Raw genomic sequence first — 72,089 nt, forward strand, 5'->3', positions numbered from 1 at the left:
ATCTTTCCCCTAGACATAACCAATAACGTGTCCTGTGATCACTGGGCCGTGAGCGAACGTGACGCTTGAGCGTCTCGCTTACCGCTGAGCGATCGTTACGCAAATAGCGTATCATTACGGTAGTTCTTAAGCAAACAGCGTACAGTGTTCTTAGCTTCATAAAGGGTTGATTATACGACAAAAGAATTTAGTAATTGTCAAATTATATGAGCTAAAACCCAGTACCTGCCAGTTTAAGGTGTCCAATTTCACCGTCTCCTCCTGTGTGAGGTGCGTTTCCTGCAGGAAAGCCAGATCTATCCGTTGTTTGTTGAGATAAAGGAGTATTTTCCGTCTCTTCGCTGGGGAGTTAAATCCCCCTACATTCCAAGTTCCCACTACTAAGTCAGGCATGTTGTCGTGTCAAAGATTAAACATATGCACCAACCACTATCAGCTTTATCCAGATAATGACAGTCACATCCTGGGAGGGGGGTAGGTGAGAGGGGGGAGGATAGAGACAATATAAGGGGGGGAGAAGCATTAGAAAAGAAAAAAGTAAACAACAGGTCGTACAATATGATAAACATTACCGTACTAATAACCATTTTAGCATTGACCAGCGACCTCCGGCTAACGGTCATATACAAGGACCAATAACAGTGGCCACGTGTATGAGCGTTAGAGGACATGAAAGCAATAGTGAGGTAGGATTCCCCCCCCACCGTCCTCTCATAAGTATCTATGCCCGCCCGAGAAGAAAAGTGAAGAGTCCCCATATATAAACTAATCTGTGAGGAGCAATATGTCACGAGTGGCAAACAGGGAGTGGGGATTACCAAAAGATAACTTCAGCTATCGCTGCAGACTAGAAATATGTCCAGCTAAATTGTACATCACTCTGTATGAGATAATCTCATATCTAAGTGAGCTGAGTTATCTATATTCCTAGATGCAATCGTGTGAAGAAAATACAGAGAAATGCATATAACTGAGAATACGTATAATCAGAGTTCAGCAGTGGCAGTCACTGAACGGTCTGCAGACAGGGTCAAGAGAGCACTACCCATGAGGGGGGTGCTTGAGAGTATCCGAGTGAGATCATGAGATTACAATGCCGGTGAAGGGCGATCTGTGATGTCCACGCTATCCTCTTTTGCAACATTGCGTAGATATGCTGCTGCATCTGCGGGTGACAAAAAGTCCTTGTGGGAGGTACCCTCATAAATGTGCTAGCGTGCGGGGTAGAGCAGACCAAACTTGCATCCCTCAGACACGAGTTGCGTGCAAATTGGTGAAAAAGCCTTGCGGGCCCGGGTCAGTTCCACTGAGTAATCCTGAAATATGTAAAGCTTGTTACCCTCCCATTGTAAATCTTTCACTTTACGGGAAGCAGACCAAAATATTATTTTATGAAGGTAGTTCAGACATCGGAACAAAGTCACACGAAGGGTGGTGCGGTCTGTTGGGGGTGGGAACTGGTCCTACTCGGTGGACTCTCTCGATCACGAGATCACTACAGTCCCGATCAATTCCCAATAGAGAGGGAAGAGTAGTGCGTACAAAATGTGCCAGTGCCGTGCCTGTAATAGATTCTGGCAGCCCCACTAATCTTATATTGTTTCTTCTAGAACGATTTTCAATATCGTCTAATTTATTCCATATTTGGTAATTTTCTGTAGTGAGATTTTTTACTGAATGGTGAAGCCCTTCTATGTCATGGGTAGCTGCTTGAAGTTGTGTTTCAGTGCGGGTAACCCTCTGTGTCAGGTGCTGCAATTGTTTGGATATGTCACTTACTGCTTGGGACAGGAGAGGTGCCATTGTAGCAGTGATTGCAGCCACTACGTCTCCGTATGTGACAGGGGCTGTGGGGTCACGGCATACCTGGGAGCCTGTGTTGTCTGCGCCCTCTGCTGCAGCTTTTTTGGAAGCTGGGGAAATCACCTCAGGTCCGGCGTCCGGCGCCATGACACTTGTCGCGCAGCGCTTCTCCTGCCTGTTCGGCGCGGCTGCAGGATCCTGTGGGGCTGCTGTCACGGCTGTCACAAAGCGTTCCATTGTGATCGCGAATGCTGGCGGGGGTGTCACGGGCGGTGTAGAGGCTATAATAGCCTTGAAAAGGTGTTTAAAAGCGGGTGGCGGGGACGGAGCTCCTGCAGTGAGTTTCCTACTCCATGCGTCCCGGAACCGGAAGTCCACTTCATTTATATTTAAACTATCTCACGATTTGAGTCATCCACAAATGAAATGATATGTTAAGAATGACTTATGAGCTGTTTATTTAAACAGTTCAGACAACCAATTAGGTCGAGAACCCCATAATGAGAAATGGTAATATACCCCAATATTAGGAGACTATAGATAACTCCTTGGCTGGATTAATCACTCAATACTGTAAAACACCATACATGAATGTGACTGTCACCCCTTGGTATATATAAAACAATGACCACAGGTATACCACAAGGGACTAATGATATATTATAATCCAATCCTAAGGGAAGAGATATAACAGTAAATGTAATATTGTGACACATCCCACAATATTATATTGAACATAGAACTGCATAGGTGGTACTACTTGTGTCAATTCATATATTAAGTGTGGGATTGTGGGATCATTACTCAAGGGGTTTGGACTTACAGCACATTAATAAAACTATAGCTTATATAACAATGATTACAGACATACTGTAAGGGATTTAGGACATATTGTGGGATCCGAATAACTTGCTCAATATTGTGATCTATCCCACAGTAATGTGTTGGACCTAGAATTGTATAGGTGGTATTACCTGAGATAGTTGATATACTACGATTGGGGATGATTAACATTAAAAGTTATATTTTATGCAAATTAATAATTTTCTCTCTATTTTAGTGCGCCAACAAAGAGACAATCTTCTCTTTCTTACCTTTCCCTACACCATGAGCCATAATGGCTTAAGGAAAATAACATAAACATATAGTATGTTCCCCACACTGACCATGGCATATGAAGATATAATGACACTAGGAATATGTACAAAATGATGTTTTGATAAGGTACTGATGAATATGTACTTGAGCAGAAGAAGAAATATATCACTTAGCAATGGAGACACGTCTACCAAAAGTATCTATTTATATCTCGTGGTTATAGAGCTAAAATACTATGATTTACAATTAATTTACTATAAATAAAATTCCCTTACTGATATACCTTTTGGCTTACTATATAGACTTGTGATAGACCTAGGAAGTTTTACTTTTATGGACTAGCTAAAAATATAAAGGCTACAAGCACCTCTATAGGACTCATTAATGAAGAACTGAGAGACATTAGAGAATGTATGATTCAATATCCAGTAGCCATCCATTAGTTACTGTTCAGAGAAGGTAGCGGATGGGAATAATTTAAAGGAATGTGTTGTTTTAATATCTCAGATAATTACAATCCCATTGAACAGAAGCTTAAATGAATACAAGATCTACAGGAACACATGAACCAATCGGCTGATTGGGATCTTTTTGGATGGATGGGGGCTAGTATTTCTAAGTGGCTATGTCCAGTGTTACATTATGTCATGATGATAATTCTTATAATTTTCATAATCTATGTAAGCATAAAATGTCTGCCGACCCTTGGTCGACAGTGTGGCAAAATACTAACAACCCAAAGAAAGCCAAAAACTAATCTTATGGTGATGACCCCGGTTACCTACACTGAGGTAGCCCACACATGATCACACTAACAGAAATATACACTTAATAGGTGCTTACATGCTTTTGCTTCATACACACACATAGCAAGAAGAACCTCAACCTATAGCCAGGGTAAAGAAACAACATGTTCTGTCGCTACCTCTTCCATTTCTCTTATCTATACAAGTTTTTGGGAGGGTTGAGACTTTTCGCATCGATACTCAGTGGACTAGTGCCAGCGATTGTATCCAGAGAACGGGTTTTCCTTATTCTATCTCACATCTCGCACTACTCCACTCATCACCAGACAAATCATTTACACATGGTGAGTATTTGATTTATTATATGATAGTTGTTTAGAGATTAAACAAAACAGTGGAATGTTGAAGTAACATCAAATATCCTGTATTGTCTCATTAATTGTGCTATGATTCTTGATATTCTAATGTTCCCTTAAACAGTGTTTTCTTTTAGTATAGAGTTAATATGCACAGAGTAATATTCTCCCACAACCCTTGAGCATCATTTGATTAGGTGTTTATGTGGCTAGTAGCAAGGCCTGTGTGTAGATAGCGAGAGCTCAATGATATTGTATGAGACTTTGTGGCAGAACAAGGACATATCATGGAATATCTGATGGACCTTCACTTTAGACAACACGTTATTATGAACAAGAATGACCTTTATGACAACGAAGCCTATCAGAGAATCTAATTGTTATATATAGGAGATTCAAGATTCATGGACAAGTCTGCCATCTTATGGATAAAACCACTCTCTATAATTAGCTAATCTGACCATATTTGGCATTTCCCCTTATTGTTCATCAACCAATGTATCTCCATGATTTAATCTATATGTACGCCTTGTTTGTAAATAAGCTCTGAATAATTGTACAATGTTATGGTATAAATAATGTAAAGTCAGTGTTCTAAAGACACAGGCTCATTGATGAATTCTGTCTTGGTCCAGGCTCCTCTGTGCAGAATATTGGGAGCGGTTCCCTCTTTGATAATAAATTCTATATGCTGAATATCATCACACCGGAGAACTCTCAATTATGATTATTATTATTATTATTATAACAATTCGGCTTTAACACCAGACTTCTTGTATTGGGACTGTTTGCCATCTCCTTTTCCTTTTGTTTTCCCTTGAGACAGAAAGGGCTGAAAAGCTGGAATTTTAGGCTTGAATTTGTATGTGGAAGGAAACTGCACTTTTTTGGAGTCTGCTTCTGACTCCAAGATACTGGTTAATTCTTTACCAAAAAGAATATCTCCAGTAAAAGGTGAAGACTCCAAAACATTTTTGGATTCTGAATCAGCTTTCCATGTACGTAGCCAAACCGCTCTGCGAGCAGCTACTGCTGAAGCCGATGCCTGAGAGGCAATAGTACCCATATTCAAGACTGCTTCTTTCAAAAACATTGCAACCTGTTTGATATGTGCTACATGAAATTTTTGCTCTCTAGATGCAATTGAAAGATCCATTTCCAATGCATCAGCCCAGGCAGCCACTGCTTTTGCCAGCCAGGCTGAAGCTTTGATTGATCTTATGATTGCCCCAGACGGGGCAAAATATTTTTTTGCCAAAAACCATCAACTCTCCTATCCATGACACCATTTAATGATGTTGAAGGCAGAGGTAATGTGGATATTCCCACTAATAGAATTACATGCGTATATGCTTTTGGGGCCACCTCCCTGTTTAAACAGTCCTCAGCCAGAAGAGGATAACTGGAATTCCATTTCCTTGGAATTCTAAATTTCTTACTGGGTGTAACCAAAGCTCTTCTATAAATTTCCTTCAGCTGTCCTGACCCAGGAAACTCAGTCCTGACTGTTTTGGGACATTTAAACACAGGTGACTTGGATTTTAACACAGGCTCTGCTGATTATTCTAAGGATAGAATGGCTTTCATCGCATTAATTAACTCAGATACGTCCACTGAGCTGAGACCTTCCGCCTCAGCTTCGTATGCAGAACCAGAGTGTAATGAGTCTTCATTCTCCAACGAATCCTCATCTGAAGCATGTGTAGACTGTAAAGATATTGTTTCATGTCTATGTGATTTACTTACCACTGTCCTTTCAGCCTGTTTTTGTTGTGAGGCTGCTGCTTCCCCTGCTGGATGTGATAAACCCCAGGTGGAATGCTGCATGTAAGGGTTAGTAGTGTAACCTAACCCTGGTACAGAAGTTGGAATTATCCGCCTAGCTACACTGGATATTGTCTATAAAAAGGTAGCCCATGGGGGTTCAACTTGCACCTGTGTCCTCCTTGGATTTGTCAAGACTTTGATGAAAGCTAAAACTATGTTTCTGAACCAGATCCTGAGAGGTTAGCCCAGCTTTGACAAACATGATGAGTATTGGTGCTGCTGTGAGTGTATTTTCCTCACCCTTGCCGCTCTTAGACATGATAAATAATCAGACACTTGCACAGTGTACTACACAATTTGTGACTGTAATCACTTAAAATTTTGTTAAAGTGACATAAAATCCGACCCTACCTTGCTTTGCACAAGCATTGAAGATCGGAATAGTCAGAAAAAAACTGACAGAATTTTAGTAAATTCAGCAGTCACAGGTTATACATTAGTATAATCAGCAATAGGAGCACATAATCAACTACAAATACATTTCAAGTATGTAGGAGAAACCTATTACTGATAGAGCATCAAGCGACTGGAACCGGAAGTGACATTGGGCGCGCACACACAAGGACGCACACGAGGATGGAGCGACAAGGTGCTAGAGCCGTGAGCCGGGGGAGCCAGAAGCCGGCAGCAAGGGGGAAGCCAGCGGCCGGGGAGAGACAATAGTCAGGAAGAAGCAGTGGCCGGAGGGAGCCAGCAGCCGGTGGGTAAGGGAGCCTGCAGCCGGGGAGAACAACTTCTGTGCAGAGATCAGTGGAGCAGGGAGCAGATAAGTAGTAACTTTCCCTATTAGCTTTTCCCACTGTGTTGTATAACTGATTGTCTTCCTTTGTCCATTTCTGCATTTTATTGTTGAGTCCCTGTATTTGTACTAAATTTATCCTTATCCTATCCATTTATTTATATATATTTGTTTTTATTTGTTTATTGTCCCTTATTCCTTTATTTTATTTATTTATTATTTATTTGTCAGTGAGACAGTGTCTCTGGCACAGCTGTGTAATCATGATGTGAGTGTGTGTGCTGAGTAGTGAGTACTGCTAGCAGCAAGTCTCACAGCTTAACTGCAGTATAGCAGTGTGGTGGGGGTGGGGAGAAGGGGGTTGCTACACCAATGAGTCAAGGAATGGAGGAGTGGTTGGATTGTACTCACACAGCAGGTGGTGAAAAGGTTAAAAAGGAGGAGTGGTTGGAAGGGGAAGGAACTGGTAGGTGTAGAAGGGATTAGTGAGGGTAAGGACTCTCAAGGGAAATTGGAGTGGGATCCCACAGGTACCAAACTGGGTAAAGAGCAGCTTTTAGGAAGGAAATTGGTGAGCCAGACCCTGAGTTTGACCCTTCCCTGCCTCATGTGGGGTGGATCCTTGGACTCTCCAGTTCCTCAGGAGGCTGTGGATTCTTCTTGCCCACTACCTGGTGGTTCTGTGACTATCTCAGGCCACAAACCTCCCAGATGCCTGGCCTCCAGATAAATATGAAATGGTCATGGAGGTGGTCCTGGGCTCTGTAGAGGAGGAGGTGGAACAAGCAAAGGAAAGTTGTGTCCCTTCTGAAGGGGCAATGGTGGACATTGTGAATGGTGAAGGGAAGGTTTTGTGGGTGAAGAGGGAGTTATGCCATATATCCCAGAAGCATGGGTCCTCAGCCTATATGATGTGCCACCATTAATGTGGCCTCTGTCTTGTCTGACCAAGCTTGATTTATGGGCTTTGTAATTTTTATAAGCAGGATAAAGGCTGAGTTTTTTATTTCTGCAGTAGACTAGAATAAGCTGAGACAGTCCCACTTCCATTATACCACCTGAATGTGACGGTCAGTGACCACCGTGCCATCACTTACCTGTATGCTTACACGAAACAGAATGATGGAACACTTACACGGTTTCTTTACATCTTCTGGGGTCCACTCCGAGATTAAACATTATGGCGTAATTACTCAGACGGGAATATAAAATAGAATAAAAAGAAGCTATAATGTAATAATTAGATGCAAACAAAAGCTTTTATTATGAAATCATACAGGGGAGTATCCGCACCATATAGATGTAACATACAACAAACCACCGCAGATGGAACCCGGGTGACTCTAATGCACATGGTAATGTACAGGGTATATATGGATAGGATCTTGTATCAGAAAACACTCAGCACTCCTTATCAAGATGAGTGTCTGCAACAAGTTAGGCAAACTAGAAGTGAAAACACGTTCCAATGGCCGCCATATTGTCGTGCAGCAATACAGATTGTGCAAACTGGTATTAGACATTCACATTTACACAAAGCACAAGATACAAAATAAACAGCAGAAAAAAGACCTAAGCATTTGGGATGTATTATTTAGGAAGTAAATAGAGGTACATTAATGAAAAGCGTGAGTAACAGTCATTAGTCTGTTTGTGAAGGTCTCTAGAGTGGAGGCCTCTTGGACTGTGCAAGGCAGCGAGTTCCATGGTCAGGGCAGCAAAACTAAACGTTCAACCCATAAATGAATGACAGGAGATTCTTGGTACTGCTGGTAACAGTCCTTCATCTGTAGAAGCAAGCAAGCAGGGCAGTAAGGAGGCAGGAGCTGCTTCTAGTACCTTGGACCATGTAATGTTGGGCTGGGAAGGTCAGTTAGCCAATAATGAAATAGATTTTCCATCTTACAGGCAGCCGGTGAAGGGAGTAGAGAATGGGTGTTAGGAGGCAGGAACGGGCAGGTTAGGTAACAGCTTGGCTGCTGCATTCTGTACTAGCTGCAAGCTTTGTAATTCTTTTGCTGGGTGACCCAGGTAGATGGCATTGCAGTAGTCTATGAACTTCTGAGGGAATCAAGTGCTTGATTCTGGCTATGGTCCACAGATGGAAGAATGAGGATTTGTATGTGGCAGATACCTGATGTCTGTGTCAGCCACATACCAGGACAACACAAAGATTCAGCACATGTTCAGTATTTTGCAATTCTGAACACCAAAGCATAAATCCAGATGGTTGGTAAAGCTGTAGTCTTGTCCTTTGTTGGGGAGCTTCTATTATGTTTCACAAAGACTGAGTCACAGCCAACTGGCATCATCCACCCCTGGCGCTCAGCTAGACAACCATTTATTGGTATTCGGTTCTCAGTACATGGAGCAAAAAGCAGGTCATCTGCATAGCAGTGGTAGACCAGGCCATGACGTCTGATTATATCACCCAGTGGTAGCATGTATATTTTATAAAGCATAGGAGATAGGATTCACCCGAGGAACATTGGACGACAGTGATAATTATACTCCAGAAGATGTAAATGGTTCCGTACTTGGGTAATGTCTAATGTGTTCAACAAGAGCGGATTTATTTCTCTCACAGCATGAAAATGGCTTCTCATCTGTGTGACTCCTCTGATGTGTAACAAGATGTGATTTATATGCAAAACATTTCCCACACTCAGAACAGGAAAATGGCTTCTCACCTGTGTAACTGCTCTGATGTGTAACAAGATGTGATTTCTGTGCAAAACATTTCCCACACTCAGAACAGGAATACGGCTTCTCACCTGTGTGACTTCTCTCATGCCGATCAAGAGCTTATTTCCCGACCAACATCCTGCTGATATATCCTGCTCCCTACTACGTTCTCGTTGGAAATTGCTCCACAGGGGTGTTCCAGTGTGCTGCATCTTTTGGTGTCTGTGCTGTCTCTAGCTGCAGAAAAACCTTGGCATTGCGGAGCTGCGTAGTGTGGCCTACATCCTGGGTGTCGCGGCCGGCCTCACTGCCTGACATTGTGCTGTGCGCAAGTTCACTTCCAGCTACGGCTCTCCTCTCCTGACCACTCCGGCTGGTGGGCTGCTGATTCGGGGACTGCTGGCACTGACTGGCTGTGGTGGGAGACTACTACATCACCGGGATTGACCGCATGTTTACTGTGGCCAAACTTACCTGCTGCGGATCCGCCACTTCTACTACCCGACTATTTACCCAAGCTGAATGCGGGGCGGCTTCTTCTGAGTGGTGCTTTTAACTCCGTGTCTGTGCCGCTGCTGTCGCCTTATATTGCGAGCGGAATCCTTGCATTTTGGCCGACCCTGTGAGCAGCTTATTAAGAGTGCTTTCCCGCCACGTAGATGCCATCTTTTGACCGGGCCCCTAGGAACTTCATTACTTCTCTCCTATGCTTCCCTAGTGAGCGCACACCTTTTTTTCACTATAGCTCTCTGCTGAACACTGAGGTCTCCTTCATCATGAACACACAGAACTGCCATTTCTTCTGCGTTTCATACCTCTGATATTGACTGTTTGAGACTGGACCTTTCTAATATTTCTATCTGCTATTCTGTGCTTCTTTACATATTACTGGCTTTGGTGAGGCACCCCCTGCAGCCATGTTTAACCCTGCTAGTACCTCTGAACATCTAACCTCCTCTATCCTGAAGGCTGCTATGGAATCTGAGAAAAGGATTCTTGCTATGTTTGGAGAAGAGACTGTTGCGGTGCCCGTTTCTCCTGAACAGTCTGCCTGCCTACCTGTGTTGATGCCCTCGGAGCCCTTGGGTGAGCCTGTGGGTTCCGCTACACAACAAGTTATAAATTGGGGGAGTTGCGGATTAATCCCATGCGTATTCGCCGTTATTCCTGGTTTCCGATGGTGCATGGGATGTCAGCGGCAGCCTCCATCTCGTCATTAGGACTGTGTGGACCCACACTGTAATCTCATTCAGGGCCTCAAAATGTGACTTTTTGAACACTGGAGAACTGTACTGTATCACATTGCAGTCCGTTGAGGTGCTAGGGAGGGGGATGGATTTCCATTCTGTAATTTTTGTGGACCTGAGGCCTTTACTCTTCTCTACTTGGATAATGCTGTACAAGATGGCTGATGACTCCATTTGTTTGCTGGTTACTGTTTGTGAATTGTTGGGCTATATGGTTCCGGAATGGGCCCGTCCCCCAGACTGAATTTGTTTCTTTCCAAGTCTGTGTACTGATTCACTGTTGCCAGGACCCTCGCTATGTTTTATTTTCTCACTGATTCTCTGTAAAATATTGTCCATTCTCATGTTTTTTGTATGTCTTATTATCGGCCTAACTTTATTACATAGTTACACACTATGTTTAATTTGAAAAATGTTCATTTAAGAGCTTATGTATCTAGATACGCATTGGAATATCTATTGGGTATAGCAAACACTATCCTTCATATTTTATGTTCACATATGTAAGTTTATACGTGGAAGTTCTACTAGAGTTAGATCCTTTGATATTATCTTTTCAGTTGCCCCAGTCAGATATCTATTTTATTTATCCTCATTTTGGGTATGGGGTGGGGATTAGGGCTTAGACAAGTTAAGTAGCTTAGGTGGGCGGGTTATGGGGATCCAGGTATACCTAGGTTGGGGTTAGGTTATACAGGGTGCGGGGTTTGTTTTGATTTAGTTAGAGACTGTAGGGTTTTGTTTTATTCTGCTTAGATTTATGGCAGATGTCTCCGGAATTATATATATTTTTTTCAATATTCCTTCACTCTATGCCTATTCTATTCATGGCCTGCAATATAGTTATCTCTGTATCTCTATATTCCTCAGCTATAGGTTACTCTCACTTTATCCTAGATATGTGAGCTCACATGGCGCCTGTGTGCTCCTATTGCTTAATGTTATACTGATGAGTGCTTTATATATCCTGTTTTTGTTGGGTATGTATTGTAATTTTATTTGGTATACATTGTCTGACAGTACTCCTGTCGGCATATTGCATGCTCTACTGTATCTGCCATGATTGTGACGCACAAAACGCGTTGGAGGCACAGAGCTACAGTTTACCATTTGACCGTCCCGAATTCCCTGACGCCGAGCCGCAGTGTGACGTCATCGAGCCGCGACTTAACAACTAACCGCGATCTCCCACCGCTGGACGCAGTGGCACGGGAGAAGAGGACTTACCATACTACATCTTGGAGCCCTGCATGGTACCGGTTAGTAGTTAGGGAAAGTTAGAACTTCCACATTTTGTGAAATCGTGACGGACTGAGCTCAAATTCTCCAAAAGGAGCTGTAAACACGTTTTGTATTAACAAATCTTTCTTACAGGTGCCACTTTCTTATAATTCTCATAATTTTTAGCGCTCGTTACAAGTATTTTAATAATTGTTTGTTGTATTTTTTTTTTTGGGGGGGGGGGGTTTAAAAAACTTACAATAAAGAATACACAATTTAAAAAAAAGAGCTTATTTCCCACACCGAGAACGGGAATATGGCTTCTCACCTGTGTGAATTCTCTGATGTGTAACAAGAGCGGATTTCTGTGCGAAACATTTCCCACACTCAGAACAGGAAAATGGCATCTCACCTGTGTGAGCATGCTGATGAATAACAAATTGTGATTTGTGTGCAAAACATTTCCCACACTCAGAACAGGAATACGGCTTCTCACCTGTGTGACTTCTCTGATGTATAACAAAATGTGATTTGTGTGCAAAACATTTCCCACACTCAGAACAGGAATACGGCTTCTCACCTGTGTGACTTCTCTGATGTATAACAAGATCTGGTTTCGATGAAAAACATTTCCCACACTCAGAACAGGAATATGGCTTCTCACCTGTGTGACTTCTCTGATGTATAACAAGAGCTGATTTCCATGCAAAACATTTCCTACACTCAGAACAGGAATATGGCTTCTCACCTGTGTGACTTCTCTGATGACTAACAAGATGGTATTTCGATGAAAAACATTTCCCACACTCAGAACAGGAATACGGCTTCTCACCTGTGTGACTTCTCTGATGTATAACAAAATGTGATTTGTGTGCAAAACATTTCCCACACTCAGAACAGGAATATGGCTTCTCACCTGTGTGACTTCTCTGATGTATAACAAGTTCTGATTTCGATGAAAAACATTTCCCACACTCAGAACAGGAATATGGCTTCTCACCTGTGTGACTTCTCTGATGTATAACAAGATGTGATTTCCGTGCAAAACATTTCCTACACTCAGAACAGGAATATGGCTTCTCACCTGTGTGACTTCTCTGATGACTAACAAGATGGTATTTCGATGAAAAACATTTCCCACACTCAGAACAGGAATACGGCTTCTCACCTGTGTGACTTCTCTGATGTGTAACAAAATGTAATTTCTGTGCAAAACATTTCCCACACTCAGAACAGGAATATGGCATGTCACCTGTGTGACTTCTCTCATGTCTAACAAGATGTGATTTATATGTAAAACATTTCCCACACTCAGAACATGGAAATGGCCTCTCACCTGCCTTAGCTGGCTGATGAGTAATAAGGTTTGTGTTCTGTGTAAAACATTTGGCATCTATAGACCAGGGAAACACTGTATCTACTCTCAGAGCTGTAACAGATGCACCAATATCAGAGTGATCAGGAGAACATTTCCCAGGATCAGAGGGATCAGCTGATAGAGCTGGATGTATAATTGGGGTAATGGGGTTAGCTCCTGGAGAATACTGTCTACTGTCATAATTGGTTATTTCAGAATCCAGGGATAACATTAGATGTCCTTCTGTGATATTCCTGCTTGTGTGTCCATCTGCTGGAAATAAAATACATTAATATATATAATGAGTAGACAAGACCCAGGGTGTTACAGGATACAATATATAATTCTATAACAGACATTTTTACCTGTAATCATTGCTTTTATGTTTATTAAAAAACAAAAAAAAGCTAGGATGCTTAGACTGGACCTTGATCAACACTGAACGCTCATGTGAGATTACTAGAGGTGACGTGGACGCTCATGTGGGATTACAAGAGGTGACGTGGACGCTCACGTGGGATTACAAGAGGTGACGTGGACGCTCACGTGGGATTACTAGAGGTGACGTGGACGCTCACGTGGGATTACTAGAGGTGACGTGGACGCTCACGTGGGATTACTAGAGGTGTCACGGGCGATCACGTGGGATTACTAGAGGTGACACAGGCGATCACGTGGGATCACTAGAGGTGACACGGACGCTCACGTGGGATCACTAGAGGTGACACGGACGCTCATGTGGGATCACTAGAGGTGACACGGACGCTCATGTGGGATCACTAGAGGTGACACGGACGCTCATGTGGGATCACTAGAGGTGACATGGATGCTCATGTGGGATTACTAGAGGTGACATGGACGCTCATGTGGGATTACTGGAGTTGACATGGACGTTCATGTGGGATTACTGGAGGTGACACGGATGCTCATGTGGGATTACTAGAGGTGACATGGACGCTCATGTGGGATTACTAGAGGTGACATGGGCTTTGCAATAAAAAAACACCAAAAAAGAGACAGTGCTGTCCTGTTTGCACACTAATAAATAATATATAACCTTCATTAAGTACAGTAAAGTATGTAAGATAAATCCGTGATATATTAAACACAAAGGTAAATGTATAAAGGTGAATAAAGTAATAAAGAAACAAGTGTATTTGTTGTTAAACATCAGCATGTATATTATATTGGGTGATAACTGATTCAGTGCTAATAATCCTGTTCAGTAAGAATATAGTAATACACAGGTTCTCAAACTCGGTCCTCAGGACCCCACACAGTGCATGTTTTGCAGGTATCCTGACAGAATCGCAAGTGAAATAATTAACTCCACCTGTGGACCTTTTAAAATGTGTCAGTGAGTAATTAATACACCTGTGCAACTGCTGGGTTACCTGCAAAACATGCACTGTGTGGGGTCCTGAGGACCGAGTTTGAGAACCACTGTAGTAATATATTACACCCATACGAGGATGGGATAAATTACACATTGAATAATATTGTGGCAGAGTTTCCTCCAGCGGTAATCTCAATGTGAAATCATACTGTATGTATAAACATTTTATGGGGGGGATTCAGTTCATCGCAAAAACTCCCTATCCAATTAGCCGCAAAAAGTTATTGCTGATAATTCTCCATAGGTTTTTTATTTTGCTCACAAATATCTGCGCACTGAGCAGTTGTGCGGTGTTAGGAGGAACTCATTTAAAAAGGCTTTTTAGATGTTTCCTACTGTATTGTCTTACTGACCTATAGTTTCCAACTGTATTGTCTTACTGACCTATAGTTTCTTACTGTATTGTCTTACTGACCAATAGTTTCCTACTGTATTGTCTTACTGACCTATAGTTTCTTACTGTATTGTCTTACTGACCTATAGTTTCCTACTGTATTGTCTTACTGGCCTATAGTTTCTTACTGTATTGTCTTACTGACCTATAGTTTCCTACTGTATTGTCTTACTGACCTATAGTTTACTGTATTGTCTAACTGAGCTATAGTTTCTTATTGTATTGTCTTACTGACCTATAGTTTCTTACTGACCTATGGTGTCTTACTATATTGTTTTACTGAAATACAGTTTCTTACTGTATTGTCTAACTGACCTAGTTTCCTTTTGTATTGTCTTACTGACCTACTGTTTCCTACTGTATTGTCTTACTGACCTACTGTTTCCTACTGTATTGTCTTACTGACCTATAGTTTCCTATTGTATTGTCTTACTGACCTATAGTTTCCAACTGTATTGTCTTACTGACCTATAGTTTCCTACTGTATTGTCTTACTGACCTATAGTTTCTTACTGTATTGTCTTACTGACCAATAGTTTCCTACTGTATTGTCTTACTGACCTATAGTTTCTTACTGTATTGTCTTACTGACCTATAGTTTCCTACTGTATTGTCTTACTGGCCTATAGTTTCTTACTGTATTGTCTTACTGACCTATAGTTTCCTAGTGTATTGTCTTACTGACCTATAGTTTACTGTATTGTCTAACTGAGCTATAGTTTCTTATTGTATTGTCTTACTGACCTATAGTTTCTTACTGACCTATGGTGTCTTACTATATTGTTTTACTGAAATACAGTTTCTTACTGTATTGTCTAACTGACCTAGTTTCCTTTTGTATTGTCTTACTTACCTGCAGTTTCTTACTGTATTGTCTTACTGACCTACTGTTTCCTACTGTATTGTCTTACTGACCTACTGTTTCCTACTGTATTGTCTTACTGACCTATAGTTTCCTATTGTATTGTCTTACTGACCTATAGTTTCCCACTGTATTATCTTACTGACCTACAGTTTCCCACTGTATTGCCTTACTGACCTTCTTTTCTACTGTATTGTCTTACTGACCTATAGTTTCCTACTGTATTGCCTTACTGACCTATAGTTTCCTTCTGTATTACATAGTAACATAGTATCTAAGGTATAAAAAATAGAATTTTAATTATCTACCGGTAAATCCTTTTCTCGTAGTCCGTTGAGGATGCTGGTCCATATTAGTACCATGGGGGTATAGACGGGTCCACTAGAAGCCATGAGCACTTTAAGAGTTTAATAGTGTGGGCTGGCTCCTCCCTCTATGTCCCTCCTACCAGACTCTAGAAACTGTGCCCGAGGAGACGACATACTTCGAGAGAAGGAAATACACAGATAGTGGCAAGATTCATACCAGCTCACACAACAGGCAAATCCGGCCAACATGCCGAAAAACTCAGCAACAGCTGAAACAGTAAATAACGCAGAACTTACCTAGGAACCAGGCAGTACTGAACTATAAAACCAAAGCAGGAAAACAAAGCGCTGGGCGGGCGCCCAGCATCCTCTACAGATTACGAGAAAAGGATTTACCGGTAGGTAATTAAAATCCTATTTTCTCTTAGAGGATACTGGGGTCCATATAAGTACCATGGGGATGTACCAAAGCTCCCAGAAAAGGATGGAGAGCGCGAAGGCTCCTGCAAAACTGCTTGACCAAACTTGAGGTCATCAGAGGCCAAGGTATCGAACTTGTAAACCTTAGCAAACATAGTGAACAGATAAAGTAAGTGCAATAGGATGCGCTACATGCGGAAATGGGTGGACAGATCTAATTATCCCTTGTGTGTAATATTAAAAGTTGATACTTCCCTTAATATCACCTATATGCATACACTTCTTGAATCCGTTCCACATGTGAAAAAAATAGATAAATGCATATAGTGTAGTATATTTTAGATAGGACAAAATTTAATACAATCAATTGTCAGATTTATACATAAAAAATGCACAAAAAATGCAGATTAAATTCCTAAAAACACTTTTTCACCCAAATGTAGGGTAATAAAGGTGGAGGATTACCAGATGAAAGTGATCAGTGAGCGTATCAGATGTAACCTTAGGGTAACTGGCTCCGGAACCGGGTTCCCTCGTCCACGTCCCAATCGTCTGGTCAGCCTTACACCTGTTGATAATTCAATGCATACACCACTCTCCTGCTGCTACGCGTTTCGGGAATGTCCCTTCATCAGGCAGTGAGAGTGGAGTGAAAAGACTTCCTTTTTGTACCTTCAACCTAGATTACTTCCGGGTCAGGAGTCATATATTACTTCCGGGTCAGGAGTCACATATCCCTCCTTCACGTATGGGACAGGAGGGATATGTGACTGTATGTGGTGTATGCATTGAATTATCAACAGGTGTAAGGCTGACCAGACGATTGGGACGTGGACGAGGGAACCCGGTTCCGGAGCCAGTTACCCTAAGGTTACATCTGATACGCTCACTGATCACTTTCATCTGGTAATCCTCCACCTTTATTACCCTACATTTGGGTGAAAAAGTGTTTTTAGGAATTTAATCTGCATTTTTTGTGCATTTTTTATGTATGAATCTGACAATTGATTGTATTAAATTTTGTCCTATCTAAAATATACTACACTATATGCATTTATCTATTTTTTTCACATGTGGAACGGATTCAAGAAGTGTATGCATATAGGTGATATTAAGGGAAGTATCAACTTTTAATATTACACACAAGGGATAATTAGATCTGTCCACCCATTTCCGCATTTAGCGCATCCTATTGCACTTACTTTATCTGTTCACTATTTCATATTGGTACAAGGGATTACCACTGGTGCAAAGGGGTTGCTGCTTGTTGCTATTGGCGCCATTCGTGTTCTCTATTACTTCTTTAAACCTTAGCAAACATGTTCGACACAGACCAAGTAGCTCAGCAAAGCTGTACAGACGAGACACCCCGGGCAGCCGCCCAGGAAGAGCCCACCTTACGAGTAGAGTGGACCTTTACAGATTTTGGACACGGCAATCCTGCCATAGAATATGCATGCAGGATGGTGAACCTGATCCAGCGTGAAATCGACTGCTTAGAAGCAGGACACCCAATTTTCTTGGGATCATAGAGGACAGAGTCAGTTTTCCTATGATGAGCCGTCCTCTTCACATAAATCTTCAAAGCCCTTACAACATCCAAGGCCTTTGAAGCAATTGAGGTGTCAGTAGCCACTGGCACAACAATAGGTTGGTTGATATGAAAAGCTGAGACAACCTTAGGCAGGAACGACAAGTCCTGAGTTCCGCCCTATCTTCATGGAAGATCAGATAGGGACTTTTACAGGAAAAAGCTCCCAATTCTGACACGCGTCGAGCAGATAGCTAAGGCCAACAAAGTGACCGCCTTCCACGTGAGAAACTTGATTTTAGCCTCCTGTAGAGGCTCAAACCAATCCGACTGCAGGAACGAATACCACACCAAGATCCCAGGGTGCCATTGGCGCCACAAAGGGAAGCTGGATGTACAGAACCTCTTCAAAAAGGTCTAAACCTCAGGGAGGACAGCCAATTGCTTTTGTAAGAAAATGGATAAAGCCGGGATCTGAACCTTGATAGATCCCAATCTCAGGCCCATATCCACACCTGCTTGCAGGAAAAGGAGCAAACGTCCAAGTTGAAACTCCACAGCAGGAAATTTCTTGGATTCACCCCAAGACACATATTATTTCCAAATTCGATGGTAATATTTAGATGTTACCCCATTCCTAGCCTGTATCAGGGTAGGAATCACCTCGCTTGGGATACCCTTTCGAGCTAAGATCTGGTGCTCAACCGCCATGCCATCAAACGTAGCCTTGGTAAGTCTTGATAGGCGAACAGCCCCCGCAGCAGCAGATCCTCCCGAAGAGGTAAGAGCTGTGGATCTTGCAGAAGATCCAGCAGATCCGCGTACCAAGCCCTCCTTGGCCTGTCTGGAGCAATGAGGATTGCCAGAACCTTTGTTCTTCTTACAAGTTGAAGAACTCTTGGAATCAGAGGAAGTGGAGGGAACACATACACTGACGTGAACACCCACAGTGTTACCAGTGAGTCCACCGCCACTGCCTGCGGGTCTCTCGACCTGGAAAAGTACCTCCGCAGCTTCTTGTTGAGATGGGAGGCCATCATGTCTATGTGAGGAACCCCCCACCAACAGGTTACCTCCTCAAACACCTCTGGGTGAAGGCCCCATTCTCCTGGATGGAGATAGTGTCTGCTGAAGAAGTCTGCTTCCCATATTTCTAATCCCGGAATGAAGATTGCTGACATCGCCACTGCATGCCTTTCTGCCCAGAGGAGGATTCTTGACACCTCTGACATTGCAGCCCTGCTCTTCGTTCCGCCTTGTTGGTTTATGTAGGCCACTGTGGTCACGTTGTCCGACTGCACCAGAACAGCTCAATCCTGTAGGTGTGCTGCTTGAAGAAGGCAGTTGTACATGGCCCTTAGCTCCAGGATGTTTATTGGGAGAAGGGATTCTTGATACGACCACCTTCCTTGGAAGGTTTCTCCCTGAGCGACTGCTCCCCAACCGCTTAGACTTGCATCCGTGGTTAGAAGGATCCAGTCCTGAACCCTGAACCTTCGGCCTTCCAGAAGGTGTGGTAGTTGTAGCCACCAGAGGAGTGAAATCCTGGCTTTGGTGACAGATGTATCCTCTGATGCATATGTAGGTGAGATCCCAACCACTGGTCCAAGAGATCCAGCTAAAGGAGCGAGCATTGAATCCTCCATACTGCAGAGCCTCGTAGGAGGCAACCATCTTCCCCAGAAGGTGGATGCACTGATGAACCGATACCCATGAAGGCTTCAAGACATCCCGGACCATTGTTTGAATCACTAGTGCTTTCTCTACCGGTAGAAACACCCTCTGCACCTCCGTGTTGAGGATCATTCCCAGGAAAGGCAGCCTCCTTGTCAGCTCCAGATGAGACTTTGGAAGGTTCAGGATCCAACCGTGCTCCTTGAGCAGATGTGTCATGAGGGCATTCAATCTTAATAACTTCTCCCTGGATGTTGCCTTGATCAGGAGATCATCCAGATACGGAATTGTGTTCACACCCTGCTTGCGGAGGAGAACCATCATCTCTGCCATCACCTTGGTGAAGACCCTCGGTTGAAACGGATAGTGATCGTCTAAAGAGTGCAAACTTGAGATAAGCCTGATGCGTCGACCAAATGGGAATGTGGAGGTACGCATCCTTGATGTCCAGGGACACCAAGAATTCCCCCTCCATCAGTCCTGAGATGACAGCTCTCAGAGACTCCATCTTGAACTTAAACTCCCTGAGATAAGGGTTCAAATACTTTAAGTTCAGAATTGGCCGTACAGAACCATCCGGCTTCAGTACCATGAGAAGGTTCGAATAGTAAACCTTGTTCCACTGATGAGGCAGAACTGGAACAATGACCTCGGACACTACCAATTTTCAGATAGCTTCCAGAAGAATTGCTCTATCTGCCTGCAAAGCCGGTAAGCCTGATTTGAAGAAACGATGAGGTGGGAGAGTTTGAAACTCCAGACTGTACCCCCAGGACACCATATCCTATATCCAAGGGTCCAGGCCAGACGACACCCAGACGTGGCTGAAATGCCGGAGTCTTGGTCCCATCTGACTTTCCTCCAGGCTGTGTAGTCCACCGTCATGCGGAGTACTTGTGGGTACCAGAAGCAGGCTTCTGGTCTTGGGAACCTGCGGGAGCAGGCTTTTTTCCTTTAGCACGACCACCTCTAAAGAAGGTGTGAGGTTTGTTCTTTGTAGGCCTCGCAGAATACTGAATGTTACGTACGAATAAATCAACATCACCTTTATCCATCGTAGTCAAGTCGTCCTGCAGAGTGATTGACCATCTGGCTATAGCCCTGAAGCCGTATATTTGGATTTGAGCATAGCATCCACCTTGCGATCAGCCGGGTCCTTCAACGCGGTAGATCCCGGGACTGGTAAAACCACTTATTTTTACAGCCTGGAAACAGAGGCGTCCACTATAGGTGGAGACTCCCATTTCATTCTATCATCCTCTGGGAATGGAAAAACAACCAAGACCCTTCTTAGGGATCTGTAATTTTTTCACTGGATTTTCCCAGGCCTTTTCAAATATAGCATTTAATTCCTCAGATGTTGGAAAGGTAAGAGGGGCCTTCTTACTGTCCATGAAAAAGGCCTCCTCTACCTGCTCAGGAGGAGTGTCCGAAATACGCAACACATCCCGTACGGCCTCAATCTTCAACTGCAACCCCTTAGCAAGTGATGCCGTCCCCCATGACACATCCCCGTCACCGTCTGCAGTGTCAGAATCGGTGTCTGTGTCATCCTGCATAATCTTGGCAAGCGCACGTTTGTGAGAATGTACCGCAGGGGACCCTGAGGGAGCAGTATCAGACCATACAACCATAGAGGATTGCAGTACCTGAGTGACATGCTCAGATCTTGTAACCCTCTCAGAAATCTGAGGAATAGTTCCTCTAAGAGAGGTTAACCACTCCGGTTCTCTAGCTGGGATCTGCGCTACAACAGTGCAATCCTGATTACATGGGATGGGATCTTCCTGAGAAGATGAATCCTCTGCAGCATATGAGACAGAGTCTGTAGACATGTTTGCTGTTACACACCACTCACACCACATACACACAGGGTACAGGGCAGACAGTGGCTCAGACCCCGCAGGGTGGACACTGCTCTCCCCCTCAGTCCCTCGATGCAGGGAGACTGTTGCCAGCAGCCTCCCTGTAAAATAAAAACTCTAAGAAAAACTTTTACTAAGAAAGCTCTGTAGAGCTCCCCTAGCTGTGACCGGCTCCTCCGGGCACATTTTCTAAACTGAGTCTGGAAGGATGGGCATAGAGGGAGGAGCCAGCCCACACTATTATACTTTTAAAGTGCCAATGGCTCCTGGTGGACCCGTCTATACCCCATGGTACTAATATGGACCCCAGCATCCTCTAGGACGTGAGAAAAGACAATTTGTCCATCGAGTTCAACCTATTTGTGGTTTCCTGTGCAGTATTGTTTTTGGACTAAATTTAGTCTGATGCTGATGTCAGCCGTTGTGTTTATTCCTTTTTTTTATAATAACTATAGTGCGTTACTACGCACCATAATCCTGAATTTCATTATCCATTAGGAATTTATCCAACCCATTCTTAAAGGTGTTGACCGAGTCCACCATTATAACTCTCAGGCAGGGAATTCCAAACACGTATTGTCCTTACCGCGAAAAAAACATTTCCCCGCTTTGTGCAGAATTTTCTCTCCTCTAACCTAAGCAAGTGTCCATGTGTCCTCTGTGCTGATCTTACCAAACACAGGTCCCGCGCAAGCTCTGTGTATTGTCCCCTTATATATTTGTAGATGTTGATCATGTCCCCTCTTAGTCTCCTCTTTTCCAGTATAAACATGCCTAGCCTAGCAAGCCTTTCCTCGTATTCCAGAGTCTCCATGCCCTTAATTAGTTTGGTCGCCCGCCTCTGAACCTTTTCTAGCTCCAGGATATCCTTTTTGTAGTATGGTGCCCACAATTGTACACAGTATTCAAGATGTGTCCTCACTAGTGATTTATATAACGGGAATATAATACTCTCATCCCTAGCATCAATACCCCGTTTTATGCATGCTAATATCTTATTAGCCTTCTTTGCTGCACTCCTACTTTGGGTACTACTGCTTAGCTTGCTATCTATGAGGACACCTAAGTCCTTTTCCAGTACAGAATCCCCTAATATTACCCCATTTAGTAGGTAGGTGTAAGTTTTGTTCTTGCTACCACAGTGCATTAACTTACACTTGTCTGTGTTGACGCTCATTCTCGATTGGCTGCCCATGCTTCTAGTTTAACCAAGTCGTTCAGAAGACTCAGCACCCCCCTCCGTTATTTATAACCTTACACAATTTGGTATCGTCTGCAAAAATTTACACCATGCTCCATAGACCTTCTGACAGGTCGTGAACAATAGTGATCCTGGTACAGACCCTTGCGGCACACCACTTAGCACTTCAGTCCAATTTGAAAATGATCCATTAACCACAATGCACTGCTCCCTATTATCTAACCAATTACGGACCCAAGTGCATATTGTGCTCCCTAGCCCTATTCCTTGTAGTTTATAGATAAGACGCATGTGTGGTACTGTGTCGAAAGCTTTGGCAAAGTCTAAAAAGATTACATCCACCTCCTTACCCTGATCAAGGATCGCACTTACTGTTTCATAAAAGCCAAGTAAGTTGGTTTGACATGATCTGTCCTTCACAAATCCATGTTGGTTCCTTTTAATGACCTTATTGAACTTCTGAATACTATCTCTTAGAATACCTTCCAATACTTTCCCCACTATAGATATAAGACTAACTGGTCTATAATTACCTGGTTCAGCTTTACTTCCCTTTTTGAATATTGGCACTACAGATGGGTCCACATTTATCTTGACCTTTAATAGGAGTAACTGAGACTGGCCAGTCGGACTTAATCCCCTGCTGTAATTACTTAATCCCCTGCTGTATTGTTCTCTGTATTGTATTGCTGCTGAAAACAATAGATGAAGGGTTTATGCCAGGCCTGGCCAACCTGTGGCTCTCCAGATGTTGTAAAACTACACATCCCAGCATGCCCTGCCACAGTTTTAGCCTTCCCTACTAGCAAAACTGTGGCAAAGCATGATGGGACTTGTAGTTTTACAACAGCTGGAGAGCCACAGGTTGGCCAGGCCTGGTTTATGCTAATAAGTCATGTTGTGCCTAGGCGCAGAAAACTAGTCAAGATAACCGTGGATCCATCTGTACTTCAGCTATACGCCAGTCTTTGGGAACCATACCTGATATAACTGAATCTTTAAAGATCAAAGATAGCGGCCTTGCAAGTTCAGAGTGAAGCTCCATAAGAACTCTTGGGTGAATTCCATCGGGACCCGGTGACTTACTAATCTTTACATTAATTAATCGGTCACAGACTACATCCTCACATAAATAAGCACTTAGCAGTGGGACATTATCTTTGGTGACATTGTGTGTTAGTCCCTGCATTTGGTCTTCTCTTGTACATACAGTTGAAAAAAAAACTAAATTAATTTGTCCGCTATGTCATTATCATTTTTGATTAAGACTCCCATTTTGTCTTTTAAAGGGTCTATATCAGGCATTCCCAAACGCGGTCCTCAAGGCACACCAACAGTGCAGGTTTTAGTGATATCCAGGCTTCAGCACAGATGGTTAAATCAAAATAACTGAGCTACTAATTATGTCACCTGTGTTCAAGCCTGGATGTCACTAAAACCAGGACTGTCAAGGCCCGTACACACTGGTCGATATATCGGCCGTTCTCTTGAATGGCCGATATATCATTGGACCGTCGGCCAGTGTGTACGGCGATACATCTGTGAACTCCGTCGTTCACAGACGTATTGTGTCGGCCGCGCAGTACAGCCGACAGCCAATATATCTACCGATATATTGACGCGTCGCTGTGTGTGTACGGGGCGGTTGGCCGACCGCCCGTACACATGCTGCGGCGGCCGGCGGTGATTGACAGCTGGACTGGGCGGCCGTGTGTACACGCCTGCCCAGTTCATGACGTCAGTCCCCGACGGATCGGGCAGTGTGTATGCTGAACACACTGCCCGATCCGTCCATAGATATACAGGTTGAGTATCCCTTATTCAAAATGCTTGGGACCAGAGGTATTTTGGATATGGGATTTTTCCGTATATTGGAATATTTGCATAATATAATGAGATATCATGGTGATGGGACCTAAATCTAAGCACAGAATGCATTTATATTACATATATACCTTATACACACAGCCTGAATGTCATTTTAACCAATATTTTTTATAAATTTGTGCATTAAACAAAGTGTGTCTACATGCATACAATTTATTTATATTTCATATACACCTTATACACACAGCCTGAAGGTCATTTAATACAATATTTTTAATAACTGTGTGTATTTAACAAAGTTTGTGTACATTGAGTCATCAAAAAACAAAGGTTTCACTATCTCAGTCTCACTCAAAAAAGTCCGTATTTCGGAATATTCCGTATTTCGGAATATTTGGATAAGGGATACTCAACCTGTATCTGCAGATCAATTGATCTGCAGATATATCTATTAGTGTGTACCAACCTTTAGTGTGCCTTGAGGACCGTGGTTGGGAAACACTGGTCTATACTCTCCTTTAATATCTTGCTGTTGATATATTTAAAAAAAAATGGGATTTGCTTTGCTTTCCTTTGCTGCTAGTTTTTCAGTTTCTACTTTAGCCTCTTATTTCTTTTTTGCATATTTTGTTACAATCCTTGAGCCAGTATAGGACTGCTTATGAACGCTGATATTGACTGAGACCATATCGTGGTCGCTGTTTCCTATGGGCTCCCCTACTATAATATTTGATACCAATTCCCCATTGTTTGTTAATACCAGGACTAAGATTGCATTGTACCTGTCACGATCCGGGTATCTGGACGCCATTACTTACCCTTCAGATGCCTCCTAAGGCGGGCTCAGCGTTCCAGGACCGGATTCCGCTGTTCCTGAGTTTCCACATGCAGAGTGTCAGAGTGGTGTTTTCATCAGCCGCGGCCTCCGCTGTGCCCGCGTGGTTAAATGTGCATCTATCAGCCTGGCGTCTCCTGTCTCCGGTGGCCGGCGCCGCCATTACTGTTTCCCAGACCACATGGATTACAAACCAAACTTCCCTCCAAGTGTCTGCATGGGCGCAGCCATCTTGGATTCTGTCATCTGATCATTTCCACCAATCTGCTGTCTGTATTGTTGATTTGCATAATTGCCTAGCCAACCCCTTCCTTGCTGCAGGTATAAGTAAGCTGTACCTGAGCAAGGAAGACGTCAGTGCTTTGGTTGTCAAACCTAGTTCCTGTTTGTCTCTCTCCTGTGATTGTCTTTCAGGTTCCAGCTCCTGTCTCAAGACTTCCACCATAGAGACCCGCACCAGCATTCCACCTGCGGTGTAGCCTGACTCTCCAATCCATTGTGGATTCATCTGTTTCCAGCTACAACATTACCTGCTTCCAGCAGAGTACAGCTTCCCTTAAAGGGCCGGTGTCCTTTCTACACTTTACCACTCTCCACCGGTATTATTATTTCTCCGCTCCCAAGTTCTACATTTCAGTTCATATTTCATCGCTCCCAAGTTCATTTATTATTTAACTGGTTCCAGCCAGTATCCACTCCGTGCTAACAACAGTCTGGTTCCAGCCAGTATCCACAGCAGCTGTTTTACCATCAGCAACCCAGCTTTTCCTGGAACACCAGCTGGCACAATCCTGGGTTATCTCCATTGCTACAGTCGGGCCTGGTAAGGACTTTCCATCTAGAAGATCATAAGAACTATCTCACACTACCAGTGCCCTGTGGCTCCTGCCATCCTGTAGTACTCAGGAACTGTATTTATTCTTTGCTGACTTTTACGTTTTCTTTTACTGCTGCTGTGTTGCGGAGTTGTCATAATAAACATCATTGACTTTTATCCAAGTTGTCGTGGTCACGCCTTCGGGCAGTTATTATTCATGTTACTTACATGTCCAGGGGTCTGATACAACCTCCCAGGTTCCGGTACATCTCAGCCCCTACAACTGAGGCTGCCTCCCGTCAGCTCAGGCCCTCAGTTGTGACAGTACCAGTTGGTTCCTCGATTAATTGAATATAGTAGATATCATTTAGTGTGTGTAAAAACATATTGCCCCTAGCAGTATCACATGAATGGATTTTCCAGTTTATCTCTGGATAGTTAAAGTCTCCCATCACTACTATGTCTCCTACTCCTGCTGCTCTTTCAATTTGCTGCAGTAACAATTCCTCATCAGACACATTAATACCAGGCGGCCTGTAGCATAACTCCAATAACTTTTTTATTGCTTTACCCCCGCATGCAATTTCTACCCAGAACGTCTCAACAGTATTTACAGTCCCCTGTTGAATATCTTCCCATATATGAGGTTTTAATAACGGCTTTACATAAAGACATACCCCTCCACCCCGTTTATTTAAGCGGTCTCTCCTGAACAGCGTATAACCCTCTAGATTGACTGTCCAATAATGAGATTCGTCCCACCAAGTTTCAGTAATGCCTATAGTATCATACTGTTTGCTTGCTGCAAGGATTTCTAGTTCCCCCTCTTTTCCTGTAAGGCTTCTAGCATTTACATACATACAACGAAGATCAGTATTTCCCCCTGTGCTAGGGACATCATTCTCTTTATGCAGCAACGGTGACCCATAATCGTTATTAGTGTTTTGGTAAAAACTTTTTTAATACCCATGTTAATACTCTTGCCGGCTGCTCTTTCCCTACCCCCTACTCCTCCCCCCTTTCATTCACTACCGCCACCCCACTATTCTCACTGTATGGTCTTACTGACCTATAGTTTCCTTCCATATTGCCTTACTGACCTATAGTTTCCTAGTGTATTATCTTACTGACCTATAGTTTCCTCCCATATTGTCTTACTGACCTATAGTTTCTCACTGTATTGTCTTACTGACCTATAGTTTCCTTCTTTATTGTCTTACTGACCTATAATTTCCTACTGTATTGTCTTACTGACCTATAGTTTCCTTCTGTATTGTCTTACTGACCAATAGTTTCCTTCTGTATTGTCTTGCTGACCTATAGTTTATTCTGTATTGTTTTACTGACCTATAGTTTCCTATATACATAGTTTTCCTGTCTATGTGTGGTAGGTATGGAAGGGATACCTACCATACATAGACAGTATATATAAGCCTCAGCCTCTCCCTTATGAAAATGATAATGAATACGGTGTATGTGTGGATACCATGCACATGTAACTGATTCTATTTACAGGAAACAATAGGGAGAGCCCACGGCTGTCTGGCAGTGTTCTAGATGGTAAAGTATTACACATATGAATATATTTCTTCTAAATAAAATATTTTTCACCCTGACTGATATAATACGGATAGTAAGACAATTCAGTCAATAGTAATCTTTCTTTTAATTAAGTAGGATCAATTTATATGAATTTTTAGTGAATATTTCTTAAAGGTTATATTTTATTTGCAATTAAGTTAACAAAGGTATCAAACTTGTCAAATTTCACGAACGTGTGGGCTGAGGACCAAGTCGCCGCTCTGCAAAGTTGAGTAGTGGAATTGAATGGGAGCAGCATTTGGAAGGCATGCTGTTCCTTGTAGTGCCAATGGGAGATCCTGGGGGTGACTCCCGGGTAAGTTAGCTCTCTGTCTGGAAGTGTTTTAGTAATAGCCTTTATCATGAGGCCTACTGTGACAAATTACATGGCGCTATGTGGGCACTGCTATTATGTAGGTTAGGACTGCTGTATCAGAGAAGGCGTGACGTGGCTCAGCAGCTAAACGTGTTTGCAAACATTTGTGACTAATTCTCTGAATTTTATTACCAGATAGGTTCAGGTATGGTTACAGGGTCATTTTCAGCGTGCGGAAGGGAATTTAGGGGAGTGGATTTGCACCCACTCCTCTTTTTCTGTTGAGTAGTGGAAACACGTCTGGCAGCCGCCCATGAGGCACCCACTGATCTGGTGGTATGAGCACCCGTCTGAACCGTAACCTGTTTGCTACAGGAAATATAAGCTTGCCGAATGGCAAGTCGAATCCATCTAGACCAAGGCTGCTTAGATGCTGGCACCCCTTCTTTGGCCCATAATAAAGAACAAACAATGGTCCGACTTTCTGAAGGACGACGTAACTTGTACATATACCCTTAAAGCTCGGATAACATCCAAGGACACTTCCCCATCTGCGAGACCCTGAAAAGATGGGACCACAATTGGCTGGTTTACGTGAAACCAACCTTAGGAAGGAAACCTGCTCTTGTACGGAGTTCTGCCCTATCCTCATGAAACATTTATAGGACTCTTACACGATAAGGCTCCCAACTCAGAAACCCGCTTGGCCGAAACCAAGGCAATCAATAATGTGACCTTCCAAGAGAGATATTTCAGGGCTGTTCTTGCTAACGGCCCAAAAGTTGGAGATCTCAAAAATTCCAACACCAAATTTAAGTCCCATGGCACAGTGGTAGGACGAAAAAGGGGGTTGTATCCTCAAGAATGCTAACCGCTTGTTCAAATAGTATAGAGAGAAACGAAATTTGAACCTTCAGAGGGCCCAGCCTCAGTCCTACATCTAGACCGGCCTGAAGGAAAAGTAGAAGTCTGGATAAGTGGAAGATCGTTGAATTCCACCCACATTCTTGACATAAGTCCATGTACCTCTTCCAAATCCTGTAGTAGTGCGTGGCTGTGACAGGCTTCCTAGCGGCAAACATTGTAGGAATGGTCGTTCTTGGTATCCTTCTGTTTCCTTAGATCCGGGTTTCATTAGTCACGCCGTTAAATGCAGCCTGTGCAGGTGTGGGTGTTGGAACAGTCCCTGAGATAGCAGGTCCTCCCTCTGAGGTAACCGCCAAGTATCTTCCACTAGTAACCCTCGCAGGTCTGAGTACCAACTCTTGCGGGGCTAATCTAGTGCGATTAGAAATGCCCACACTCGTTCTCGTTTCAACCGTTTCAGAACCCTGGGTGTGAGTGGGAAAGGTGGAAAAATGTAAACCCTCCTGTAACACCAAGGAAGTGTTAATGCGTCCACTCCTTCTGCTGCTGGATCTTTTGTCCTGGACACATATCTAGGCAGCTGATGGTTTTGCCAAGACGCCATTAGATCGACTGGAGATAGACCACATCTCCTCACCACCATTTCGAAAATCCGTGGATGTAGGCACCACTCTCCCGGATGCATGTCCTGGCGGCTGAGATAATCTGCTTCCCAGTTTTCCACACCTGGAATGAACACTGCCGAGAGGATGATGTTCCGCCTTTCTGCCCACAAAAAGATCTTTGTGGCTTCTTTTAACGCCATCCTGCTCTTTGTTCCTCCTTGATGGTTTACGTAAGCCGTCATCGTGACATTGTCCGACTGTATCTTTAAGTGTTGACCCATGACTAGGTCTGCGGCTAAGAGAAGCACATTGTAAACTGCTCTCAGTTGGAGAATGTTTATGGGTAGGCTGCTCTCCTGTAACGTCCATCCTTTATGTCCATGGTTACCATGAACCCTCCATGTTCTAAACCCACAATAACTGACTGGATTTATTCCATCTTCAATCTGCAAACCGTTAGGAATTTGTTCCACTAGGACGGCACCCCAACCTCTGAGACTGGCGTCCGTTGTCAGGATCCTCCAATCCCAAATGCCGAATCTGTTGCCTGCTGCGAGATTCTTGTGCAACGACCACCAAATCAAGTAGGTTCGTATGCGTGGTGGATGCTGGATTCTTCGATGTAGAAGCCAGTGCGAACCTGCTCCCTGAGCAATGAGTTTCATCTGGAATTGTCAGGAATGAAGTCCGCCGTACCGGAGAGCTGCGAACGACGCCACCCTCTTCTCGAGAAGTAGCACAGAGGTGTAGAGAACCCGTCTGTGTCCTTAGTACCTGAGCCACTAACCTCTGTGGGTCCTAGATCTAGTTCTCTGGTAGGAATACTCTTAATTGTATCGTGTCCAAGATGAGATCAAGGAAATTAATCCGTGGAGTTGGCATGAGGTTGGATTTCTGGAAGTTCACAATCCACCCATGTTGAATGAGAAATTGATGAGCTGTCTGAGCATCCTTTATCAGCTGTTTCTGAGATGAGGCCTTGATCAGTAGATCGTCTAGATAAGGTATGATCGTGACCCCTGTCTCAATCCTGTCACCACTATTGCTATGGTCTTTATAAAGATTCTTGGAGCTGATGATAGACCGAATGGCAGGGCACTGATTCGGTAGTGATCCCACACCGGTGCATATCTTAAGTAAGCTTGGTGAGGAATCCAAATCGGGATATGAAGGTATTTTGCACTACCAAAAGTTTTGAATAAAATCCCGTTCCTCATTGAGGATCTGGGACTGGCGACTTAACCCTTTGTATGCAGGAGTCTTTGAAGTTGCCTCCTGTAACGCTCCTGCTCACAACGGGCACCTAGGCCCTCGGGCTGCAAATAAATGGACTGTGTGGACGCTCTTGTAACTATCCTGTAACCCTGGGAAATATCTGGTTGACCCAGACGTCTGGTGATGTTTTGGTCCAGGCGTCCCGAAAACCTTCCAACTCTGCGCCCCCCAAGGGGGACCCCAGGTGAGCAGGAAAACCGTCATGCCACGGGATTGTCAGCAGGTCTGTTCTGCTTTTCTGGTGTCGACTATGAACGACCTCTACCTCTGGTTCCACGAGTCTGTTGCCACAAAACCTCTGCTGGCTCGGTACGACAGCGATCGAATGAATTTAAACACTGGTCCCGAGCAACCTCCTCTAACGTGTGATGTGGTGCTCGAGTAACAAGTAGGTAGAAAGGTAGATGTCACTGCAGTTGCCTGCGAAATCCACTTGTCTAACTCATCAAACATCATCTAACCCCCAAATGGAATAGCCTCTACTCTCTATAAAAGGGAAGCGGCGGAGGAGCTGCGCTGCTAGCCTACCAGGGCTTAAGTTATAAGGCAGCAGCGTATGAGAAGCCCTCGTACTAGCGCCGACTGCGGGAGGAAGTGTGCGGGGGGATATAGCCCGGGTCCCGGCGAGTGCAGGGGAAGCTGCGGCTGCTAGCCACGAGGAATATGTTGTTTCAGCGGGAGGGGACGCTCTTTTCAAGCGCCCCGCTGTGTGTTTAAGAGGCGGCGGTATACGCTGCCGCTGACATCCGCGCTGTGTCTCCCTCAGCCCTCCGTCTGTAGAGGAAGGAGGGGCGGGCGGGGGAGCTGACATGAAGCGGGAGTGTATAGCCGGCCAGGGAGTGTTTCAGACCGATTGTTCTGTCACAGCGGCAGCGGAAGGAGGGGGCAGCGGGGAAGCTGCGCTGCTGAGTCCCAGGGCTTAGAGCCAGAAGGTAGCAGCGTTGTGTGCGGTCCACGGGAGGAAGTCTGTCAAACTGCCTCCTGGATCCATGAAGAAGCTATGGTTACCGTAAGTGTAACTGTAACTAGGGCCCCTTTACAACCAGTACTCACTGCTGACTCTGCGCTCCGGATTTTCTGAGGAGAGATGCAGATCCCCTTTAGTAGGGATCATTGTCTCTCTATTCTTAAGACTTTCGTCCCCCTTTACATTAGGGTAACTCAGTCTCGGTACTGAAATGGAGGAGGAGCTCCCTTCTTGTGCTTGCACCTCCTTGGCACAATTTTTCAAACTGAGGGATGTGAAGGGGGAGGAGCCGGCTGTGCAGACAATGCTAATTTTTAGATTGTGCCACACCTCCGGTTGCAAGCTTCACACCCCTACTGTATAAGACTCCAGTGTCCCCTAGTGGATGAAAGAGAAAGGAGGTTTACTTCTTTCTTTCCCGACCGCTCTTCTATGCAGAAGGGAAATATCTGCTGTTTATTGAAAGATGCTCCCTGTAAGGAATATAGAAATTTGCCACTTGTAGCTGAACTTGCAAAAGACCCCCACCCAATTTACATCAGTTAAATTAAAGTCTCCCATGATTAGGACTTCTCCCTTTAAAACCAATTTAGTGATGTCCAACAATAGATTCCTGTCCAAATCCTGCTCCTGGCCAGGTGGTCTACAGATCACCCCTATGCGAATATTGTCCTTCTCCCCGGTTTCTGTGGTGACCCAAAGGTCTACTATATACAAGAAATTATTTAATACCTGCATCATCTAACAAAATGAACGTTATTTAATAAAAGGTTGCTAAACTGAGAAATTTAGATCCCATACAAATTAGACGCTCCACAAAAAACACAATACTACTTATATATGATCCCTAAAAATAAACTTCTGCTTGTTACTTTTAATAACATTATAGTGCTGTGTGTAATAACTCTCTACATGTGATGTTTGTCATGGATAGCCTTGTGTTATAAACACCTAACTGAGAACAGGGCTGATGGTGGAGGAGGGTGTAGGATAAGAGATTGCTGTAGTGACTGAGCAATGAGAATATGTGACTTCTGTAATAAGTGTTTATTACTCACCTGTGCTGATATCTGTAGGGATCTCCTCCTCCTTACACTGCTGATCACCCCTCACATACGTCTCTTCTTCTCCCTCTGTATCTTCTGCCTTTATATCAGTCACATACGTCTCTTCTTCTCCCTCTATATCTTCTGCCTTTACATCAGTCACATACGTCTCTTCTTCTCCCTCTATATCTTCTGCCTTTATATCAGTCACATACGTCTCTTCTTCTCCCTCTAAATCTTCTACCTTTATATCAGTCACATACGTCTCTTCTTCTCCCTCTGTATCATCTGCCTTTATATCAGTCACATACGTCTCTTCTTCTCCCTCTATATCTTCTGCCTTTATATCAGTAACATACGTCTCTTCTTCTCCATCTATATCTTCTTCCTTTATATCAGTCACATACGTCTCTTCTTCTCCCTGTATATCTTCTGCCTTTATATCAGCCACATACGTCTCTTCTTCTCCCTCTATATCTTCTTCCTTTATATCAGTCACATACGTCTCTTCTTCTCCCTGTATATCTTCTGCCTTTATATCAGCCACATACGTCTCTTCTTCTCCATCTATATCTTCTTCCTTTATATCAGCCACATACGTCTCTTCTTCTCTCCTTATATCTTCTGCCTTTATACGAGAAAGACGTTCTACCTAAATAACCCAAAAAATACAATGGCATTTGCATACAGTCAGATTAAACTGAGGTGAAACAGTATAATATCAGTGTATAAGACACACAGCTCCTCTACAAATCATATAGTGACAGTCACTTTGGTATATTGCTGAGACCCTAAATCCCACCTACCTGATCCTCCTGTGGGATCCTGTGATTCTCCTCTGTACAATACTGGGAATACAGAGAACGGGGACATCTCTCTGGGGTATCTCTGTTACTGGGCCCATCTGAAGGAGACACACAGTGACTGAGTACAGTGTATATATGTGATTATCAGATGATGTGTGTATATAGGGGGCCCCATACCTGCTCACCCCTGTACAATACATGACAGTCTCCTCTTACCCAGTGATGTGAGGGGCCGGTGATTCTCCATCATCACGTCCTTGTAATGACCTCTGTATCCCTCTATATACTCCCCCTCCTGCATGGAGACATAGACAGTGACATCGTGACACCTTATAGGAACCTGACACACACACAGTGATACAGTCATCACCCAGACACATCCCCCAGTGTTACTGTATAATGTCCCATTCCCAGCAGTCACCTCTCCAGTCATCACCCAGACACATCCCCTGGTGTTACTGTATAATGCCCCATTCCCAGCAGTCACCTCTCCAGTCATCACCCAGACACATCCCCTGGTGTTACTGTATAATGTCCCATTCCCAGCAGTCACCCAGACACATCCCCTGGTGTTACTGTATAATGCCCCATTCCCAGCAGTCACCTCTCCAGTCATCACCCAGACACATCCCCTGGTGTTACTATACAATGTCCCATTCCCAGCAGTCACCTCTCCAGTCATCACCCAGACACATTCCCTGGTGTTACTGTATAATGTCCCATTCCCAGCAGTCACCTCTCCAGTCATCACCCAGACATGTCCCCTGGTGTTACTGTATAATGTCCCATTCCCAGCAGTCACCACTCCAGTCATCACCCAGACACATCCCCTGGTGTTACTGTATAATGCCCCATTCCCGGCAGTCACCTCTCCAGTCATCACCCAGACACGTCCCCCGGTGTTACTGTATAATGTCCCATTCCCAGCAGTCACCTCTCCAGTCATCACCCAGACACATTCCATGGTGTTACTGTATAATGTCCCATTCCCAGCAGTCACCTCTCCAGTCATCACCCAGACACATCCCCTGGTGTTACTGTATAATGTCCCATTACTGGCAGTCACCTCTCCAGTCATCACCAGGACACATCCCCCGGTGCTACTGTACTCACAAGTCTCCTCGGACCCCAGTCACTTCCCTGTATTATAACTATAGATATAAGCGACGTCACTGTGACTCTCCCAGATCCCCTCACCTCCCCAGTCATGTCCCTGTATTATTACTATAGATATGTGACGTTATTGTGACGCTCCCAAATCCCCTCACCTCCCCAGTCATGTCCCTGTGTTCTTACTATAGATATAAGTGACATTATTGTGACACTTCCAGATACCCTCACCTCCCCAGTCATTTTCCTGTATTATTACTATAGATAGAAGTGATGCCACCGTGACACTCCCAGATCCCCTCACCCCCCCCCCAGTCATGTCCCGGTATTATTACTATAGATATAAGTTATGTCACTGTGACACTCCCAGATCTCCTCACCTACCCAGTCATGTCCCTGTTTTATTACTATAGATATAAGTGACGTTATTGTGACGCTCCCAGATCCCCTCACCACCCCAGTCATGTACCTGTACTATTACTGTAGTACCCTAGTGATCTGAAGGCCTTGGGACACTATGAGGGGGCAAATCAATGAATAAATATGTAGATCTATAAGGTAATAGAGATGCTGCCAACTGATATATGTGATAATAACTTGGATCTTTCTAGTGATCCAATAATGTAGTGTGTTTATGCATGTTATTATTCTGTGCCTGCTGAAGGTGAGGGGACTCTGGTAAGCGCGTAGTGGAGATCGTGGAGAAGCTTCCAGAGGTCCCGTGTGCTGAGAGAGGTGGCTGGGCGCGTGTAGTGGCGGTTTTGTTGGTGGGCTGACTAAGGGGAGAGAAAAAGGCTGGCAGCTGAGACGAGGGAGCTTACAGGAAGGCGGTTCCCTGCGAGTGAGAGAGCCCCTGTGGGGGAAAGGAATTGGATGTCTCCTGCTGCAGGTGAGAAGCGCTGTGTTAATTTCCCCTGGTGGACGCAGAGCAGGGAAGTCCCGGTACCTGGTTGTCATGGAGAGTGCTGGGAGGCGGAGCGCTGGCGGGGCAGGCTAGTACATGGAAGGAGATCGCAGTGCAGGCAGCAGCTACCAGGAGTCCAGCAGTAGCAGACAGTTTACCCCCCGAGGCAGAGCTGTGTCCCTCATCCCATCCAACCCGCAGGGAGAGCCCGGTTGTTGGAGGAGGTGGAGTCGGGGGGAGGTCCAGACCGGGCACGCTATCATTGTAAGTGCAGGATGCCCCCATATAAATCCTGCTAATCTGCATACTCCCCTATCATCCTTTAACTATTAAAGTACCAGCCGCCAGCACAGTAGCACAGGTACCAGCAGCATCGGTGGATCTGAGGAGTATAAATAGCACCTCTAGAGACTTCATATCCATTAGATAATGACCAGCCGGGTACCAGTCAGAGTGCGGTGGTGTATAATGATGAAAGCAGCTCGGAGAGAGTGCAGGGTTGCCTAAACTTGGAAATGATACACTAGGGAGACTAAGCACCACTCACCTATCAGGTGCCAATAACCGGGACTTCTGTATGTTCTGGAGCCACCCCCATGGATCTACAGTGGAGCTATGCTTGTACTGGCCACAGGTAACACAGATCATCACCCCACTATATGTAACGAGTAGACCACGGGTGTCAGGGATTCCAGGGTGGAGAGCTCTACGTACTACCTTCCTGTTTCAGGTTGTCTAGGAGCGCTACAATTAGATCTTCCATGGAAACCATGCTATTCATTGCCGTGAAGTAGGGATTGCTCAACAATCGTGAGGACGATTGCTCGAAGTGGATACCCATATAACCCAGAGTACTTCTTATACACAGACACGAAAGGGCCGCAACCGTGCACGATTATAGTAAGAGAACCCGGGTGGTTTTTCAAACGCAGCCCCACAACTTTCTTGTGGAATCGTATTTTTTGTATTGCATGCATTACCTTATGTATAGGTGGGGTATATTATTATGTATAGGTGGGGTATACTATTAGAACGGTTCATGGTTTGAGTATTATATGATATAACTGTATAAGGTGGCCTATAACATCTTGTATATTAAAACTATTATACTTACCGTCGGAACTGTCTCCGTATCTCTGGAAGAGCCTGAAATCAGAAAGGAAAGGTACGATTGGTAAATGTGCATAGTCCTATCTAGTTACATCACATACTAATGTTATAGGCGACCACTACAGGAGTAGGATATTTCTTAAGCGATTAGAGTATTGGGGTCTAAATAGCTTGGGTGGAGGCACATTGCACATATACACTGTACCCCCAGGTAAAAGAGGGGTTACATTACTATAGATATGTGATGTCACTGTGACACTCCCAGATCCCCTCACCTCCCCAGTCAGATCCCTGAATTATTACTAGAGATAATAAGAATTTACTCACCGGTAATTCTATTTCTCGTAGTCCGTAGTGGATGCTGGGGACTCCGTAAGGACCATGGTGAATAGACGGGCTCCGCAGGAGACTGGGCACTCTAAAGAAAAGATTAGGTACTATCTGGTGTGCACTGGCTCCTCGCTCTATGCCCCTCCTTCAGACCTCAGTTTGGGAAACTGGGCCCGGAAGAGCTGATATTACAAGGAAAGGATTTTGGAATCCAGGGTAAGACTCATACCAGCCACACCAATCACACCGTACAACTTGTCATAACCATACCCAGTTAACAGTATGAACAACAACTGAGCCTCATGAAATGGATGGCTTATAACAATAACCCTTTATTAAGCAATAACTATATACACGTGTTGCAGAAGAAGTCCGCACTTGGGACGGGCGCCCAGCATCCACTACGGACTACGAGAAATAGAATTACCGGTGAGTAAATTCTAATTTTCTCTGACGTCCTAGTGGATGCTGGGGACTCCGTAAGGACCATGGGGATTATACCAAAGCTCCCAAACGGGCGGGAGAGTGCGGATGACTGCAGCACCGAATGAGCAAACACAAGGTCCTCCTCAGCCAGGGTATCAAACTTGTAGAACTTAGCAAATGTGTATGAACCCGACCAAGTACCAGCTCGGCAAAGCTGTAACACCGAGACCCCTCGGGCAGCCGCCCAAGAAGAGCCCACCTTCCTTGTGGAATGGGCTTTCACTGACTTTGGATGCGGCAATCGAGCCGCAGAGTGAGCCAGCTGAATCGTGCTACAGATCCAGCGAGCAATAGTTTGCTTCGAAGCAGGAGCACCCAGCTTGTTGGGTGCATACAGAATAAACAGCGAGTCAGTCTTCCTGACTCCAGCCGTTCTGGAAACATATATTTTCAAAGCCCGGACTACGTCCAGCAACTTGGAGTCTTCCAAGTCCCGAGTAGCCACAGGCACCACAATAGGTTGATTCAAATGGAATGATGATACCACCTTTGGGAGAAATTGGGGACGAGTCCGCAATTCTGCCCTGTCCATATGGAAGATCAGATAGGGGCTTTTACATTACAAAGCCGCCAATTCTGACACCGCCTAGCCGATGCTAAGGCCAACATCATGACCACTTTCCACGTGAGATACTTTAGATCCACGGTCTTAAGTGGCTCAAACTAGTGGGATTTCAGGAAATCCAACACAACGTTAAGATCCCAAGGTGCCACTGGTGGCACAAAAGGGGGCTGAATATGCAGTACTCCCTTTACAAATGTCTGAACTTCAGGTAGAGAAGCCAGTTCTTTCTGGAAGAAAATCGAAATCTGGACCTTTATGGACCCAAATTTTAGGCCCATAGTCACACCTAACTGTAGGAAGTGCAGAAATCGACCCAGCTGGAATTCCTCTGTAGGAGCCTTCCTGGCCTCACACCAAGCAACATATTTCCGCCATATGCGGTGATAATGTTTTGCAGTTACATCTTTCCTGGCCTTTATCAGCGTAGGAATCACTTCATCCGGAATGCCCTTTTCCTTTAGGATCCGGCGTTCAATCGCCATGCCGTCAAAAACGCAGCCGCGGTAAGTCTTGGAACAGACAGGGCCCCTGTTGCAACAGGTCCTGTCTGAGAGGCAGAGGCCATGGGTCCTCTGTGACCATCTATTGTAGTTCTGGGTACCAGGTCCTTCTTGGCCAGTCCAGAACAATGAGTATTGTTCTCACTCCTCTTTTTCTTACTATTCCCAGTACCTTGGGTATGAGAGGAAGAGGAGGAAACACATATACTGACTGGAACACCCACGGTGTCACTAGCGCGTCCACAGCTATCGCCTGAGGGTCCCGGAATGAACACTGCTGACAGTGCTTGCACGTGATTCTCTGCCCAACAAAGAATCTTTGTGGCTTCCGCCATTGCCACCCTGCTTCTTGTGCCGCCCTGGCGGTTTCCATGGGCGACTGCCGTGATGTTGTCTGATTGAATCAGCAATGGTTGGTCTCGAAGCAGGGGCTCCGCATGACTCAGGGAGTTGTATATGGCTCTTAGTTCCAGTATGTTTATGTGCAGACAAGTCGCCTGACTTGACCACAGCCCTTGGAAGTTTCTTCACTGAGTGACTGCCCCCCACCCTCAGAGGTTTGCATCCGTGGTCACCAGGACCCAGTCCTGTATGCCGAACCTGCGGCCCTGGAGAAGGTGAGCACTCTGCAGCCACCACAGAAGAGACACCCTGGCCCTCGGAGACAGGGTGATCAGCCGATGCATCTGAAGATGCGATCCGGACCACTTGTCCAACAGATCCCACTAAAAGATCCTGGCATGGAACCTGCCGTAAGGAATTGCTTCGTATGACGCCACCATCTTTCCCAGGACTCGCGTGTAGTGATGCACCGACACCTGTTTTGGTTTCAGGAGGTCCCTGACCAGAGTCACTAACTCCTGAGCCTTCTCCTCCGGGAGAAACACCTTCCTCTGTTCTGTGTCCAGAATCATACCCAGGAAGGGCAGACGCGTCGTAGGAATCAGCTGCGACTTTGGAATATTCAGAATCCAGCCTAGCTGCTGCAACACTTCCTGAGAGTGTGCTACGCTGATCAACAATTGCTCCCTGGACCTCGCCTTTATAAGGAGATCGTCCAAGTACGGGATAACTGTAACTCCTTGCTTCCGAAGGAGTACCATCATTTCTGCCATTACCTTGGTAAATACTCTCGGTGCCGTGGACAGACCAAACGGCAACGTCTGGAATTGGTAATGACAGTCCTGTACCACAAACCTGAGGTACTCCTGGTGAGGTGGATAAATGGGGACATGCAAGTACGCATCCTTGATGTCCAGAGATACCATAAAATCCCCCTCTTCCAGGATTGCAATGACCGCCCTGAGCGATTTCATTTTGAACTTGAATCTCTTGAGATAAATGTTCAGGGATTTTAATTCAGAATGGGTCTTACCGAACCGTCCGGGTTCGGTACCGCAAACATAGTGGAATAGTAACCCCTTCCCTGTTGAAGGAGGGGAACCTTTACTATCACCTGCTGGAGGTATAGCTTGTGATTGCCGCCAGTACAACCTCCCTTTCCATGGGGGAAGCTGGCAAGGCCGATTTTAGGTAACGGTGAGGGGGCGTCACCTTGAATTCCAGCTTGTATCCCTGAGATACAATTTGTATAACCCAAGGATCCACCCGTGAGCGAACCCACTGGTTGCTGAAATTTCGGAGACGCGCCCCCACCGCTCCTGGCTCCGCCTGTGGAGCCCCAGCGTCATGTGGTGGACTTAGTGGAAGCCGGGGAGGACTTTTGTTCCTGGGAACTGGCTGCATGGTGCAGCTTCTTTCCTCTACCCCTGCCTCTGGCAAGAAAAGATGCACCTCTGACCTTCTTGCCTCTCTGAGAACGAAAGGACTGCATTTGATAATACGGTGCTTTCTTGGTCACTGAGGAAACCTGAGGCAGGAAAGTCGACTTTCCAGCTGTCGCTGTGGACAAGAGGTCCGAGAGACCGTCCCCAAACAATTCCTCACCCTTATAAGGCAAAACCTCCATGTATTTTTTAGAGTCGGCATCCCCTGTCCATTGCCGAGTCCATAAGACCCTCCTGGCAGAAATGAACATTGCATTAATTCTAGAACCTAGCAGGCAAATGTCCCTCTGGGCATCCCGCATATATAAGACGGCGTCTTTTATATGTCCCAGGGTTAGCAAGACATTATCCCTGTCCAGGGCATCTATGTCCTCTGACAGGGTATCAGTCCATGCTGCTACAGCGCTACACATCCAGGCTGAAGCAATAGCTGGTCTCAGTAGAGTACCAGAGTGTGTCTACACTGACTTCAATGTAATACATCTTTCATTGCAATAATCATATAACGGATGGCCTTGGTCATTTTAGGCTGTAATTGTGCCTCATCATCGTCGACACTGGAGTCGGACTCCGTGTCGGCATCCGTGTCAACCATTTGAGATAGTGGGCGTTTATGAGACCCTGACGGCCTCTGAGTCGCCTGGGCATGCCCGGGTTGAGAGCCCGGCTGTCCCCCGGCTGCAACATCATCAAACCTTTTATGTAATGAGTTAACATTATCATTTAAAACTGTCCACATATCCATCCAATCAGGTGTCGGCCCCGACACCACATTTATCTGCAATTGCTCCGCCTCCACGTAACCCTCCTCATCAAACATGTCGACACTGCCGTACCGACACACAGCACACACACAGGGAATGCTCTGACTGAGGACAGGACCCCACAAAGGCTTTTGGGGAGACAGAGAGAGAGTATGCCAGCACACACCACAGCGCTATATAACTCAGGGATATACACTACAACAAGTGATTACCCAATAGCTGCCGAATATATAACTTTTTGCACCTAAATGTATGTGCCCCCCTCTCTTTTTACCCTTCTGGTACCTGGATACTGCAGGGGAGAGCCTGGGGAGCGTCCTTCCAGCAGAGCTGTGAAGAAAAAATGGCGCTGGTGTGCTGAGGAAGAAGGCCCCGCCCCCTCAGCGGCGGGCTTCTGTCCCGCTTTCTGTGATAAAAAATGGCGGGGGATTTTACATATATACAGTGGCTGACTGTATATATGTAGGTTATGCCAAAAGGTACTTCAATTGCTGCCCAGGGCACCCCCCCCCCCCCCCCAGCGCCCTGCACCCTACAGTAACTGGAGTGTGCGGTGTGCTGTGGGAGCAATGGCGCACAGCTGCGGTGCGCTACCTTAAATGAAGACAGGAGTCTTCAGCCGCCGATTTCGCCGTCTTCAAGCTTCTGTTCTTCTGGCTCTGCGAGGGGGACGGCGGCGTGGCTCCGGGAACGGACGATCGAGGACAGCTGCCTGTGTTTGAACCCTCTGGAGCTAATGGTGTCCAGTAGCCTAAGAAGCGCAACCTAGCTGTGAACAGGTACGTTTGCTTCTCTCCCCTCGGTCCCACGTAGCAGTGAGCCTGTTGCCAGCAGAAGCTCACTGTTCTTTAACTAGCAGGCTCAGGAGAGCCCACTAGGAGCACCCAGCTCTGGCCGGGCACAGATTCTAACTAACTGAGGTCTGGAGGAGGGGCATAGAGGGAGGACCCAGTGCACACCAGATAGTACCTAATCTTTTCTTTAGAGTGCCCAGTCTCCTGCAGAGCCTGTCTATTCCCCATGGTCCTTATGGAGTCCCCAGCATCCACTAGGACGTCAGAGAAATAAGTGATGTCACTGTGACGCTCTCAGATCCCGTCACCTCCCCAGTCATGTCCCTGTATTATTACAATAAATATAAGTGAAGTCATTGTGACGCTCCCAGATCCCCCTCACCTCCCCAGTCATGTCCCTGTATTATTACTAGTGTTATAAGTGAAGTCACTGTAACACTCCCAGATACCCTCACCTCCCCATTCATGTCCCTGTATTATTACTATAGATATACATGATGTAACAGTGACACTCCCAGATCCCCTCACCTCCCCAGTCATGTCCCTGTATTATTACTATAGATATGTGATGTCACTGTGACATTCCCAGATCCCCTCCCCTCCCCAGTCATGTCCCTGAATTATTACTATAGATATGTGATGTCACTGTGACATTCCCAGATCCCCTCCCCTCCCCAGTCATGTCCCTGTATTATTACTCTAGATATAAGTGATGTAACAGTGACGCTCCCAGGTGTGTGATATACATTTGCTTCATACTGAGCAATATTTTCAATCCCCACAATTACATATAATAAAATTAATAATAATAATAATAATAATAACAACGACACTAAAGTCTGCACCCCAGTATAAAAATAATAACAGATGTCTTTAAAAGCAGGACACCTCAGACCATTCCTCCTGTATTGTAGGACATTACCACCACTCCCAATGTATAATAATACCAGGACACCACAAGCTGCTGTCCCTGTATAATAATAACTGTACACAAAAACCTGCTCCCCCTGTATAACACTAATAACAACAGGACACCACATGCCGCTCACTCTGTATAATAATAACAACAGGACACTACAGGTCGCTCCCCCTGTATAATAATAATAATAACAACAACAACAACAACAACAGGATACCACAGGCTGCTCCACCTGTATAACAACAATAACAGGACACCACAGATTGCTCCTCCTGTATAATAATAATAATAACAGGACACCACAGGCTGCTCCCCCTGTATAGTAATAATAACAGGACACCACAGGCTGCTCCCCCTGTATAGTAATAATAACAGGACACCACAGTCTGCTCCCCTGTCTAATAATAATAACAGGACACCACAAGTTGCTCCCACTGTATAATAATAACAACAGGACACCACATGCTGCTCCCCCTGTATAGTAAGACGCCATTACCTGATCTTCACGGACACTGGGAGGCTGCAGCAGTCGATGAAAACTCACTTCCTGCATGTGGAACGCACAGACCGGAAGTCAGGTGGAACGCACAGGCAGGAAGTAGGGCATGATTGGCAAAAGCTGCTTACAGGTTACTGGCCCCTCCCCTCGTACACCACTCCCACAGCCCCGCCCTATGTAATAACTATTACAATACATGTCCTCAGTGCAGGAGGCCGGCGGCCATTTTCTTGTAGACCAGTCCGGCTGCAGCAATAGGTTCCCTGGCCGTGTAGTGACGTCAGGAGCGGCGGCCATTTTCCCCTGGTCTGAGCTCCGCCTTCCTTCTATCATTCCCACAAGGCAGCAGGAGCAGAGAGCAACCATTGCTGTGTCTGGCAGCAGGTAATGATATTATTATTATTATTCTATAGGCTGAGCAGCTCTGGTGTCAGGTTCTGTACTACAGGGGGAGCAGCCTCTGGTGCCTTGTTATAGTGCAGCTGGAGCAGCCTCTGGTGCTGCATTATCCCTGTACAGGTGGCTGACACTCTAGTGTCCTATTACTGTAATACAGGTGGCGCAGACCCCGCCGTTACCGTAATACAGGTGGCGCAGACTCCGCCTTTACCGTAATACAGGTGGCGCAGACCCCGCCGTTACCGTAATACAGGTGGTGCAGACCCCGGCGTTACCGTAATACAGGTGGGGCAGACCCCGCCATTACCGTAATACAGGTGTATCAGACCCCGCCGTTACTGTAATACAGGTGGAGCAGACCCCGCCGTTACCGTAATACAGGTGTATCAGACCCCGCCGTTACCGTAATACAGGTGTATCAGACCCCGCCGTTACTGTAATACAGGTGGAGCAGACCCCGCCGCTACCGTTATTCTATACATATAATGGCATTGTACTATACAGTGGAGCGCTATGTGTTGTACTACACTACAGGGGGAGCGACCTGGGGCATCCTCCTAAACAGGGGTAGTGGATTATGACATCCTACTACACAGGGGGAGCAGCCTGTGTTGCCCTTTTATACAGGGGTAAGTGCCTGTGGTGTCTTGTTACTATTATTATATAGGGTGAGCGGCATGTAATGTCTTTCTATACAGAAGGAGTGGCATGTGTTGTCATAATATACAGGGGTAGCATCGTGAGCTGTCATAGTATACAGCGGGAGCAGCCTATGTTGTCATAGTATACAGGGGAAGCAGCCTGTGTTGTCTTAGTATACAGGTAGAGCGGCCTGTGTTGTCATAATATACAAGGGTAGGATCCTGTGCTGTCATAATATACAGGGGGAGTGGCCTGTGTTGTCATAATATACAGGGGTAGCATCCTGTGTTGCCATAGTATACAGGGGGAGCAGCCTGTGTTGTCTTAGTATACAGGTAGAGCGGCCTGTGTTGTCATAATATACAAGGATAGGATCCTGTGCTGTCATAATATACAGGGGGAGCGGCCTGTGTTGTCATAATATACAGGGGGAGCGGCCTGTGTTGTCATAATATACAGGGGGAGTGGCCTGTGTTATCATAATATACAGGGGTAGCATCCTGTGTTGCCATAGTATACAGGGGGAGCAGCCTGTGTTGTCTTAGTATACAGGTAGAGCGGCCTGTGTTGTCATAATATACAAGGGTAGGATCCTGTGCTGTCATAATATACAGGGGGAGCAGCCTGTGTTGTCATAATATACACGGGGAGTGGCCTGTGTTGTCATAATATACAGGGGGGGTGGCCTGTGTTGTCATAATATACAGGGGTAGCATCCTGTGTTGCCATAATATACAGGGTTAGCATCCTGTGATGTCATAGAATACAGGAGGAGCAGCCTATGTTGTCATAATATACAGGGGTAGCATCCTGTGCTGTCATAGTATACAGGAGGAGCGGCCTGTGTTGTCATAATATACAGGGGTAGCATCCTGTGCTGTTATAGTATGCAATGGTAGCATCCTGTGCTGTCATAATATACAGGGGTAGCATCCTGTGCTGTCATAATATACAGGGGTAGCATCCTGTGTTGTCATAATATACAGGGGGAGTATCCTGTGCTGTCATAATATACAAGGGTAGGATCCTGTGTTGTCATAATATACAGGGGGAGTGTCCTGTGTTGTCATAATATACAGGGGGAGCATCCTGTGCTGTCATAGTATACAGGGGTAGCGGCCTGTGTTGTTATATACAGGGTTAGCATCCTGTGTTGTCATTGTATAGAGGGAGAGTGGCCTGTGTTGTCATAATATACAGGGGGAGTGGCCTGTGTTGTCATAATATACAGGGGAGTGGCCTGTGTTGTCATAATATACAGGGGGTAGCATCCTGTGTTGCCATAATATAACAGGGTTAGCATCCTGTGATGTCATAGTATACAGGAGGAGCAGCCTATGTTGTCATAATATACAGGGGTAGCATCCTGTGCTGTCATAGTATACAGGAGGAGCGGCCCGTGTTGTCATAATATACAGGGGTAGCATCCTGTGCTGTCATAGTATACAGGGGGAGCTCCCTGTGTTGTCATAATATACAGGGGGAGTGGCCTGTGTTGTCTTAGTATACAGGGGAGCAGCCTGTGTTGTCATAATATACAGGAGAAGCGGCCTGTGTTGTCATAAAATACAGGGGGTAGCATACTGTGCTGTTATAGTATACAGGAGGAGCGGCCTGTGTTGTCATAATATACAGGGGTAACATCCTGTGCTGTCATGGTATACAAGGGGAGCGACCTGTAGTGTCATAATAGACAGGGGGATTGGCCTGTATTGTCATAATATACAGGGGGAGTGGCTTGTATTGTCATAGTATACAGGGGGAGTGGCCTGTGTTGTTATAGTGTACAGGAGAAGCGGCCTGTGTTGGCATTATATACAGGGGTAGCATCCTGTGCTGTCATAGTATACAGGAGGAGCGGCCTGTGTTGTCATAATATACAAGGGTAGGATCCTGTGCTGTCATAATATACAGGGGGAGCGGCCTGTGTTGTCATAATATACAGGGGGAGTGGCCTGTGTTGTCATAATATACAGGGGGAGTGGCCTGTGTTGTCATAATATACAGGGGTAGTATCCTGTGTTGCCATAATATACAGGGGTAGCATCCTGTGCTGTCATAGTATACAGGAGGAGCGGCCCGTGTTGTCATAATATACAGGGGTAGCATCCTATGCTGTCATAGTATACAGGAGGAGCGGCCTGTGTTGTCATAAAATACAGGGGGTAGCATCCTGTGCTGTTATAGTATACAATGGTAGCATCCTGTGCTGTCATAATATACAGGGGTAGCATCCTGTGCTGTCATAGTATACAGGAGGAGCGGCCCGTGTTGTCATAATATACAGGGGTAGCATCCTATGCTGTCATAGTATACAGGAGGAGCGGCCTGTGTTGTCATAAAATACAGGGGGTAGCATCCTGTGCTGTTATAGTATACATTGGTAGCATCCTGTGCTGTCATTGTATACAGGAGGAGCGGCCAGTGTTGTCATAATATACAGGGGTAGCATCCTGTGCTGTCATAGTATACAGGAGGAGCGGCCTGTGTTGTCATAATATACAGGGGTAGCATCCTGTGCTGTTATAGTATACAGGAGGAGCGGCCTGTGTTGTCATAATATACAGGGGTAGCATCCTGTGCTGTCATAATATACAGGGGTAGCATCCTGTGTTGTCATAATATACAGGGGGAGTGTCCTGTGTTGTCATAATATACAGGGGGAGCATCCTGTGCTGTCATAGTATACAGGGGTAGCGGCCTGTGTTGTTATATACAGGGTTATCATCCTGTGTTGTCATTGTATAGAGGGAGAGTGGCCTGTGTTGTCATAATATACAGGGAGAGTGGTCTGTGTTGTCATAATATACAGGGGTAGCAGATTATACTGTCATAGTATACAGGGGAGCAGCCTGTGCTGTTATAGTATACAGGGGGTAGCATCCTGTGCTGTCATAGTATACAGGGGGAGCAGCCTGTGTTGTCATAATATAGAGGGGTAGCATCCTGTGCTGTCATAGTATACAGGAGGAGCGGCCCGTGTTGTCATAATATACAGGGGTAGCATCCTGTGCTGTCATAGTATACAGGAGGAGTGGCCTGTGTTGTCATAAAATACAGGGGGTAGCATCCTGTGCTGTTATAGTATACATTGGTAGCATCCTGTGCTGTCATTGTATACAGGAGGAGCGGCCAGTGTTGTCATAATATACAGGGGTAGCATCCTGTGCTGTCATAGTATACAGGAGGAGCGGCCTGTGTTGTCATAAAATACAGGGGGTAGCATCCTGTGCTGTCATAGTATACAGGAGGAGTGGCCTGTGTTGTCATAATATACAGGGGTAGCATCCTGTGTTGCCATAATATACAGGGGTAGCATCCTGTGCTGTCATAGTATACAGGAGGAGCGGCCTGTGTTGTCATAATATACAGGGGTAGCATCCTGTGCTGTCATACTATACAGGAGGAGCGGCCTGTGCTGTTATAGTATACAGGGGGTAGCATCCTGTGCTGTCATAGTATACAGGGGGAGCAGCCTGTGTTGGCATAATATACAGGGGTAGCATCCTGTGCTGTCATAGTATACAGTAGGAGCGGCCTGTGTTGTCATAATATACAGGGGGAGTGGCCTGTGTTGTCTTAGTATACAGGGGAGCAGCCTGTGTTGTCATAATATACAGGAGGAGCGGCCTGTGTTGTCATAAAATACAGGGGGTAGCATACTGTGCTGTTATAGTATACAGGAGGCGCGGCCTGTGTTGTCATAATATACAGGGGTAACATCCAGTGCTGTCATAGTATACAGGGGGAGCGACCTGTAGTGTCATAATATACAGGGGGATTGGCCTGTATTGTCATAATATACAGGGGGAGTGGCCTGTATTGTCATAATATACAGGGGGAGTGGCCTGTGTTGTTATAGTGTACAGGGGTAGCATCCTGTGCTGTTATAGTATACAGGAGAAGCGGCCTGTGTTGGCATAATATACAGGGGTAGCATCCTGCGCTGTCATAATATACAGGAGGAGCGGCCTGTGTTGTCATAATATACAGGGGTAGCATCAGTGGTCAAAGTGGAAATTTTGAAGTGGGGGTATGCAAAAGTCAAGGACTCAATCATGCGCGTGCGCTCCAGAAAAGGGGGCGTGGTCACTTAAAAGGGGGCATGTTTAGTGTAGTAGAACCCCTTATACTATCTAGTACTGGTGCCTCTTTCACATTATAGCACACAGTACAAGGTGAAATTCACATTATAGCACACTAAATAAGCGGGAAGTCGGCACCAACCCCCACAGATACATCGCCCCCCTATGTGTGTATACTGCCCCCCTATGTGTGTATACCGCCCCCCTATGTGTGTATACCGCCCCCCTATGTGTGTATACCTCCCCCTATGTGTGTATACTGCCCCCCTATGTGTGTATACCGCCCCCTATGTGTGTATACCTCCCCCTATGTGTATATACCGGCCCCTATGTGTGTATACCGTCCCCTATGTGTGTATACCGTCCCCTATGTGTGTATACCACCCCCCTATGTGTGTATACCTCCCCCCTATGTGTGTATACCGCCCCCTATGTGTGTATACCTCCCCCTATGTGTGTATACCTCCCCCTATGTGTATATACCGCCCCCTATGTGTGTATACCGCCCCCTATGTGTGTATACCGCCCCCTATGTGTGTATACCTCCCCCTATGTGTGTATACTGCCCCCCTATGTGTGTATACCGCCCCCTATGTGTGTATACCGCCCCCTATGTGTATATACCGGCCCCTATGTGTGTATACCGTCCCCTATGTGTGTATACCGTCCCCCATGTGTGTATACCACCCCCCTATGTGTGTATACCTCCCCCCTATGTGTGTATACCGCCCCCTATGTGTGTATACCTCCCCCTATGTGTGTATACCTCCCCCTATGTGTATATACCGCCCCCTATGTGTGTATACCGCCCCCTATGTGTGTATACCTCCCCCTATGTGTGTATACCGCCCCCTATGTGTGTATACCGCCCCCTATGTGTGTATACCGCCCCCTATGTGTGTATACCACCCCCTATGTGTGTATACCTCCCCCTATGTGTGTATACCTCCCCCTATGTGTGTATACCTCCCCCTATGTGTGTATACCGCCCCCTATGTGTGTATACCACCCCCTATGTGTGTATACCACCCCCTATGTGTGTATACCGCCCCCTATGTGTGTATACCGCCCCCTATGTGTGTGTACTGCCCCTATGTGTGTATACAGCCTCCCTATGTGTGTATACCTCCCCCCTATGTGTGTATACCGCCCCCTATGTGTAACACCCTGTATGAGCAGTGACATCAGTGTGAGCAACGCTGTGTGTGTGTATGACACGGGTAATATACTCTCCATGCACCACACACTGCAGCACATACACCCTGCCCGGCAGGAGAGGGGGCGGCGGCCATTACCTGGAGAAGGAGGCGGCAGCAGAGGAGACCGGGGGCGGAGCTCTGTGTATTGGAAGGGGCGGGGCACTGTTTCCGGGTCACCATCTGCATAGCGCATGGGATTATGGGTAGGGACAGCCACAGTCACTAAGCTACCAGGAGCAGCCCCGCCCAGTCTCCCGACACAGGCCGCAGATACTCATCATCCAGCCCCTCCCATTCTACCCGCCATTGATTTGAGCGTCCCGTCACTCATCATGACGTGTTGGGAGGGAGAGGGGGCTGGACTACGAGCAATGAGCGGGAGAAAGGTGACTGAGTTACTGGACCCTGCGACCAATAGGTAGAGACAGGGGCGGGGCTGGCTGAGTGACGGGATGCTGCAGCCTATGAGAGAGTGGGCTGGGCTGGTGGCTGATCCCATGCGCTGTGCAGGAGGCAGCTGTGGGCGGGGACTGGGCTGCTACCAATAGTAGGGATAGGGGGCGGGGACAGTGCTGCGGCGTATGGGAGGAAGAGGGGGCGGGGCTGTGATGTATGGGAGAAAGAGGGGGCGGGGCTGTGGCGTATGGGAGGGAGAGGGGGCGGGGCTGCGGCGTATGGGAGGAAGAGGGGGCAGAGCTGTGACGTATGGGAGGAAGAGGGGGCGGGGCTGTGACGTATGGCAGGAAGAGGGGGCGGGGCTGTGGCGTATGGGAGGAAGAGGGGGCGGGGCTGTGGCGTATGGGAGGAAGAGGAGGCGGGGCTGCGGCGTATGGGAGGGTGAGGGTAGTGATGGGAAATCTAGTTCACTCAGAAGTTTAGTTCATGTAGTTCATCCTGTCACTCACTGACTCTGAGACTGAGAGGAGTGATTGGATGTAGAACTAGTCTAGACTATTACACATAGAGGAGGTATTTCTAACACTAGCTCATTGTAGGAGTAAATGATCAGATGTGTGTAATATGTCACATTGTTTTATATGTAAGAAAAGCAATAAGTTATATAACAACCTTATAGTGACACACGTATCTCTGCCATATTACTCCCATTGGTGGTACTCCTTTTTACTTCATAATAGGCAAGTGACCCAAAGTCAGAGTAACCTCATAAGTCACTTTTTCCGCTTTTGAAATACAATAATTAAAAGAAAAAAGTCCCTTTGCCGCAATGTAACAGACCTTAGAGAGAGAGAAAGTGGAGATGTTTTAAAGTAACCAATCAGCTTCTGTCATTTATCTTCAACAGTATATAAAGTGACAGAAGCTGATTGGTTGCTAGGGGCAACTGCGCCACTTTATGTTACTTGAAGGGGCATAGTACATATCCCCCTGTGTCTTGTGTGGAGTAATCTGACCCTACAGGGACTCAGCGCTGTGTCTGTAGCTGATTGGGAGTGTAGCTTGTTACCTAATATACTGGGGGAATGAATCATGGCTATATACAGCTCAGTATCACCTCCATACAATGCATATGCCTGAGCACAGCAGTGCCACACATGGTAGCTTAGAGGTACTGCACTGACTCGTATGGCTGTACGAGTCAGAGATCTGATCAGTGATCTGTAATGAACTACTTGCAAGGAGTCGTCAGGACAATGTAACTCAATCAGCTCCACAGAGTGAGTCCACTCCATGTCTGATCACAGCAGTGCCCCCTGTGGCAGCAGAGATGTACTGACTCATGAGTATTGCTGAGTGAGAGCTGAATAACAACAGTGCTGCAGCTGCATCTACACAACACCCAGCAGAAGGTTTAGCACAGCAGTATGCACAGAAGCCAGTAGTACCAGAAGTAGCAGCAAGTGTTCGGATATCTGGACTAATAGGACATTGAGTATATCACAGAAAGGTGAGCAGCATGACCACACATGTCACTTACAGACACACATAGACTTTGGCTAGGCAGCGCAGATGCTATTTGTTTAGGGTGTGGTATTGAAAGTTGACAGTGTCTAGGTCGACCACTATTGGTCGACAGTAACTAGGTCGACAGAGTCTTTAGGTCGACATGTTCTAGGTCTGCAGATCAAAAGGTCGACATGAGTTTTGAATGTTATTTTGGCGTCGTTTTGTTCGCTCGGCACAGATTACCGTTCCAATCGTAGTCCACATGGATCATTAAGTATGAAAAGGTTAACAAAAAAAGAAAAAAATTGTGAAAACCTCATGTCGACCTAAAGACCCTGTCGACCTAGACACCCTGTCGACCTAGTCACTGTCGACCAATAGTGGTCGACCTAGTTACTGTCGACTTTCAGTCCGGATCCCATCTTTTTATTAGATCTGTATTGCTGGGCTGTGTTGTACTTTTACCTTTCATTTCACAGCATCAGATTCAGGAAGTGAAAATCCAGTGAGTGAATGAGACAGTGAGAAGCCTAATGCAGCTGCTGGCTCTATTCTGTCTGTGTCTGACTCCTCCTTCCTGATGAACTAATCTTTGCCAAAGCTGTGACCTGAACAAACTAGTTCACTTTGAGATTAGTTCATTTTGAACTAATCATTCATGAACTACCCATCACTAGAGAGGGAGAGAGGGCGGGGTTGGGTCTAACAGTGACTGGAGCTGCGGCCTATGGGCAGCAAGTGGGCGGGCAGCTCCTGGTTGCTGAGTTGCCGTGGTAGTCACTACCCATAATCCCATGCGCTATGCTGACGATGGCTCGGAAATACCGCCCCACCCACTTCCGGTACATATTCCTCCATCCAGGGTGTGACCTCCTGCCCCCTCATCCTCCAGGTATTGTCCACTAATCCCACCTGTACCCTGTCCCAACCTCTCCTAATACCCCCTCTCCTGCCCCCAACCTCTCCTAATACCCCCTCTCCTGCACCCAATCTCTCCCAATCGCCCCTCTCCTGCCCCAAGCCTCTCCTAATACCGCTTCTCCTGCCCCAACCTCTCCTAATACCCCCTCTCCTGCCCCATCCTCTCCTAATACCCCCTCTCCGGCCCCAAGCCTCTCCTAATACCCCCTCTCCTGCCTCAACCTCTCCTAATACCCCTTCTCCTGCACCCAACCTTTCCTAATACCCCCTCTCCTGTCCCCAACCTCTCCTAATACCCAATCTCCTGCCCCCAACTTCTCCTGCCCCAATCTCTCCCAATCCCCCCTCTCCTGCCCCAAGCCTCTCCTAATACCTCCTCTCCTGCCCCATCCTCTCCTAATACCCCCTCTCCTGCCCCAACTTCACCTAATACCCCCTCTACTGCCCCAACCTCTCCTAATACCCCGTCTCCTGCACCCAACCTCTCCTAATACACCATCTCATGCCCCTATCCTCTCCTAATACCCTCTCTCCTGCCCCCATCCTCTCCTGCCCCTATCCTCTCCTAATACCCCATCTCCTGTCCCTCTCCTCTCCTAATACCCCCTCTCCTGCCCCTATCCTCTCCTAATACCCAATCTCCTGCCCCTACATTCTCCTAATACCCCCTCTCCTGCCCCCAACCTCACCTAATACCCCCTCACCTGCCTCCAACCTCTCCTAATACCCCCTCTCCTGCCACCAACTTCTCCTAATACCCCCTCTCCTTCCCCCAACTTCTCATAATACCCCCTCTTCTGCCCCCATCCTCTCCTAATATCCCCTCTTCTGCCCCCATCCTCTCCTAATATCCCCTCTCCTGCCCCCAACCTCTCCTAATATCCCCTCTCCTGCCCCCAAGCTCTCCTAATACCCAATCTCCTGCTCCCAAACTCTCCTAATACCCAATCTCCTGCCCCTACATTCTCCTAATACCCCCTCTTCTGCTCCCAACCTTTCCTAATACCCCCTCTCCTGCCCCTACATTCTCCTAATACCTCCTCTCCTGCCCCCAACCTCTCCTGCCCCAACCTCTCCTAATATCCCCCTCCTGCCCCTAACACTCTCCTAATACCCCCTCTCCTGCTCCTATCCTCTCATGATGCCCCCTTATATGCTGCCCCTTAGAATTCTCCTAATGTCACCTCACCTGCTGCCCCTGACATTCTCCTAACGCCCCCTCACCTGCTGCCCCTGACATTCTCCTAATGCCCTCTCACCTGCTGCCCCTGACATTCTCCTAACGCCCCCTTCTCCTGCTGCCCCTGACATTCTCCTAATGCCCCCTCACCTGCTGCCTCTGACATTCTCCTAATGCCCCCTCACCTGCTGCTCCTCCACTTTCTACTAATGCCCCCCTCCTGCTGCCTCTGACATTCTCCTAATGCCCCCTCACCTGCTGCCCCTGACATTCTCCTGATGCTCTCTCATTTGCCACCCCCTGTCTGTCACCTGGTGCCCCTGGCATTCTCCTAATGCCCCCTCACCTGGTGCCCCTGGCATTCTCCAAATGCCCCCTCACCTGGTGCCCCTGGCATTCTCCAAATGCCCCCTCACCTGGTGCCCCTGGCATTCTCCAAATGCCCCCTCACCTGGTGCCCCTGGCATTCTCCTAATGCCCCCTCACCTGCTGCCCTCGGCATTCTCCTTATGCCCCCTCATCTGCTGTCCGTCTGTCATCTGCTGCCCCTGACATTCTCCTAATGCCTCTGACATTCTCCTAATGCCATCTCGCCTGCTTGCCCTGTCTATCACCTGGTGCCCCTGACATTCTTTTAATACCCCCCCATGCTTCCTCTGACATTCTCCTAATGTCCCCTCACCTGCTGCCCCATATCTGTCCCTGCTGCCTTTCTGACCTGCCGCTCCCTGTCATTCTCCTGTTGCCCCTTCACCTATCTCCTGCCACACCCCAGTCTTCTGCCACCAAAGCCATTTCTAGGGCTAGGCGATTTGTGCAATCGCACAGGGCGAATGCGGCTGCGGTCACTTTGAGACAGTATTCCATGTCTGGTTTCCGCATGGAATAATGTTGAAAGTGTCCCACCCAAAATGGCCACCGCCTCAGAGGAGACACTTCTGACGGTAGCTAGAGGAGATGGCAACTATTTTTGGAGGGCCATTTAAAAGACTGGCAGACGCGAACAGCATCCCCACCTGTCTCTACTGCCGCTCTCATCCTCTAGATAATGGCTGCCGCTTCCCTTCCCCACCTGTCTCTCCTGCCGTCACCCTCCTCCATTTCCTGCCGCTCTCATCCTCCAGGTGATGGCTGCTGTATCCCATCTCACCCTGCAACCCCCCTTACCTGTGGCCTACTGCCACCACTTTCTGCTGCCCCCTACCTGTCCCTTCCCAGTCTCCAGCCGCTCCCCACCTGTCTACTGTTGACCCCCTCACCTGCTGACCATTGTCTCCTACCCCCCCCCCACACATGCAGCCCCCTGCCTGTCATTACCCCGTCTCTAATGCAACCCCTCCTCACCTACCGGATCCCCCCATCCTACCACCTCACCTGCTGCCACCTGTCTTCTACAACCACCCTTTCCTGCTATCACCAGTCTGTTTCCCACTGACCCTACACCTGCCATCCCGTCTGCCCCTGCTGCCCCCTCACCTTCCGACAGCCTGTCTCCTGCTGCCCTCCTTCTTGAGGTGAGGGGATCTGGGAGCGTCACAGTGACATCACTTATATCTATAGTAATAATACAGGGACATGGCTGGGGAGGTGAGGAGATCTGGGAGTGTCACAGTGACATCACTTTTATCTATAGTAATAATACAGGGACATGACTGGGGAGGTGAGGAGATCTGGGAGTGTCACAGTGACATCACTTTTATCTATAGTAATAATACAGGGACATGACTGGGGAGGTAAGGAGATCTAGGAGTGTATGCAATGATATTTGGTGTCTCCCGCATTTCACAGGAATACACAGTAGTGAAGAAGACGCCCAGCTATCCCCACGTGTCAGGAGGACATAGGAGGACCCAGAGCCCCATCCCGGTGCCTCCACCTCACTCACTGATACATGAGGGAGACAATGACCAGAAGATCCTGGAACTCACCAACAAGATCATTCAGCTGCTGACTGGAGAGGTGACTGCTGGGAATGGGACATTATACAGTAACACCAGGGGATGTGTCTGGGTGATGACTGGAGAGGTGACAGCTGGGAATGGGACATTATACAGTAACACCAGGGGATGTGTCTGGGAGATGACCGGAGAGGTGACTGCTGGGAATGGGACATTATACAGTAACACCAGGGAACGTGTCTGGGTGATGACTGGAGAGGTGACTGCTGGGAATGGGACATTATACAGTAACACCAGGGGATGTGTCTGGGTGATGACTGGAGAGGTGACTGCTGGAAATGGGACATTATACAGTAACACCAGGGGGCGTGTCCGGGTGATGACTGGAGAGGTGACTGCTGGGAATGGGGCATTATACAGTAACACCAGGGGATATGTCTGGGTGATGACTGGAGAGATGACTGCTGGGATTGGGACATTATACAGTAACACCAGAGGACGTGTCTGGGTGATGACTGGAGAGGTGACTGCTGGGAATGGGACATTATACAGTAACACCAGGGGATGTGCCTGGGTGATGACTGGAGAGGTGACTGCTGGGAATGGGACATTATACAGTAACACCAGGGGATGTGTCTGGGTGATGACTGGAGAGGTGACTGCTGGGAATGGGACATTATACAGTACACCAGTAGACGTGTCTGGGTGATGACTGGAGAGGTGACTGCTGGGAATGGGGCATTATACAGTAACACCAGGGGACGTGTCTGGGTGATGACTGGAGAGGTGACTGATGGGAATGGGACATTATACAGTAACACCGGGGGATGTGTCTGGGTGATGACTGGAGAGGTGATTGCTGGGAATGGGACATTATACAGTAACAACAGGGGACGTGTCTGGGTGATGACTGGAGAGGTGACTGCTGGGAATGGGGCATTATACAGTAACACCGGGGGATGTGTCTGGGTGATGACTGGAGAGGTGACTGCTGGGAATGGGGCATTGTACAGTAACACCAGGGGACATGTCTGGGTGATGACTGGAGAGGTGACTGATGGGAATGGGACATTATACAGTAACACCGGGGGATGTGTCTGGGTGATGACTGGAGAGGTGATTGCTGGGAATGGGACATTATACAGTAACACCAGGGGACGTGTCTGGGTGATGACTGGAGAGGTGACTGCTGGGAATGGGACATTATATAGTAACACCAGGGGATGTGTCTGGGTGATGACTGGAGAGGTGACTGCTGGGAATGGGACATTATACAGTACACCAGTAGACGTGTCTGGTTGATGACTGGAGAGGTGACTGCTGGGAATGGGGCATTATACAGTAACACCAGGGGACGTGTCTGGGTGATGACTGGAGAGGTGACTGCTGGGAATGGGACATTATACAGTAACACCAGGGGATGTGTCTGGGTGATGGCTGGAGAGATGACTGCTGGGAAAGGGGCATTATACAGTAACACCAGGGGACGTGTCTGGGTGATGACTGGAGAGGTGACTGCTGGGAATGGGACATTATACAGTAACACCGGGGGATGTGTCTGGGTGATGACTGGAGAGGTGATTGCTGGGAATGGGACATTATACAGTAACACCAGGGGATGTGTCTGGGTGATGACTGGAGAGGTGACTGCTGGGAATGGGGCATTATACAGGGGATGTGTCTGGGTGATGACTGGAGAGGTGACTGCTGGGAATGGGGCATTATACAGTAACACCAGGGGGCGTGTCCGGGTGATGACTGGAGAGGTGACTGCTGGGAATGGGGCATTATACAGTAACACCAGGGGATATGTCTGGGTGATGACTGGAGAGATGACTGCTGGGATTGGGACATTATACAGTAACACCAGAGGACGTGTCTGGGTGATGACTGGAGAGGTGACTGCTGGGAATGGGACATTATACAGTAACACCAGGGGATGTGCCTGGGTGATGACTGGAGAGGTGACTGCTGGGAATGGGACATTATACAGTAACACCAGGGGATGTGTCTGGGTGATGACTGGAGAGGTGACTGCTGGGAATGGGACATTATACAGTACACCAGTAGACGTGTCTGGGTGATGACTGGAGAGGTGACTGCTGGGAATGGGGCATTATACAGTAACACCAGGGGACGTGTCTGGGTGATGACTGGAGAGGTGACTGATGGGAATGGGACATTATACAGTAACACCGGGGGATGTGTCTGGGTGATGACTGGAGAGGTGATTGCTGGGAATGGGACATTATACAGTAACAACAGGGGACGTGTCTGGGTGATGACTGGAGAGGTGACTGCTGGGAATGGGGCATTATACAGTAACACCGGGGGATGTGTCTGGGTGATGACTGGAGAGGTGACTGCTGGGAATGGGGCATTGTACAGTAACACCAGAGGACATGTCTGGGTGATGACTGGAGAGGTGACTGATGGGAATGGGACATTATACAGTAACACCGGGGGATGTGTCTGGGTGATGACTGGAGAGGTGATTGCTGGGAATGGGACATTATACAGTAACACCAGGGGACGTGTCTGGGTGATGACTGGAGAGGTGACTGCTGGGAATGGGACATTATATAGTAACACCAGGGGATGTGTCTGGGTGATGACTGGAGAGGTGACTGCTGGGAATGGGGCATTATACAGTAACACCAGGGGATGTGCCTGGGTGATGACTGGAGAGGTGACTGCTGGGAATGGGACATTATACAGTAACACCAGGGGATGTGTCTGGGTGATGACTGGAGAGGTGACTGCTGGGAATGGGACATTATACAGTACACCAGTAGACGTGTCTGGGTGATGACTGGAGAGGTGACTGCTGGGAATGGGGCATTATACAGTAACACCAGGGGACGTGTCTGGGTGATGACTGGAGAGGTGACTGCTGGGAATGGGGCATTATACAGTAACACCGGGGGATGTGTCTGGGTGATGACTGGAGAGGTGACTGCTGGGAATGGGGCATTGTACAGTAACACCAGGGGACATGTCTGGGTGATGACTGGAGAGGTGACTGATGGGAATGGGACATTATACAGTAACACCGGGGGATGTGTCTGGGTGATGACTGGAGAGGTGATTGCTGGGAATGGGACATTATACAGTAACACCAGGGGACGTGTCTGGGTGATGACTGGAGAGGTGACTGCTGGGAATGGGACATTATATAGTAACACCAGGGGATGTGTCTGGGTGATGACTGGAGAGGTGACTGCTGGGAATGGGACATTATACAGTACACCAGTAGACGTGTCTGGTTGATGACTGGAGAGGTGACTGCTGGGAATGGGGCATTATACAGTAACACCAGGGGACGTGTCTGGGTGATGACTGGAGAGGTGACTGCTGGGAATGGGACATTATACAGTAACACCAGGGGATGTGTCTGGGTGATGGCTGGAGAGATGACTGCTGGGAAAGGGGCATTATACAGTAACACCGGGGGATGTGTCTGGGTGATGACTGGAGAGGTGATTGCTGGGAATGGGACATTATACAGTAACACCAGGGGATGTGTCTGGGTGATGACTGGAGAGGTGACTGCTGGGAATGGGGCATTATACAGGGGATGTGTCTGGGTGATGACTGGAGAGGTGACTGCTGGGAATGGGGCATTATACAGTAACACCAGGGGGCGTGTCCGGGTGATGACTGGAGAGGTGACTGCTGGGAATGGGGCATTATACAGTAACACCAGGGGATATGTCTGGGTGATGACTGGAGAGATGACTGCTGGGATTGGGACATTATACAGTAACACCAGAGGACGTGTCTGGGTGATGACTGGAGAGGTGACTGCTGGGAATGGGACATTATACAGTAACACCAGGGGATGTGCCTGGGTGATGACTGGAGAGGTGACTGCTGGGAATGGGACATTATACAGTAACACCAGGGGATGTGTCTGGGTGATGACTGGAGAGGTGACTGCTGGGAATGGGACATTATACAGTACACCAGTAGACGTGTCTGGGTGATGACTGGAGAGGTGACTGCTGGGAATGGGGCATTATACAGTAACACCAGGGGACGTGTCTGGGTGATGACTGGAGAGGTGACTGATGGGAATGGGACATTATACAGTAACACCGGGGGATGTGTCTGGGTGATGACTGGAGAGGTGATTGCTGGGAATGGGACATTATACAGTAACAACAGGGGACGTGTCTGGGTGATGACTGGAGAGGTGACTGCTGGGAATGGGGCATTATACAGTAACACCGGGGGATGTGTCTGGGTGATGACTGGAGAGGTGACTGCTGGGAATGGGGCATTGTACAGTAACACCAGAGGACATGTCTGGGTGATGACTGGAGAGGTGACTGATGGGAATGGGACATTATACAGTAACACCGGGGGATGTGTCTGGGTGATGACTGGAGAGGTGATTGCTGGGAATGGGACATTATACAGTAACACCAGGGGACGTGTCTGGGTGATGACTGGAGAGGTGACTGCTGGGAATGGGACATTATATAGTAACACCAGGGGATGTGTCTGGGTGATGACTGGAGAGGTGACTGCTGGGAATGGGGCATTATACAGTAACACCAGGGGACGTGTCTGGGTGATGACTGGAGAGGTGACTGCTGGGAATGGGACATTATACAGTAACACCAGGGGATGTGTCTGGGTGATGGCTGGAGAGATGACTGCTGGGAAAGGGGCATTATACAGTAACACCAGGGGACGTGTCTGGGTGATGACTGGAGAGGTGACTGCTGGGAATGGGACATTATACAGTAACACCGGGGGATGTGTCTGGGTGATGACTGGAGAGGTGATTGCTGGGAATGGGACATTATACAGTAACACCAGGGGATGTGTCTGGGTGATGACTGGAGAGGTGACTGCTGGGAATGGGGCATTATACAGGGGATGTGTCTGGGTGATGACTGGAGAGGTGACTGCTGGGAATGGGGCATTATACAGTAACACCAGGGGATGTGTCTGGGTGATGACTGGAGAGGTGACTGCTGGGAATGGGACATTATACAGTAACACCGGGGGATGTGTCTGGGTGATGACCGGAGAGGTGACTGCTGGGAATGGGACATTATACAGTAACACCAGGGGATGTGTCTGGGTGATGACTGGAGAGGTGACTGCTTAGAATAGGGCATTATACAGTAACACCGGGGGATGTGTCTGAGTGATGACTGGAGAGGTGACTGCTGGGAATGGGACATTATACAGTAACACCAGGGAACGTGTCTGGGTGATGACTGGAGAGGTGACTGCTGAGAATGGAACATTATACAGTAACACCAGGGGACGTGTCTGGGTGATGACTGGAGTGGTGACTGCTGGGAATGGGGCATTATATAGTAACACCGGGGGATGTGTCTGGGTGATGACTGGAGAGGTGACTGCTGGGAATGGGACATTATACAGTAACACCAGGGGATGTGTCTGGGAGATGACTGGAGAGGTGACTGCTGGGAATGGGACATTATACAGTAACACCAGGGAACGTGTCTGGGTGATGACTGGAGAGGTGACTGCTGGGAATGGGGCATTGTACAGTAACACCAGGGGATGTGTCTGGGTGATGACTGGAGAGGTGACTGCTGGGAATGGGACATTATACAGTACACCAGTAGACGTGTCTGGGTGATGACTGGAGAGGTGACTGCTGGGAATGGGGCATTATACAGTAACACCAGGGGACGTGTCTGGGTGATGACTGGAGAGGTGACTGCTGGGAATGGGACATTATACAGTAACACCGGGGGATGTGTCTGGGTGATGACTGGAGAGGTGACTGCTGGGAATGGGGCATTATACAGTAACACCAGGGGATGTGTCTGGGTGATGACTGGAGAGGTGACTGATGGGAATGGGACATTATACAGTAACACCGGGGGATGTGTCTGGGTGATGACTGGAGAGGTGACTGCTGGGAATGGGGCATTGTACAGTAACACCAGGGGACGTGTCTGGGTGATGACTAGAGAGGTGACTGCTGGGAATGGGGCATTGTACAGTAACACCAGGGGACGTGTCTGGGTGATGACTGGAGAGGTGACTGATGGGAATGGGACATTATACAGTAACACCGGGGGATGTGTCTGGGTGATGACTGGAGAGGTGACTGCTGGGAATGGGACATTATACAGTACACCAGTAGACGTGTCTGGGTGAAGACTGGAGAGGTGACTGCTGGGAATGGGGCATTATACAGTAACACCAGGGGACGTGTCTGGGTGATGACTGGAGAGGTGACTGCTGGGAATGGGACATTATACAGTAACACCGGGGGATGTGTCTGGGTGATGACTGGAGAGGTGATTGCTGGGAATGGGACATTATACAGTAACACCAGGGGATGTGTCTGGGTGATGACTGGAGAGGTGACTGCTGGGAATGGGGCATTATACAGGGGATGTGTCTGGGTGATGACTGGAGAGGTGACTGCTGGGAATGGGGCATTATACAGTAACACCAGGGGATGTGTCTGGGTGATGACTGGAGAGGTGACTGCTGGGAATGGGACATTATACAGTAACACCGGGGGATGTGTCTGGGTGATGACCGGAGAGGTGACTGCTGGGAATGGGACATTATACAGTAACACCAGGGGATGTGTCTGGGTGATGACTGGAGAGGTGACTGCTGGGAATAGGGCATTATACAGTAACACCGGGGGATGTGTCTGAGTGATGACTGGAGAGGTGACTGCTGGGAATGGGACATTATACAGTAACACCAGGGAACGTGTCTGGGTGATGACTGGAGAGGTGACTGCTGAGAATGGAACATTATACAGTAACACCAGGGGACGTGTCTGGGTGATGACTGGAGTGGTGACTGCTGGGAATGGGGCATTATATAGTAACACCAGGGGACGTGTCTGGGTGATGACTGGAGAGGTGACTGCTGGGAATGGGGCATTATATAGTAATACCAGGGGATGTGTCTGGGTGATGACTAGAGAGGTGACTGCTGGGAATGGAACATTATACAGTAACACCAGGGGACGTGTCTGGGTGATGACTGGAGTGGTGACTGCTGGGAATGGGGCATTATATAGTAACACCAGGGGACGTGTCTGGGTGATGACTGGAGAGATGACTGCTGTGAATGGGACATTATACAGTAACACCAGGGGATGTGTCTGGGTGATGACTGGAGAGGTGGCTGCTGGGAATGGGACATTATACAGTAACACCGGGGGATGTGTCTGGGTGATGACTGGAGAGGTGACAGCTGGGAATGGGACATTATACAGTAACACCAGGGGATGTGTCTGGGAGATGACTGGAGAGGTGACTGCTGGGAATGGGACATTATACAGTAACACCAGGGAACGTGTCTGGGTGATGACTGGAGAGGTGACTGCTGGGAATGGGGCATTGTACAGTAACACCAGGGGATGTGTCTGGGTGATGACTGGAGAGGTGACTGCTGGGAATGGGGCATTATACAGTAACACCAGGGGATGTGTCTGGGTGATGACTGGAGAGGTGACAGCTGGGAATGGTGCATTATACAGAAACACTTGGGGATGTGTCTGGGTGATAACTGGAGAGGTGACTGCTGGGAATGGGGCATTATACAGTAACACCAGGGGATGTGTCTGGGTGATGACTGGAGAGGTGACTGCTGGGAATGGTACATTATACAGTAACACCAGAGGACGTGTCTGGGTGATGACTGGAGAGGTGACTGCTGGGAATGGGGCATTATAGAGTGACACCAGGGGATGTGTCTGGGTGATGACTGGAGAGGTGACTGCTGGGAATGGGGCATTATAGAGTAACACCAGAGGACGTGTCTGGGTGATGACTGGAGAGGTGACTGCTGGGAATGGGGCATTATAGAGTAACACCAGGGGATGTGTCTGGGTGATGACTGGAGAGGTGACTGCTGGGAATGGGACATTATACCGTAACACCGGGGGATGTGTCTGGGTGATGACTGGAGAGGTGACTGCTGGGAATGGGGCATTATACAGTAACACCAGGGGATGTGTCTGGGTGATGACTGGAGAGGTGACTGCTGGGAATGGGACATTATACAGTAACACCAGGGGATGTGTCTGGGTGATGACTGGAGAGTTGACTGCTGGGAATGGGACATTATACAGTAACACCAGGGGATGTGTCTGGGTGATGACTGGAGAGGTGACTGCTGGGAATGGGACATTATACAGTAACTCCGGGGGACATGTCTGTGTGATGACTGGAGAGGTGACTGCTGGGAATAGGGCATTATACAGTAACACCGGGGGACGTGTCTGGGTGATGACTGGAGAGGTGACTGCTGGGAATGGTACATTATACAGTAACACCAGGGGATGTGACTGGGTGATGACTGGAGAGGTGACTGCTGGGAATGGGGCCTTATACAGTAACACCAGGAGATGTGTCCGGGTGATGACTGGAGAGGTGACTGCTGGGAATGGGACATTATACAGTAACACCGGGGGATGTGTCTGGGTGATGACTGGAGAGGTGACTGCTGGGAATGGGGCATTATACAGTAACACCAGGGGATGTGTCTGGGTGATGACTGGAGAGGTGACTGCCGGGAATGGGACATTATACAGTAACACCAGGGGATATGTCTGGGTGATGACTGTATCACTGTGTGTGTCAGGTTCCTATAAGGTGTCAGGATGTCACTGTCTATGTCTCCATGCAGGAGGGGGAGTATATAGAGGAACACAGGGGTCTGTACAAGGACGTGATGCTGGAGAATCACCGGCCCCTCACATCACTGGGTAAGAGGAGACTGTCATGTATTGTACAGGGGAGAGCAGGTATTGGGGCCCCTATATACACACATCACCTGATAATCACATATATACACTGTACTCAGTCACTGTGTGTCTCCTACAGATGGACCCAGTAACAGAGATACCCCAGAGAGATGTCCCCGTCCTCTGTATTCCCAGGATTGTACAGAGGAGAATCACAGGACCCCACAGGAGGATCAGGTAGGTGGGATTTAGGGTCTCCCCAATATACCAAAGTGACTGTCACTATATGATCTGTAGAGGAGCTGTGTGTCTTACACACTGATATTATACTGTTTCACCTCAGTCTAATCTGACTGTATGCAAATGTCATTATAGTCTGTGTTTTTGTTTTTTTTCTCTTGTGTCCTAGAGGATGCTTGGGTCCATATTAGTACCATGGGGTATAGACGGGTCCACCAGGAGCCATTGGCACTTTAAGAGTTTGAGAGTGTGGGCTGGCTCCCCCCTCTATGCCCCACCTACCAGACTCCGTTTAGAAAATGTGCCCGGAGGAGCCGGTCACAGCTAGGGGAGGGAGCTCTCCTGGGTTCTCTTAGGAAAAGTGTATTTTCTTTATTTCAGAGTTTATTTTTTTACAGGGAGGCTGCTGGTGACGGCCTCCTTGCAGGCGAGGGACTGAGAGGGGAGGAGTAGTGTCCGCCCTGCGTGGTCCTGAGCCACTGCCCCTGCTGACTGGACGTTGAGCTCCAGCGGGGTCTGATCACGTCCCGCTGCAGGGGAGCGCTCGCCCTGGTAGCCAGCTGCCACACCCTCAGGGAACTGAAGATGACGAGTGAGTCACTGTCCCCCCTTGCAAGCGGGGGGTCAGTGTGAAGAGGGCGGCTAGAGGGTAACTGCGCTCCTGGAAGGCTCAGCGGTACTGCGGTGAAGCCCTGGGCCAGCTTCGGACCCTAATCTGACCACAAGCAGCCTGTCGGGGGTCTGTGGATCCAGGCCAGCATAAATCCCTCCGGCCAGTATAATCTTCATTCAGCGGGAAGACAGCGCCATTGAGGGGGCGGAGCTTCTCCTCAGAGCGGACCCAGCAGCGTTCAGCGCCATTTTCCTGCCAGTGGATGCCAGGTCTCTCCTGAATGACTCCAGCTATCTGCACGGTACCAGGGGGTTGTAGAAGGGAGGGGAGGCTGTATTATAGGCTGTCTCTCCTATTAAGGGACACAGTCAGCGCTGGTTTGGGGTCTCCTTATACCTGTAATAGCGCTGTTTGTGGGTTGGCTCCAATCTCTGTGTCTCTCTGCCATTCTTGGGGGGAAACTCTGTCTTCCAGTACCCTGTGTGTATGTGGGGTGTTTGAGGGTGTGTGACAACATGTCCAGGGACACTGTTTCATATGCTGCAGAGGATTTGTCTTCCCAGGAAGATCCCATGCCATGTAATCAGGATTGCACTGTTTTAGCACAGATCCCAGCTAGAGAGCCAAAATGGTTAGCCTCTCTGAGGAGGACTATTTCCCAGATTTCTGATAGGGTTGCTAGGACTGAGCATGCCATTCAGGTCCTCCAGTCCTCTATGGTGGTGTGGTCTGATTCTGCCTCCTCGGGGTCCCCTGCGGTTCATTCTCACTAACGTGCGCTGGCAATTATGCAGGATGACACGGACACCGACTCTGACGCTGCAGACGGTGACGGGGATGTGTTGAGGGGGACGGCATCACTTGCCAAGCTTGTTGTACACATTTCAGACACAGTTCCGGAACAGGTGGAGGAGGCCTTCTTCACAGATAATAAGAAGCCCCCCCTCACCTTCCCGGCATCCAAGGAATTGAATGCTATCTTTGAAAAGGCATGGAAAACTCCAGAAAAGAAATTCCAGATTCCCAAGAGGGTCTTGGTGGCTTTTCCCTTCCCAGAGGAAGATAGAAAGAGATGGGAGTCCCCACCGATGGTCGACTCCTCTGTCTCCAGGCTGTCCAAACAGGTGGTATTACCGGTCCCGGGATCTACCACGTTAAAGGACCCGGCAGATCGCAAAGGTGGATGCTACACGGAAATCCATTTACACGGCTTCAGGGGCCATATTGCGGCCTACTATGGCCTGTGCTTGGATTGCTAAAGCTATTGCCAGGTGGTCAATCACTCTACAGGAGGAGTCATCTACGCTGGACAAAGGTGACGTTGATTTATTTTTACGTAATATTCAGGATTCTGCAGGGTTCCTGGTGGATTCCATGAAAGACCTGGGTTCCATGGCTGCGTGGATCTCCTCCATGTCCGTCTCGGCTCGCAGGGGTCTCTGGCTGCGCAACTGGTCTGCGGACGCGGAATCCAGGAAGTGTGTGGAGAGCCTACCATACAAAGGTCAGGCTCTCTTTGGGGAGGCGCTGGATGCGTGGATTACCACGGCTACCGCGGGTAAGTCTCCTTTTCTCCCCTCAGTTGCACCGGCTACGAAGAAACCTTTCTCGTATGTCCTAGAGTAGGCATTCCCAACCACGGTCCTCAAGGCACACCAACAGTGCAGGTTTTAGTGATATCCAGGCTGCAGCACAGATGGTTAAATCAAAATAACTGAGCTACTAATTAAGTCACTTGTGCTGAAGCCTGGATATCACTAAAACCTGCACTGTTGGTGTGCCTCGAGGACCGTGGTTGGGAATGCCTGTCCTAGAGGATGCTGGGGTCACCAAAAGAACCATGGGGTGTAGACGGGATCCGCAGGAGACATGGGCACTTTAAGACTTTTAAGGGGCGTGACCTGGCTCCTCCCTCTGTATCCCTCTCCAGACTCGGTTTAGAATTGTGCCCAGTGAGACTGGATGCACTCCAGGGGAGCTCTACTGAGTTTCTCTGAAAAGACTTATGTTAGGTTTTTATGTTCAGGGAGGACTGCTGGCAACAGGCTCCCTGCTTCGTGGGACCTAGGGGAGAGAAGCAGAATCTCTTCCGTATAAGGGTGGTGTGTTTGGTGACGGCCTCACTGATTTAGACTCTACGGCTACCGCGGGTAAGTCGTCCTTTTTACCTAATGTTCCTGCGCAACAAAAGAAAACACACCACTATTAAATGCAGTCCTTTCGGCCCAATAAATACAGGAGAGGCCGAGGTTCCTCCTTCCTTGCTACTAGAGGTAGGGGAAGAGGTAAACGAGCACCCGCCTCATCGAGTTCCCAGGAGCAGAAGTCCTCCCTGGCTTCTGCCAAATCCACCACATGATGCTGGGACTCCCATAAGGGAACCCGCACCGGTGGGGGCACGTCTAAAGCTCTTCAGTCAGTTCTGGTTTCGCTCAGGCCTGGACCCGTGGGTTTTACAAATAGTGTCCCAAGGGTTCAAACTAGAGTTTCAAGACTTCCCCCTCGCCGTTTTGTTTTTTTCAAATTGGCCTTACCAGCTTCTCTTCTAGACAGGGAGGTGGTCTGCGGCACGATACAAAAGTTGTATCAAAACCAGGTTGTGATCCCGGTTCCCCTGTCACAACAGGGATAAGGCTTTTATTCAAGCCTATTCGTGGTCCTGAAGCCGGATGGTTCGGTCAGACCGATCCTAAACCTAAAATCTCTCAATTTCTACCTGAAGAAATTCAAGATGGAGTCTCTCCGAGTGGTGATCTCCAGTCTGGAGGAAGGGGATTTTATGGTGTCGTTGGACATAAAGGATGCCTACTTGCATGTTCCCATTTATCCTCCACATCAGGCTTACCTGAGGTTTGCAATTCAGGATTGTCATTACCAATTCCAGCCGTTGCCGTTTGGTCTGTCCACGGCTCCGAGGATTTTCACCAAGGTGATGGCGGAAATTATGTTTCTCCTCCGCAAGCAAGGAGTCACAATTATCCCGTACTTGGACGATCTCCTGATAAAAGCGAGATTAAGGGATCAGTTGGTACAGAACATTGCACTATCCCTGACAGTGCTTCAACAACATGGTTGAAGCACAGTTAATTTCCGACAACTTGGTTGGCGTTTTTGGGAATGATACTGGACACAGACCTGCAGAGTTTTTCTTCCAGTGGAAAAGGCTCTGGAGATTCAGGGTCTGGTCAAACTCATACTTAAACCAGCAACAGTCTCCATCCATCAATGCATTCGGTTGCTGGGGAAGATGGTTGCGGCCTACGAGGCCATTCGATTTGACAGGTTCCATGCCAGAGTTTTTCAGTGGGACCTGTTGGACAAGTGGTCCGGATCCCACTTCCACATGCACCGGAGGATAATCCTGTCTTCCAAGACCAGAATCTCACTCCTGTGGTGGCTGCACAGCTCTCATCTCCTAGAGGGGCGCAGGTTCGGGACCCAGGACTGGATCCTAGTGACCACGGATGCAAGTCTCCGAGGTTGGGGGGCAGTCACATAAGGGGAAAACTTCCAAGGAAAATGGTCAAGTCAGGAAACTTGACTCCACATCAACGTTCTGGAATTAAGAGCCATTGACAACGGCCTTCTACAAGCGGAACGTCTTCTTCGCACTCTGCCCGTACTGATCAAATCGGACAATGTCACAGCAGTAGCATACATAAACCGCCAGGGCAGAACAAAACGCAGAGCGGCGATGGCAGAAGCCACAAAGATTCTCCGCTGGGAGGAAAAGCATACAAGCGCTCTATCTGCGATATTCATTCCAGGAGTGGACAGCTGGGAAGCAGACTTCCTCAGCAGACACTATCTCCATCCAGGAGAGTGGGGCCTCCATCAAAAGGTCTTCACAGAAGTGACAAGTCTTTGGGGGGTTCCCCATATAGACATGATGGCGTCTCGTCTCAACTAGAAGCTTCAGAGGTATTGGTCCAGGGACCCTCAAGCAACAGCAGTGGATGCACTGGTGACACCGTGGGTGTTTCAGTCGGTGTATGTATTCCCTCCACTTCCTCTCATTCCAAAAGTTCTAAAGATCTTGTGAAGAACAAAAGTTCGAGCAGTCCTCGTGGTCCCAGACTGGCCAAGGAGGATTTGGTACCCGGATCTTCGGGCATTACTCGTAGAAGATCCTTGGCCTCTTCCTCTCCGCGAGGACCTGTTGCAGCAAGGGCCGTGCGTGTATCATGACTTACAGCGGCTACGTTTGACGGCATGGCGGTTGAACGCCTGATCCTAGCTCGCAAGGGTATTCCCAGCGAGGTTATTCCCACTCTTATTCAGGCCAGAAAAGGAGTTACGTTGAAACATTACCACCGTATTTGGAGAAAATATGTTTCTTGGTGTGAATCCAAGAAGGCTCCTACGGAGGAATTTCAGCAGGGGCGTTTTTTCCATTTTCTGCAAGCAGGTGTGGATGCGGGCCTAAAATTGGGCTCGATTAAGGTTCAGATTTCAGCCTTATCGGTTTTCTTTCAAAAACAATTGGCCTCCCTTCCGGAAGTTCAGACTTTCGTGAAGGGTGTGTTACACATCCAACCTCCATTTGTGGCACCATGGGACCTTAATGTGGTGTTGCAGTTCCTTCAATCACGTTGGTTTGAACCCTTAGGGAAGGTGGAATTGAAATTCCTCACTTCGAAAGTGGTCATCCTGTTGGCCTTGGCATCCACAAGGCGGGTGTCTGAGTTAGCGGCCTTGTCTCAAAAGAGCCCTTATTTGATCTTTCATGAAGATAGAGCAGAGTTGAAAACTCGTCAACATTTTCTGCCGAAAGTGGTTTCATCTTTCCACATGAACCAAACGATTGTGGTGCCAGTGGCTACTGACTCTTTGGTTGAATCAAAGTCTCTGGATGTGGTCAGAGCTTTGAAAATTTATGTCGCCAGAACTGCTCCGATTAGGAAAACAGAGGCTCTTTTTGTCCTGTATGCTCCCAACAAGATTGGGTGTCCTGCTTCCAAGCAGGCTATTGCACGCTGGATCTATAATACGATTCAGCAGGCTCATTCCACGGCAGGATTGCTGTTACCAAAATCGGTGAAGGCCCACTCTACTAGGAAGGTGGGTTCGTCCTGGGCGGCTGCCCGGGGAGTCTCGGCATTGCAACTTTGCCGAGCTGCTACTTGGTCGCCTGTCCCAGTGCGTACTGTATCTGCGGTATTCGTTGTGGTTACACAGTAGTTGTGTTTCACTTCTGTTCAGCATGTTGCTGAATTTTGTTCATATCCGTTGATGTGTTCAGTTGAATGTCATGTTGTACGGCATGCTTAAGGCGTGAGCTGGTATGATGCTCACCATGGTTTAATAATTATTTTCCTCAAAATCTCCGTCTCTCTGGGCACAGTTCCTATACTGAGTCTGGAGGAGGGATATAGAGGGAGGAGCCAGGTCACGCCCCTTAAAAGTCTTAAAGTGCCCATGTCTCCTGCGGATCCCGTCTATACCCCATGGTTCTTTTGATGACCTCGGCATCGTCTACGGACTAAGAGAAAAGGATTTACCGGTAGGTATCAAAATCCTATTTTTTAATCTACCACGTCACAGTCCTTTTGGCCTGCGAGGCCTAGAAAGAATAAGCCTTCGAACACCTTCTTCAGAGGTGGTCGTGCCAAAGGAAAGAAACCTGCTCCCGCAGGTTCCCAGACCCAGAAGCCCGCTTCTGATATCCCTAGGTCCTCCGCATGACGGTGGACAGCTAGGCCTGGAGGAAGGTCAGGTGGGGGCTAGACTCTGGCAGTTCAGCCACGTCTGGGTGTCGTCTGGCCTGGACCCCAGGGTCCTGGATATAGTGTCCAGGGGGTACAGACTGGAGTTTCAAGATCCCCCGCCTCACCTTTTCTTCAGGTTGGGATTGCCAGCCCTGCTGGCAGACAGGACAATTCTTTTGGAGGCCATCAGAAAATTGGTGGTGTCAGATGTCCTTGTTCCTGTCCCACTTCAGCAGTGGAACAAGGGTTATTATTTGAACCTTTTTGTGGTACCGAAACCGGATGGTTCGGTACGGCCTATTCTAAACTTAAAATCTTTGAACCCTTATCTCAGGGAGTTCAAATTCAAGATGGCATCTGAGAGCTGTCATCTCAGGACTGTCGGAGGGGGAGTTTCTGGTGTCCCTGGACATCAAGGATGCTTACCTCCACATTCCAATTTGTACGCCGCATCAAGCATATCTCAGGTTTGCGCTGATGGACGATCATTATCAGTTCCAGGCGCTACCATTTGGCCTCTCCACAGCACTGAGGATCTTCATCAAGGTGATAGCGGAGATGATGGTTCTCCTCCGCAAACAGGGGGTGAACATAATTCCATATCTGGACGATCTCCTGATCAATGCGTTGTCCAGGGTGAGGTTGTTGCGTTACATCGCGCTCAGGAGGCACGGTTGGATCCTAAACCTTCCAAAGTCTCATCTGGAGCCGACAAAGAGGCTGTCTTTCCTAGGAATGATCCTCGACACGGAAGTGCAGAGGGTATTTCTGCCGGTGGATTAAGCGTTGGTGATTCAAGCAATGATCTGGGAGGTCCTAAAGCCTACCCGGGTATCTGTTCATCAATGCATACACCTTCTGGGGAAGATGGTTGCTGCCTACGAGGCTCTGCAGTACGGCAGGTTTCATGCTCGACTCTTTCAGCTGGACCTATTGGACCAGTGGTCGGGCTCTTACCTACACATGCACAAGAGGATACGCCTGTCTCCAAAAGCCAGGATTTCACTCCTCTGGTGGCTGCAACTTCCGCACCTTCTGGAAGGGAGAAGGTTCGGAATTCAAGACTGGATCCTTTTAACCACAGATGCAAGTCTAAGAGGTTGGGGAGCAGTCACTCTGGGGGAAACCTTTCAGGGACGATGGTCG

At 47.4% G+C, this 72,089-nt stretch overlaps 1 protein-coding gene across 2 annotated transcripts; it reads right to left on the reverse strand.

The window, feature by feature from the left end:
* Nucleotides 1-7,809: 7,809 nt before the first annotated feature.
* On the reverse strand, nt 7,810-43,511 carry LOC134984455 (oocyte zinc finger protein XlCOF22-like). 2 transcript variants are annotated; one of them, XM_063950032.1, is made up of 6 exons: nt 43,438-43,511; nt 36,801-36,832; nt 33,889-33,967; nt 33,669-33,770; nt 32,879-33,514; nt 7,810-13,349 (listed from the first exon to the last, which is right to left on the reverse strand). In XM_063950032.1, the coding sequence occupies exons 3-6, from the start codon at nt 33,920-33,922 to the stop codon at nt 12,013-12,015; spliced, it is 2,109 nt and encodes a 702-aa protein (XP_063806102.1). In that variant the 5' UTR covers nt 33,923-33,967; nt 36,801-36,832; nt 43,438-43,511; the 3' UTR covers nt 7,810-12,012. The 2 variants fall into 2 exon arrangements, with proteins under 2 accessions (XP_063806102.1, XP_063806101.1); XM_063950031.1 differs by having other exon boundaries at nt 7,810-13,352.
* Between the last annotated feature and the right edge of the window lie 28,578 nt (nt 43,512-72,089).

This window comes from Pseudophryne corroboree, assembly GCF_028390025.1.
Source record: "Pseudophryne corroboree isolate aPseCor3 chromosome 3 unlocalized genomic scaffold, aPseCor3.hap2 SUPER_3_unloc_56, whole genome shotgun sequence".
NCBI lineage: Eukaryota > Metazoa > Chordata > Amphibia > Anura > Myobatrachidae > Pseudophryne > Pseudophryne corroboree.

What these genes read in the sequence shown, in the direction of transcription:
- LOC134984455 (XM_063950031.1), bottom strand. Translation starts at nt 33,922, where the DNA reads ATGATGGAGAATCACCGGCCCCTCACATCACTGG. An exon ending in CCCACAGGAGGATCAGGTAG is followed by an intron (nt 33,515 to 33,668) that starts GTGGGATTTAGG and finishes TTATTTAGGTAG; the next exon opens with AACGTCTTTCTCGTATAAAG. An exon ending in CCCTACAGATATCAGCACAG is followed by an intron (nt 13,353 to 32,878) that starts GTGAGTAATAAA and finishes TTTTATTTCCAG; the next exon opens with CAGATGGACACACAAGCAGG.